Source organism: Trifolium pratense, linkage group LG5 (assembly GCF_020283565.1).
Source record: "Trifolium pratense cultivar HEN17-A07 linkage group LG5, ARS_RC_1.1, whole genome shotgun sequence".
NCBI lineage: Eukaryota > Viridiplantae > Streptophyta > Magnoliopsida > Fabales > Fabaceae > Trifolium > Trifolium pratense.
Genome location: NC_060063.1, coordinates 47,453,021 through 47,505,059, shown reverse-complemented (window position 1 = coordinate 47,505,059; position 52,039 = coordinate 47,453,021). Strand labels below are relative to the sequence as shown.

Here is a 52,039-nt window from a genome sequence, read left to right as displayed (position 1 = left end):
TCAATTCAAGTGTTGACTTTCCTTCTTTGTCTACAATCACAGGGGGGTCCCATCCTTTCAGAACAGCTTTCCAAGTTTTGCTATCCATGGATTTCAAGAAAGCCATCATTCGCGATTTCCAATAATCATAATTGGAACCATCTAGAAGAGGTGGTCTGGTGACAGATCCTCCTTCCTTGTCCATATTGCTAGAAAGTATCTTCCCTGGAGCTCACACAAAACAGAACATGGTGCCTGCTCTGATGCCAATTGAAATTCCGGCACGCAGTGGACACAATGCTACAGATGATGCTACAGCATGTGGTGTAGCATCACAAACGCTGAATAAAATAAAGCGATAAATATCAGAATAATAAATAACACAGATCGTTTGTTAACCCAGTTCAGTGCAACGTCACCTACTCTATGGGATACCAATCCAGGAATGAATCCACTATAATAGCTCTAGTTCAAAGCCCTCGACCAACACCCGGTACTTGACTTATCGCCTAGACACTACCCGTGCAATCCTATCTAAGAACTTCTTAGATAATGAGACCCCGTCCCAAATTCCCTCTAACAACATGTACCATGTTGCTGTCAATAATAACGATCAAGATGGAGACACTCTCCTAGAAACTAGACCACACTCTTGCTTAAAAGCTTATGAGTGAATCACACACACTAACTCCCTGCTTCAAAGCTTAGGAGTAGCTTACAATTAACAATAAAACACAATCCTAAACTTGCATCAAAGTGACACAATAAAGGCTGACAAAAGACACAAACTCTAAACCTTAAAAACTCACACTTTGTAAAAAAACACGGTTTAGAATACACCAGTAAAATAGCTTGAGGCTTCACATATTTATAGTCTTCAATTGTCTTGATGGGCAAGCTAGGTCTTCAGACAAATACAGCTGTAGGAATTGTGGCCAACCCTAAATTATTTCCAGAAATATAATTCATGTTGTACCAAACAAAAAAAAACGCTAAAAATATAATATAATTATATTTTTGTTTTAAATAACATTCCTTCAGCCGACTTCAATAAAACTTGCTGAGCAAGGCTCGTTTTGCCCAGACGCACGTGCCTGAATATATAATTTAAGCAAATCTTGACTAAGATTTGAAATAAAAATTCTGCACGAAAAACAGAGCATCAGGATGCTGTACTATAATGCTACAGCACCTCAGTCCAGCATCTGGCTGGTTGGCTTTTGCAAAATGTAGCCAATCAAAACACCAACAATCACAAACCATTCTTCGCATCTTTGAAGAGACTAGAGATACGGGACTGTGTGAAACTGGTGGGATGGAAGAGGAAGGGAGATGATTTCAATAATATTAACACTTCACATCATCTTTTGTTGCCTCAATTTCCTTGTCTATCTTTTCTGAAAATTTCTGAGTGCCCAATGTTAACTCACATGCCTACTTGTCCATGTTGAATATGTTGTTGTGTTGTTGGAGTTTGTTTGAAGTCCCACATTGCTTAGGTGAGGACAACCTCACCCTTTGAGCTAGCTTTTGGGGTTGAGATCCAAGCATATTTAACATGGTATCAGAGCCGGGTTAAGGACTGCAGTGTGGGCATTTGACCCAGGACCACGCTAGGCGTGAGGGTGGGTGTTGAATATGTTGTTGTGTTGTTGGAGTTTGTTTGAAGTCCCACATTGCTTAGGTTCCCGGGCGGTTAAGTGTATAAATATGTGAGAACAACCTCACCCTTTGAGCTAGCTTTTGGGGATGAGATCCAAGCATATTTAACAGTCCAAACATTAAGAAATTATCATTGCAAGTGCAGTGGTGAGTGGACTTCAAAGATAAATATAGCAGCGTCACAATACTCGATCAGTTGCACTCCTCTTTTCTTGCAGATTAATCAACCTATTATGGATGTAAAAAATGTCCCACGATATTGGTGGCAGAATCTTACTTCTCTCGAGAATCTTGAGTTTGTGTATTTTTCAAGTCAACATTTTCAAGCAACTGAAATATGGTTTAAAGATGACATCAACTATCTTCCTTCCCTCCAAAAAATCACCTTTCATTATTGTGATGATCTAAAGGCATTGCCAGATTGGATATGCAACATCTCATCACTTCAACATATCAAGATAGACTATTGCAATAAATTGACATTGTTGCCGGAAAGAATGTCACGTCTTACCAACTTACATACTTTGCAAATCTTTGGTGATTCACTCTTAGTTGAAGAATGTCAGAAAAAACATGTGCAACTTGGTCTAAAATTGCTCACATCCCAAACATAATCATAATACCGTATTCGTATCCGGTGTATTATCAAAGGTACGTACCCATATCATCTTAAAACTAATCATTTAATACAATACAACTAATCATTTAATTTTAGTTAATGTATAAAAGATTCAGTTTATATATTCTTTCCACTTTTCCTTCTTCTCTTACCAATAGTTCACTTAATTTGTATGCCTTTACTTTTCTTATACTTCAGAAAATTATATAATCTAAGATTTATGTATGGACTATCAAATACTGATTTAAGTTATTTTGTGAACGTAGTGTGGAATTAGAAGAGGATCCTATGGGTGCGTGATCGCGTGAAGAAGGCAGTTTTTTATTTCCCGAAGGATTATTGATGAATTAGAAGAGGATCCTATGGGTGCTCCGGAGGCTTGACTTGTGCGCCAAGAAAGAGGCTTCGAAATAGAGGATTTTCATAGGCATGACTTATGAATCTTATGATTAGTTGAAGTCTTCATTCAAGAGGTACGACTGGGATGTTTTTCTTCCAAAGGCTTAAGTTGGCTTGAATGTATTCAAAATTTGAGCTACAATTAAGTTTAGTCTATAAGTTAATAATTAATACGACGACTAAGATAGATTTGTCTGACTAAAATGTAAATTTTTTTTTTTGGTGTTAACCCATCAGTTTCTAGAGGAAGGGATCTCTAACAAGTTATTGTTTTGCCCAGGAATCAAACTCGAATTTTCCCGAACGATCCGTCCTATGCTAAAGCTCGTTAAAATGTATTATTCTTTTCGATTTACACACAAAAGACACTTAAAGATATAGGGGTGGAAAAAAACCAAAAAACCGAACCGGACTGTCGAACTAAACCGAACCAAACCAAAAAAACTGAACCATAACTAACGGTTTTAAAACTAAACTGAAACAGTTCGGTTTGATTCATGATTATCAGTTTAGTTCGGTTCAGTTCTCTTAATGGTTTGGTTCGCTTTAGTGAGAAGTTAATTATGGTTTAGTTCAGAACCATAAAATCGAACCACTTTAACAATTCGGTTCGATTACTGTGAATTTTGGCAAAAGTTTGATTCAGTTCAATTCGATTCGGTTTTCCTCCATAACCGAACTATGCCCACCCCTACTTAAAGATGTGTTTGTAATTTGATACATTCGGAAACTATAACAAACGTGACTCACACATTCAGGAACCAAATCAACTATTTTCTCTTATTATACTAACAAATTAACCAGCATTGAAATAAATCATTAAATAGTTGTACCAATTAATAGACACATCACATTACATACTTATTATTCTTTGCTTCTTCAGAAGACATACAATCACAAAGCAACTAAAAAACAACACTAATATATAAGTAGAAAATTTCATAAGAGAAGCAAGCAATTGATGATTTATACCATCTATTGTTGTGACTTTAAAACTAGCTAAGCACATGACACTTTTATCACTTTAGCGAGACAATTGTCAATGGGTTTGGATACTGGCAAGCTTGTGACATGACATTCTGGATTTAATCGTTCCAACCTATAAAATACATAAATTAGTACAAGAAAAAATTAGCCAAACTTTTAAACTTGCCTCTTTGAAAAGAATAACGACTGAATAATTGATAGTTTTGGGAGTAAAAAGGTCAAAGGCGAAGAGTTAAAAATGAGACAATGCTAACCTGTAATTAAGGAGGAAATAATGAAGAAATACAGAAGTTTCAAGTTTGGCTAAGTCTCCTCCAGGACAAAGCCTACTTCCTCCTCCAAAAGGAAGGAAGGTTCCTGCCTTGGCAGTGTAATCCTGCACAAATTGACACCAGAGAGAATTAAACCTGAGACCTTAAGGAGGAGCATACTCTCAGATCCCAAGTCAATACCATTAGACCAACCCAAGTGGGTTGTTTTTAAAAAATGTTTATAGATGATCGTTTATAAAATAAGTTATGTTATTGATCCAACATACATTCCATCTTGATGGATTGAATTCTTCTGCATTTGGATAATATACTGAATCCATATGAACTGCTCTCGCCCATATCAACACTCTCCATCCTTTTGGTATGAGATAACCTTAAAATATTGATCAAATGAAACTATTTGTTATGATAAGCAAATGACACATTTCCTTTAATCGTTGAAGGTAGCTAGAAATAATGAGTTTATATGTTGACATTGAATATATGATATATAAAATACGTACCATTGATGTTGATATCAGATGTTGCCTCTCGAAAAGTTGAAAATGCAATGTTGGCACATCGCAACACTTCATTGATTACCTGTAAGGTATTTTTCGCAAGAGAAATGATAATTCAACACAAAATACTAACAAAAATGTGACAAAAATACGATTTCAGAATTTTTTAAATATTTTTTTGGCCTCGATTTGCATACAACATGGGTAAATAAGAATATGTCCATCTTTTGTCTATACTTTTGTGTGTCTAAATAACAACCCTCCTTTCGCAAAGGATGTGTTAATATTATATATGCACATATGTGCATGAACTTATTTATTCATTTTCCATTACACTTACATTAGAAGTGTTTTAAGTGCAACTCATATGGTTAAAATATTGCAGAGACATTTAATATATTGGGACGCGAGCTCAAACTCGCAATAACCCACTTCACCACACTTAGTGTGAGATTTTGGCAGTTAAATAATTTTTAATCAAAAACTTACATGAGAAAGATAAACCATTTGTTTGATTTCATTAAGACTCAATCGTTTTTGTGATGCTGGTCTTGTTCTCAAGATTTCTTCTTGCTCTTCCTACAAGATATAAAAAATATATTAAGCATCAACTTTTTCTATACTCGAATTAAAATATAGAAAATAAATAATTTCAAATACTATTTTAATATAATTCAAAATATTACAAAATGTTTAAACGGTGATAGAACTAGGTTAAGACAATTGGGGGCTCTTGCCACCCTCAAACCAATGAAAATACCTAATATACTATATAGATTAATTAATGATGGCAAATTTTAACACCAAATGCTATTATAAAGGAAACAACAAAATTGTGATTTTTTTTACACAATTTATTAGGAGAATTAATGAAATTATATCGGTGTAATATTTTAATAATGTTAATTCGTTCAATATATTAAAACGACTATAATTTTTTTTTTCAACTACTACAAATTTTATAAGTATACCATTGAGTTTAAAATTTATATTATATAAATGATAACTTCAAACGTCTACTAAAATATTTAAAACTATTTGATATATGGATGGGATCTATATAAAAATCATTAAGAGTAACCAATTCTATTAGCTTCATCAACTTCAATTAATACCTTTGCTTTTTTCATGATATGTGGATGTTGTGTAAGATATATAAGTGACCACATTAACCCAGTTGCTGTACTTTCATGTCCAGCAAATAAAAGTCCAATCAATAAGTCACTAATATCTTCATCCTCCAATTTTCTACCATTCTCATCTTTGATTTCCAAGAGAATATCCATAAGATCTTTTTTCTCTCCTACATGTTCTCCATTTTTAATCATCAACCTCCTTTCATCCACAATAGGTTGAACTATTTTGGCTATCTTCTTGCGTGACTAGAATAGTACCATGCAAACATAGAAGTTAGTTGAGAAATATGATAATTGTAAAACTAAACTTAGATAATTTTAATTTCACCATAACTTTTTAAGTACTCAAGATATATATAATTCAAATAATAATAATAATGTGGTCAAAATTGATTAATTCATGCAACTAAATAATATATATATTAATATTATATTCATCGATATGGTGAAGTGAATATCCTTGAGTTTTTTTTTTTTTTTGAATGGCAAACTAATACTATATATAAACGATAAAAGTACAATAGAATATTCAGAATCCAATATTATATTTAGATATATGAAGGTGAAGTGAATAACCTTGAGTGCTTTGTGGAAAGTAAAACCAGGTGCATTGAGGGGAATAGAGAACATGCCATTATACAAATCAGAAAATGAAGTTCCAATGTTTTTAATAATGTTCTCATTAGAAGAACCCATAAAAACATGGACAATGGCTTTAAAGGAAACCTTCTTCATCTCTTTCAAAAGCTCAATAGGGTGTTTCATGCTAGACAATTCTTCTAAAGAATTGATCACAATGTCCTCGAGACGTTCTAGGTACACCGCTAATGCCTTGTGACCAACAATAGGAGCGGTAATTAGGCGTCGAAAATGTCTATGTTCTGAATTAGAGACATCAATCATGGGTCTACATTTTGCCAACTCTTTGATTGATTTCGGATAACCAAGCTTAAAGTTCACATCATCTGAGAGCACTCGTCTACACATCTCGGGCTCACAAATGATTATACTAGGATTACCAAACAAGTGAGTTTTGTAGATACCATTTCTTCCGTATCTAAAAAATATTAAAAGCAAAGTAAACAAATCAATAATTATATATATATCGAAATGTATTCTCGAACAAGATTACCCTCCGGTGAAGAGAATGTATACGAAACAAAACAAAAAAATTGACAAATATATAATGTAATGAAATTAAAAAGAAAAAAAAGTGAGATAATGAAATATACTTGAGAATAAGGTTTGTAATGAATGAATCAGGTTGGCCAGATGAGAAATCTTTGATGAATGGTATGAGATTGCCAATAAGAGGCCATCCCATATCACCAGGAGGTAAAGGGTACTCTTTGTTTCTTAGTTTTAGATTATAGTACCATCCATTAAAATTCCTTACAAATTTGTTAACAAAAATGTAGCATGCCAACAAAGTGGCTATCGAAATGTAAACCAACTTCATTGCCATATTTTGACGTTCAAAGGATTCTAGGTCTTTCTTTATATTTTTTTTTGAAGAATAGGTCTTTCTTTATATAGAAGTTTGTTTGTGAGTAGTATGGCCCCATATAGGACTAAAATTTATTTTGTGTTGTCTTTTTCTTTTTTTAAGACATAAAATTATGTTTAAAACATAAAATGTATGTATTGGGTTAAGATTTCAATGGATTTTAAAAATTATTTTATGATAAAAAAATTATATGGTATTTAATCAAGATTTTTTTAAAAAAATATAATTATAAGAACATCTTCAATAAAAATATCTTAATGAATTTATAGAAGGATAATTCGTTGATTATTTTTTTTCCTCTATTGGATTTGGAGGAACTTGAAGTGTCAAAGTGAGTATTATAAAATTTGCAAAAGTAACTTAAATAAAGTATGATATTATCACTAATGTTTAGTTGTAATAATGTATTATATCATCATTACTATTATTAATATATATATATGGTACCTTATATTTTTTTTACCATTTGAAGCAAAATGGATATGAGTTTGCAAATAATATGATGTAGCAATGAAGTGATCGTATTAGTTCTATATGAAACTCAAAATAGGTTTCATGAGAAAAATCAATAGAGATGCTCTAACATATCTCATGGTATTCAATTGAGACAATTCTTTTTTTTTTCCAGTTAATGAAATATGTTAATATTCAATTAATAAATTTTCTCACAACTTATAAAATTTTTCTTTTTTAAAACACTTATAAAATATTTATTAATACTCAAAAGTATATAAATTCTGATATATATTCTTTGGAGTGAATTTTATATGATTTTTTTGGTTGAAAGTACAAACATGATTTTTTGTTGTGACCTTGTTCCATGTCAGGTTATTCTTTTCTTCTTATTCTATTATGATTTTTTTAAACACGTAAAAAAATATTATTTTTAAATTACTACCACGCGTAATGCATGGTTCCAATAATGCATGGTTAAACTATTTTTTTTATTTTTTTCTCGATTGATTATAAAAACTTATTGTGACCCTGACTTCAAAATATACTGATGTCTCCCACTCTCACACACAGTGTCATACACAGACACATATTCACACAGGGACGAGGCCACGTTGGTGACTATCTCGGGCACGTGATGAATGATTCCACTAGTTTTTGATACATCCATGTGGAATTTATGGTGACAATACCTCACAATTTTTTTTTTGACAGTAATGTCTCACATATTTATTAACAGTACACAACTTTCATTGAATAAAAATTGAGTTATGTTAACTTGTGTCCTAAGGGCATATATTAAGCTACCTAAAAATAGAAATATAGCATTTAATGATACAAATAATTTAATGTTTAGATACTTGAATACACCACAAGTTCAATAAATTTTTTCCACATTTATCTTCTTAACATGTGCCCTTAAAGGCACAAGTTAACATTCTCCATAAAAATTATATTAAGTATGGGATACAAACATGACAGTTTTTTTTTTTATAAGCAAATAATTGAATTATAAGGAGTATAAGATGTACTCAACCCTTACAATTCGGTGAACCTCCATTATATACTATGGAGGCAGACTAATGGATCAATACACCAATCAGAGAACTTATAACAATAATTGTTCCCTATATGACCTATAAACCAAAACTACGTAATAAAAATAATCTGATCCACTATGACAGACACATTAGCAACAACTCCTCTAAACATTGTGTTGTTTCGAGCACGTCATAAACTCCACGTGGTAGCTAACCAAATTAGATGGTGGCTTTTAGCATTTTTATCATTCTTCACCAAAGCCCCAAAACTGTTGAAGTGGCTCCAAACCTCCTCAAAATGAATATAAGTCACTTTCATCCACTTAAAAATATTCTTCCACACTCGCAGTGAGAAAGAGCAATTAAAAAACAAATGATTAATGTCTTCCTCTTCTCTATAACAAAAAACGTAACGCCATTCACGATGATTAACAATAATCTCTTTCTTCGCCAAAGCCATACGGGTCGGTAATCTTTCTAATAATAACCTCCATCCAAAAACATTTACTTTTGATGGAACATCATTCACCCATAACTGATTCAAAGCATGCACAACATTCTCATCTACTATAGTTGATTCAACACTATTTAGAAGGAATTGATATGCCGAATTCACAGAAAAATTACTGCTTTGATACGGTATCCATCTCATGCTATCCATTTTGTCCTGCTTAGGACTAATATCGGCCAACAAATACAATAATTCTTCTGCTTCTTCTGACTCGGTTGAAGACAATGTTTCAGCCCAACAAATATTCCAAAACCATTTTCCATTATGTTCAAAACCTGTGTCTGCTACAAAACAATTTGGCATAGAAGTTTTAAAATATAAAGCTGGATATAAATCCCTTAAACACTCAGGTCCATACCACTTGTCTTTCCAAAATCGAATTGCATTCCCTTGTCCCAGCACGTTACTTATATTTGATCGGAACCAGTCGCCATTATCTTCTCTGCCTATCTTCAATAAATCACGCCACCAAATCGATTGTCCTCTACCATCTCAAACCACCTGATCCAAGAAATTTGAATACAAAGAGCCATATCTATAAGCAAGCAACTTGGACCAAATAGAATTTGGTTCACAAATCGCTCTCCATTTCCATTTTCTAAGTAAGGCTTGATTAAATAAGTTAAGATTCTTGATGCCCAACCCTCCTTTTTCTTTAGGGAGACATATAGTATCCCAACTCACCCAACAAATCTTCTTGTTCTCCGAACTCCCTCCCCACAAAAATTTCCTTTGGATATTAACCAATTTTTTTAAAACACAAACTGGAGCTTTGAAAAAAGAGAAAAAATAAAGTGGTAAACTCGATAACACCGAATTTATGAGAGTAACTCTTCCACCGATTGATAGATTACGACTATTCCAACTATTAAGACGATTTCTCATAGATTCCACAATAGGATTCCAAGTTATCTTTCTCCTTGGGTTGGCTCCAACTGAAATTCCTAAAAAGCGGAATGGAATGGAATCCACTTCACAGAGAAGGAAAGAAGATGCAGCTTCTAAAAAAGAATCATTCAGATTGATACCGTACAATTGAAAGCTGGAGAGTTGGTTGAAGATTGAAAACTGCGTAGCTGCAACAAATAAGACAACAAATCAACCAGATTTTATCTCTACAAAATAAGGAAATTTGTCTATGTTTTAGGGATTTGTTATTCAGTATTTATGCATGACCGTTATACACACTAATATATATTTCCTCTACGTCTCTTGTATCAATAAGTGTTCACGTTTATAATATTTCTAATAAAGTGAAATATTTCATCTATGTCCTTATTTTCTTCTATATTTAAAAACTAAAATAGTTGTTTGAAAAAAAAAAAAAACACATATGCAAAGTAACAATAATTGAAATTACTATTACTCCCTTTAATTTGAGTAGAATACATGAGATCCTAAATTCGATCTTCAATGATTATCTATACTATATCTAAAGAGGATACATGAGTTTTGGTGTAGACTTTTCATAATACTAACAATATCCTTGATTTTTTTTAGTAGCAACATAAATCATTTATTAACAAACTCACCATAACATAAGGCATGTCTTTTTTTAGCAACAAAAATCTTTTATTAACAAACTAACTATAACATAAGACATAACTTTTTTTTGTCATAAATTAGATACATGCAGACGCGGAACGCGCGTGCCTGACCCGCTAGTTATAAATAAAATATAATAATTATATGCAGATTAAGAAAGACAATGATATGCCTTCAACAAAAAAAAAATAGAAAAGACAATGATATTTTTAAATTACATGTCAATTTTAAAACTAACTTGATGGTAAATTTTGACCCCAAATGCTATTATTAAAGGGAGCAACATGCTTGACCAAAAAAAAAAAGAAAGGGAACAAGAAACCCTTTTTTTACTAAGGGGCAACAATGTTGTATATTTATAAAGAAGAATCGAATAACATTGATATATATTTTATAAAATTTATCATTGAATTTTAAGTTTTATATTCCTACAAATTCTTACTAAAATTTTAAGGGAAAAAAGCCTCTTTTTTTTATCCCAAATTATAAGGGAAAAAACTCAAATTTGACCAATTTAACTCTAAAGTTTCAGAAATACCCTTAGTTATGTTTTCCAAAACAATTCAATTTATTATGATTACTAGAATTTATTATGGTCAAGAACTTCTTGGTATTAAAATTTGAATTAATGGATGACCCTTCTTTCCCCTCTTTCTTGGTATTGAACCCATGAATTAACCAACTTTACGTATTTCAATTGCTTCATCAACAACATTTATTCCTTTATAGAGTCACTCTAATTAATATTATGATTATCATTTGATTTTTCACGTGATAAGTTAATAAGGGTACTTTTGGAAATAAAATTATGTTTTTGACAAATTTTAGAATATTAAATGATTTTCTTAATAAGTGTGTTTTTTGTTTTTTCCCTTATAATTTAGGACGGAGTGAGTATTTAATATGTTATTGAGATTTTTAAAAATTAATAATTTGTTAATTGTTGTTTAATATCGTTCAGAGTAACCAATTCTACTGCTACTAGTTAACTTCATGAAGGTGATTTGAAAATAAGTCAATCCACATGCCCTAAATTGAGATATTGATCACAATGTCCTCAAGGCTTTCTAGGTACTTGCTAGAAGGTAAAATCATGGATAACCAAGCTTAAAGTTCATATTATGAGAGTACTCTTCTACGCATCTTGTTATGAATCATGGAATCGAAGGGATAAAGATCATAGATGTCGGCAAGATAAAGTGCATAAGAGTATTCATGAGGAAGATACTCATAGAAATTCATATTGAATGAATATAGATTGATAAAAGAATGAGTAAAATGTACAATGAAGTAGCTTATTTATAGGACTATTTGGAGTAACTAACTCCCTAACTAATTTTCTAAGCTCTTAACCAACTTGGTAACATATCAACTAACTCTAGTTGATTAACTAACTATCTATATTCTTAACACATCTCGGGCTCACAAATAATTATACTAGAATTTTTAAACAAGTGAATTTTGTAGATGCCGTTTCGTCCATATCTAAAAAATAATAAAAAACAAAGTAAATAAACCTATAAGGTTAAATAAGTTTTTCATCTTTAAAAATCAAAAGGGTACTCTTTGTTTCTTAGTTTTAGATTATAGTACCATCCATTAAAATTCCTTACAAATTTGTTAACAAAAACGTAGAATGAAAAAAAAGTAGCCATATTTTGATCCTCGATATTGGATTCTAGTTCTCTCTTTTTAATTTTATAGAAGTTGATTGATTGCTTGTGAGTAGTATTAAACATATATTTATTTTTTTGGGTGGGTAAATATATATTTATTTATAAAGTTAAAAAAAATTGTAAAAGAGATATTCAAAATATATACATGAATTAGTGGATCGGATACCGATGATAAAAACCAACAAAAACATATTTACATGAATTAATAAAGATAAATATATAGTGGTTTTACTATATCGGGGAAGGGTTCGTCTCCTATTAAATTTTTCTATTAGTTTTTTTGCAAGTAATCCAATCAATACAAAAAAAATAAAATTGAAGGGTGAGAATCAACAATAATTGTCATCGGTGAAATTCTCAAATGAGACAATTCATTTTCGTTTAATTGATTTCAACACTCGAATAATATTATAAAATAAAATTTATGCAGATGTCACTATTTTGCAAATAGAACCCACAAACAGTAATACTGAATATATATTATAATCAAGAGTGCTTTGATTAAATGATGCGGATATCTTTTAAATTAATTAAGGTTCTGAATTCGCTTTTTAATTTACGCATGCACACTCGTTGTTTTTTGTCTTTTTTTTTTTGTATTTCTTATTTTTTTATTATCTATTTCTTTATTATCTTTTTGTTCAAATTATTACTACCATTACATAGAGATGGTTCATAAAGTTGTTTTTTCTTTTATGACTTTTATGATTCCTATGTATACAGCACATGAACAAACGCAGAAAAGAGGAATATATATGAAGAAACCACGGTATATCGTGGTTTTTCTTTGTTGATTTTTTTTTTTCACATAATTTTTCTGTTGTTTATTTTTCTTCTTTTTTTTTTTACTTGTATTTTAGGTGTGGCATAAACTAACATGACCCATAAAATAATTTTCAATCAAAATAACGTTTTTTTTTTTATAATCAAAATTGTATTAATAAGGAGTACAAGGAGTACTCAAATCCTTACAATACAAAGAGAATCCCTTAAATATACTAAAGATACATATTAAGGGATTAACACACCAATCAGAATACAAGTAAGTGCAAGATCTACCCGAACGGCCTATGAACCAGAACCAAGAAATGAGTTTAATTTGGTCTACCAACAAAGCCAAATCAGCTATAACACCCCTAAAAATAATGTTGTTTCTTAAGTTCCATGTGCACCACGTTGTCGCAAGCCAAATCAAATGTTTAATTTTTGGCCCCCTTTTAGATTTCACAATATCTCCAAAAAAATTGAAATGCTGCCATCCTTCAGCACAATGATGAAAAGCACAGCCCATCCAACTGAAAATCTTTCTCCAAACTTGTTGCATAAAAGGACATTTGAAGAAAAAATGTGGACAATCCTCTACTTCTTTGAAACAAAAAACACAAGATAAATCATGTAAATTGGTTAGAATACCTCTAGAAGCGAGAGCTGCTCTGGTAGGTAGTTTCTCGAGAAGTAATCGCCAACCAAACACACCGACCTTTGAAGGAATATCATTTTTCCAAAGAGATTTCAAAGCTGGTAACACGCCTGGATTTAAATCATGCATACCTCTACCATTCAAAAAAGAAGAATATGCAGTTTTGACAGAAAAAAGACCAGCAGCTTTGTCCGGTATCCATCGCCATTTATCCTCAGTTTCTGCCACCAACACCACATCCAATAGAATTTGCTGCAAAACTTGCAATTCCTCCTCTTCAATAGTTGTGAGATCACAACTCCAAGCCCACTGCCAATGTCTATTAATGTTGGTTCCTACCAACCTCTCAGCAACCACAACATTTTGATCTGATTCTTTAACAAACAAATTTGGAAATAACTGTCGAAAAGGAACCGCACCGCACCATTTCTCTTTCCAAAACCCAATCATTTTACCGTTACCTATTACACTACTAACATTTTTAGGGAACCAGAGCTCACTAACTACTTCCCCCACCTTCAACACATCACGCCACCAAATGGAGTCTTTCGGACTCGAAGTCACACCATCCCAACTCAATAAATTACGAAAATTGTTCTCATACCGGTGTCTCAACAAATCATATCACACTGCATTAATGTCCGTAATACATCTCCACCTCCATTTGCTCAACAAAGCTTGATTAAACAAAGCTAAGTCTTTTACCCCTAAACCTCCCTTCTCCTTTGGCAAACAAACATGCTCCCATTTAACCCAACATAATTTTTTATCACCCAAGCCTCCACCCACAGAAAGTTTCGTTGGATTTTTACAAGCTACTGGATCACTCCTTTTGGTGCCTTAAAAAAGGAGAAAAAATATAGCGGTAAGCTAGAGAGCACAAAATTGATCAAAGTTACTCTACCACCAATCGATAAATGACGGCCGTTCCACCCACTTAATCGTTTTGTCATAGACTCTACCACCGGCTTCCACGTATTTAAACTTCTCGGATTAGCTCCCACCGGTAACCCCAAAAATTTGAACGGGATACTTTCAGACTTACACAATAGGAAATTTGATGCTGCCTCCAAGAAACGCTCACCAACATTGATTCCATAGAGCTTACTCTTCACAAAGTTGATTTTCATACCCGAAACAAGTTCAAAACCCCTTAAAATAGATTTGATAGTCCACACATTATCCCACGATCCTTTACCTATTAACATTGTATCATCTGCGAATTGTAGTATTTGAAATTGAAGGTTATCATTAATCTTAAATCCATGAAAATTTCCAATATCCACAGCTTTTTTAACCAATCCTGTAAGCCCTTCTGCTGCTATTAAGAATAAAAAAGGGGAAAGAGGATCACCTTGCCTTAAACCTTTGTTTACCTTAAATTCTGCCGTCGGACTTCCATTCACCAGAACTGACATCGAACTCTCGAAAATACAAGCTTTCATCCATCTCAACCACCCCTCAGCAAACCCCATTTTGATCATCATCCTTTCTAGATAAATCCAACTAACTGTATCATATGCTCGTTCGAAATCAACTTTGAAGATCATACATTCAGTGTTATTTCGCTTTGCTAAATCAATGATCTCGTTAATAACTACCACCCCATCCATGATTTGTCTTGAAGGTAAGAAGGCCGATTGACAACCTGAGATCAACTTCCCCAACACATATTTCAATCTTGCAGCCAGAATTTTTGAGAGAATTTTATACAAACTACCGATCAGACAAATAGGTCTATAGTCACACAACTCCTGCGGGTGATCTTTTTTAGGGATGAGAGCCAAAAAAGATGTTGTAATAGCTTTAGGAAGAATAGCGCTATGATGAAATTCATTCAAAAAATCCAGAATATCAGACTTAACCATCGACCAGCAATCCTTAAAAAAATTGAGATTAAAACCATCCGGACCAGGACTTTTATTGCCGTCGCAATTCCATATGACCTCTCGCACTTCTTCCTCCCCAAAAGGTTTCAGGAGAATAGCATTATCATCATCATTCAGCTTATTAAACTCAATACCAGATAGAAACGGTCGATCCAGCCACTCTTCTATGAAATTCTGCTCAAAGTGTAGTTTCACTTCATTTTTTATACAATCCACACCTTGCAGCCATTCATCACCCTTCTTAATCGAAACTAATTGTTCAATCAAAATAACGTAAAATGTATCCAAAAAAAAATAACGTAAAATAATTGATTAATGATAGTACATAATTGATTAATGACCCATATTTTTGTGATTAATGTAGTAAAAAATTTATATCAAAATTAAGAATGAAGTAGTAAAATTTGTTAATAAGTAATAACACAACTTACTTAATTTTTGTAATACAAAAATCTGCTCTATACTAAAAGAAATATAATTTATTTTTAAAAAAACATATGCACGGTAAGTAGGAATAGGTATAGGATTCAAAAACGCCTAACTGGTAAATTATTTTCAATTTTCTTAAAAAAAAATTATGGATGATCTATACGATATAAACTTTCAATCTAACGGTAAATTTTATAAAATTCGTATTCGTTATAATCGTATTGATCACTTGTCCACGATGAACCACTTATAGCCTCTATATATTTATATTTTGGATGCTTAGATTCTTGAGAGTATTTTTTCTTAACTTGCACAAAATTAAACGGGTTACTTTGTAGTTTGTACATATGTTGATTTATATTTATCTCATTATGATGATTTTTTTTTTTTTTTTGATAATCTCATTATGATGAATATGATTCAACCGTAGAATTTTCATATAAAATCAATTTTGTAGTAGAATTTAACATTTATATAAAAAAATATCTCTTATATTTTTTTTTCTTGATTGTGTCCCTTATATTTTTTTTTATTATCATGATATTGATATGAAGTTTTCATCGTCGTTAACAATGACTAATTTAGTACCGATCACATGTTTAAGAGAATCAATTAAGATTCTTACCACATAAATCAATTCATTGTTGAATAAAATTCATTTATACATCAGATATTCAATAGATGAAGATCCCCAACAACATATGTAATATTTATTAAATCGAATTAATTTAGCAGTATATATCATTGAGGGTTCACAAATCAGATTAGATGTTTTTTTTTTAGTAGTCTAGTGTCTGAAAATTTCACCTCAAAGGTGAATAAGTGAAGTGTCCGGGGTTCGAACCCCGGCTAATACATGTAATGTTCCTACCAACTGAACTAAGGTCACAGGGACTAAATGATTTTGTTTTTATACATGTATTTGATGATTTATAAGTTAGTTAGTTTTGGTCACACATTATTTGACTCAATCAACTTTAATTTGTTTAAATTGAATAAAGAAATCTTATTTTATGTTTAGGTAAATGCCTGATTTCATGGGTTAAATCTGAATTGGAAGAATTGATATTATAATGGGAAAGATTTAGAAGATGACTTCTAAAAGAACTAGCTTCGCCCTATTTACTATCTTTTTGTTCATTTATAAGAAAGATAAACATAAATAAAAGGTTAATGAGATTCATTTACTAAGTGGATTTCACTTATTTTTTATTTGTGTTTATCTCTCTTTTAAATGTAAAAAAATGAAAAATAATAAATAGATTAAAGTCAAACTCAAAAAATAATCTGCTAAAAAATAAGGAATTGGACATGACAACGTCTGTTGTGTATTGTATTAAATACCAAAATAATTTTTTATCCATCAATCATCGTATTACACAAAGTTTTTTCAATACCTTAAACATTTGTCCTATGTTGTTTTATCTTGTATCGTCGTGTACTGATATGTTAAGTTCTTATATTTTCCAAATCAAACAGCCAAAATGCTATTTGATGAATTCAACGTGTTTATGATATAAAATAATAGATAATATTAGCAGCCGCTACACTAAAACAAAAATATTTATTTTTCTTTGCGTTTTTTTTCATCCATTGGAGATGGGCAGATGGGTGCTTTAAAATTAATTATGATTCATACTCTCTTAATTACTATTTTCGTCACTAATTATAAGACCATGTTTGACTTCTGTACATATGCCAGTGCATAATTTTGATCACTAATACTTTAATTGTCTATTAGCAAAAATTATAAAAATTTAATATTTTAAAAATACTCATCAAAACAAATTGAACAATATCTTATATGCTAATATTTACATTTATATATTATTGAAAAATACTCATACTCTTTGATGATTTCTCCTTCTATTTAATGTTTCTCTCTAATGATTTCTTCTCCTGTTTTGGATGCTTCTCTATTTAGTTGTTGCTCTTATGGTTCTCTTTTTTGGTTTCTAGTTGCTGCTCTATGTTGGTAATTTTGGTTTTAATTATGTTTGACAAACTCGCAATGCTTCATGCGTACGTATTGTGAGTTTGAGGAAAGATGTTACCTAGATAATATGTTAGTGGGTTATAATAATGTAACAGGCCTTATGATATATTTGGGCTTAAGTTATAGTTTAGTCTATATTGCTTTCTATATATTGTAAGATAACTCTTGCGCACACAAGCTTTGCCAATTGTAATGGAAACCCTAGCATCCTTTTATTCCTTTGTATTTCTCTCCTCTTTGATTAATTGTATTGTTAACATGGTACCAGACATTGGTTTGACCCGCTTTGAATTACTCGGCACTTCCGTTGTCGAGTTCTAAAAAATTTGGTAATCTATTTTTTTTTTCTTGTGATTGATTGATTGTCTTTGGTATGTTGTTGTGCAGCATGTGCTTCCGCTCCTAAATATCAGAACCGGGTTAAAGACACTATGAACATTTGACCCAAATTCACGCTAGGTGTGAGGGTGTGTGTTGAATATGTAGTTGTGTTGTTGGAGTTTGTTTTGAAGTCTCCAAATATTTAAGTTTCCAGTTTGTTGACTCTATAAATATGTGAGGACAACTTCACCCTATAAATCTCACTTTAAAAAACAAAAGTTCCCTTAGTGTTCATAGATTTATTTAATGGAATGTACATAAAGATCGGTAAAGTGTACATGAAATACAAGTAGTGCTCGAGAGAATACATGACAAGATAAAGTTTGTTTTATTTTACAAGCACACAAACCAAACCCAAACTGATCCATCTCTCTCTATCACTTTGTTTTATTTTACAAGCAAATTAAAATACAAATATATATGCATCTCTCTCAATAGTTAAGATCACTAGAGAGCTTTGTAATCTTAGCGAGACAGTTGTCTAATTGCTTAAGAGCTGGAAAATGAGTAACTGGACATTCCGGATTTTTTAGCTCCAACCTATAAAATTTAAAAAAATAATAATAAGCACAATTAATTTGAAACGATTCATGAAAACTATTTCAAAAGACACAATAATAAAATAAGATATTTGCACTAATATTTTTATTTAAATCTAGCTCACATGTCTTCAAATGGACTAATAAAGTATGAATTACATGAATGATAAATGTAAAAAAATGATTAAACAGAAAATTAGAAAGAAACAATATTAACTTCAGTGTCGGCATAACTTAATTGAATTCCAAACTCCCTACTTATTCAACTTAAAAAAATTAAAATTATAAACATTAAAAATCTGACAAAAAACAAATAAAATACTAACTTGTAATTCATGAGGAAATAGTGAAGAAATACAGTCAGTTCAAATCTAGCTAGGTCACGTCCTGGACAGAGTCGTCGACCCCATCCAAAGGGAAGAAAGGTCCCTTTAGTGGAATTAAAATCCTGAGCACATAATCAACATCATATATAACTCAATTAGCACAATAACTTATTAAAAAAAGTATATATATAAACTTTTTTTTTGAAAAATAAAATATTAAAATAAATATAATGAAGGCTTTTCTATATTCTATATTATTATTATTTTAATGTTTTTTTTACAATTATTTGATGTATGTTAAACTTTGACTTGATGTGTTTATACAATAACTTCTTATAGATTAACCCAACTTACATTCCATCTCGCTGGATTAAATTCTTCTGGATTTGAGTGATACTGAGGATTCATATGAACAGCTCTTATCCAAGGCATTACTTTCCATCCTTTTGGAATGAAATAACCTAAAATATTGAGTAAAAAACATGTTCATTTCATTATTCCCTTTTAATAATCAAAAATAGCTATAAATAGAGGGCAAGGAATATATATATATAAAAAAAAAAAACCATCGATGTTCACATCAGCCGTTGCCTCTCGAAAAGTTGAAAAAAGAGTCATATTGCGTAATGTTTCATCAATAACCTGCAAAGACAAAAGATAAAGGCAATATTGTCTAACATCTTTTATCTTGTAAAATTTATTTGCAATGTAATGTAATAATACATGAAATATATCGGTAAGAGGTCGTCCCCTAATATTCTTACCTGAGAAAGATAAACCATTTTTTTAATTTCTGTAATACATAACCGTTTTTGTGAGGATGGTCTTTCTTTCATAATTTCTTCTTGCTCTTCCTACAAGATATAGACAACGAGTTTTTGGTAAATTTTACAATACTATACTTAAAATATAATGAAGTATAGTCGAACTTCAAAGTTAATCATAAAATCGATTAATAGCTGACAACTGTTAAAGCTAGAGTTTTGTTCTAAATAGATCGATCCAACATAAAAAACAGTAACGAGAAAATTAACTTGAGATCTTTAAAGAAATACATGTTGGCATATTGGTTAAACTGTTGTTTAATTACTGTTGGTTTACCTTGGCTTTCTTCAAACAAAGTGGATGTTGTGTAAGAAATGTAATTGACCAAACCATAGCAAGTGCTGAAGTTTCGTGACCAGCAAATAAAAGTGTTATAAGTAAGTCAATCATGTCCTCATCATCCAATTTTTCACCCATCTCATCGGTCATTCCCAAAAATATATCTAAGAGATCTTTTTTTTCTTTCATTTGCCCATTTTCTTCTATCACCGCTTTCCTTTCATCAATAATGGATTGAACTATTTTGATCATCTTCTTACGCGCCTAGATTAGCCATCCATGCAAAGTGGGAGAATAACATGATTTTAAATATGGTTATACAAAAAAAATAATAGGTTTATACAAATTTTACTTTTGTCCCTATACTATTTCGTATTTAATCTCTCGAAAATTTTCTTCCAAATAACGGTCTAAAAATGTTTTCTATCAACACTTTTGATATCTGTTTCTAAGTCAATTCATGTATATCTTTTAATGCATTTTTTCATTTTGAGCAAGTTTAAAATTTTTAAGAATATATATCTCTTGCAAAATTTAGAATTTTTTAATAAAATACGAATTTTTAAGTGCGTAAAACTTAACAATTCATTTGTCAAAAAAAAAATACAAACTTAACAATTCATATTTGGTTCGTCCCCTGAAAAAATTTAAAATTTTGTCAAAGAGATTTTATTTTGAAGGATAAATATACATGTGAGTTGACTTAAAAGAAAAGACTAAAAATACTGATCGGAAATATTTGTAGAAATATTGTTTAATTTTTTATTAAGGAAACCAAAAACAAAATAAGATAGTATATATATGTATTAAAATAAACTTATTTAACCTTTTAAATAAATCTTGAAAAAAAATGGAATTAAAAATATATAGAAGTAACATGTACAAAAAAAAAAAGAAGAAGAAGTAGACATGCACAAACCTTGAGAGCTTTTCTGAAAGCAAAACCAGGGGCATCTATGGGCATCAAATAGAACATGGTAGCGGACATAACATTAAATAAATCTCCAAATTTCATGACGATATTTTGATCACAAGAGTAGAGGTAAATGTGAAAAATGATTTTAAAGGAAACTTTCTTCATCTCTTTAAGTAACTCCACATGGTGTTTAATGGTGGACAATTCTTCTAGCTTATCAAGCACAATATCCTCAATACGCTCTAAGTACATTACTAATGTATTTTGGCCAACAATGGGAGATGTTACTAGTTTCTTAAAACGCTTATGGTCTCTATTTAGGTATCTACTCCTTCCTAGGACATTGGTGCCTTTTGGATAACTTGCTTTAAAGTTCACATCATCGTTCATCACTTTCTTGACCAACGTAGGATCAATGACAATGATGCGTGGACTCCCATACAAGTGTGCCTTGTAGATACCGGTTTGTCCATATCTGAAACAATATCAATAAGTCATAAGGATTTGTTTGATTTGTAAAATATTTTCAATTTTCTTTTTATCACGAAGATATTAAACAATCACAAAAGATAGATGATTAATTAAAAATATATTTTTGAAAATAATGAAATAGATGTTTAAAATTGTTGGAGGTTGTCCGATCGAGTTGACGAACCTCGTCAATATCATATGGTTCATGTCTGACAAAAGTTTGGGAGAGTGGGGCTTTGCTAATTAAGGTCGTAGTTTTTTCATGTGTGATGATCCTTTGCGGGTGTCTGAAAGAGTCTGCTAGTCATTTATTTGTTAGGTATGTCATGCCGGTTTGATATAGTATCTTTAGGTGGTTAGGATGAGGTGGTTATGCCTCCGGATCTTGGTTGTCTTGTTGAGGTTTTTGGGACACTAGGGGGCAAAGGTTTGTGGTTTGTTATGGTTGTCTACCTGTTTTGTTTGTATTCCGTTATATTATTATTTTTCGTTGTTTATATCAAGTATGTGTAAGTTACATTGGAGGAATTCTCTTTTTCTAGTGCTCTGTTGTAAGAATTCTCTTTTTCTGCTCCTCTAATATGTCTTATATTGGAGGATGCCTAATAAATTTTGCCGATTCAAAAAAAAGGTATTAGTAAGTTACGAGAGAAAATAAATAAATAAATAAATAAATAAATAAAGCAAATGAAAATAAATGGGAGAGAAAATGAAAGAGACTTGAGAACAATGTTGTTGATGAATGTATTCCCTTGACCAGATGAGAAATATTTGTAGAAGGGCAATTGGTTTCCAATTAAGGGCCATCCCATGTCACCAGGTGGGAGTTGATGATATTGTTTCTTTCCCAATTTAAGATCATAATACCAATCATTCAAATTCCTCACAATTTTGTAAAAAAAAATGTAGCATGCCAACAAAGTAGCAACGCACATCCAAAACCATTGAAATTCCATTCTTGAATGTATTTTGTCTTTGTATCCATTACTCTTCTACTCGTAGTCTTTATATATATGTGATTATTGACAAGTCAAAAACGAAAATATGAATTAGTTATTGATTTTGGTACAATACTATATAGATACTACTACGTAAAAATGTGATTTATTGACTTTTGTACTATACTAATACTACGTAAAATGTGAGCTATTGACTTTTGTACAATACTATATACTACTACGCAATATTTCAATACTATACTACTACGTAATACTCACTCCGTCCCAAATTATAAGGGAAAAAAGTCTTTTTTTTTTTCCCAAATTTTAAGGATGAAAGTCATTTTCAAGAATGTTTTTTCCTTATTCTCATAAAATTAAATGCAAATTGCATTTAATTTTCTCTCTCTACCCTTTTCTCAATAAACAACAACCAATAAAAAATGTTTTTACATCTTCCTATGCAACTTATTTGAAGGAAAACCTACAAAAACATATTTCAAATTCTCATGTTTTACTTTTTCTTAATAAGTGTGATTTTTTTATTTTCTCTTATAATTCGGGACGGGGGGAGTATTACGCAGCCGACCAAACTGATTAGATGTACTTCTTCCAGTCATATATATAATAAACATTTTATTTTTTAGATTTATTGTAAATTTATATATTTAGACTATATTATTGTCTAGATACATCAATTTTACAATAAATTTAAAAAGTTAAATATCTCTTATATATAGGACCGGAGGAAGTAGTACCGTGAGCATTTATCATGGTTTGAGTTTAAAGGTTCAAAATTCATGTTCTGGTGGTGAAGGTGAAAAATAGTAACACTAACAATTAATTTCTAATTTTGTTTGTTTAAAAAAAATAAATCATATCTCTGTTTGATGGTTTACATTTAGACAGTCTTGATTGGAAGATAACAAATTTTATGACCGCATGAAGTCTGACTGCATTAAAATTACTTGGTTCGGGAAAAATATGATGCAATCCTATTTTTAAATCTTTTATGTCAGTGTCAATCTGGTGGCTTTTATTTCTTTAGACTTAATTATAGTTTTCGTTTACGTAATTTTACGAACTAATAAAAATAGTTCCTATATATTAAAATCACTAAGTTCCTATATATTATAATCGTAATTTTATTATTGATCACTTGTCCACGATGAACTACTCTATTTATATTTTGGATATTTAGATTCTTGAGAGTACTTTTTCTTAACTTGCACAAAATTGGACCGGTTACTTTGTACACGTTGATTTATATTTATCTCATTATGATGAATATGATCCAACTGTAGAATTTTCATATAAAATCAATTTTGTAGTAGAATTTGACATTTATATATAAAAAAACCCTTATATTTTTTTATTATCATGATATTAGTATGAAATTTTCATCGTCGTTAATAATGACTAAACTAGTCTCAATCACTTGTTTAAGAGGATCAAGTAGTCTAGTGTCTGGATATTAGTTTGATATTATCATGATTTTTTTTTGGTTTAGTGTCTGGGATATTCCACCTTAAAGGTGAATAAGTGGAGTGTCCGGAGTTCGAACCCTAACTCTTATATAATACATGTGATATCCCTACCAACTGAGTTAAGCTCACAGGGACCGGATGATTTTTTTTTTATACATGTATTAGATGATTTATAAGTTAATTAGTTTTGGTCGCACATTAATTATTTGACTCAATCAACTTTAATTTGTTTGAATTTAATAAAGAAATCTTATTTTATGTTTAGGTAAATGCCGGATTTTATGGGTTAAATCTGAATTGGAAGAATTGATATTATAATGGGAAAGATTTAGAAGATGACATCTAAAAGAACTGGCTTCGCCCGATTTACTAAACAATAAGGGACGAGATATGACAACATCTATTATATTGTCTTAAATACTAAAATAACATTTAAAGGGAGAAGTATGGACATTACTTTTAGCTATGAAAGAAGCTAGACATAGAGGATTCGGTCGAGGAATTTGAAAGTTATTCGAAGGTGTTGGTTGACGATTTTTTTATAATTTAAGAGCGTCTAGATATCAAGGGAAGAAGCAACATCCCAACTATGTTGGCACCCTGCGACGTCCCCGTCGTCTACCCGAAGCTCATATTATTAAAATAAGAAAATCAAATAATTACATTGGAGGACTAGACCGGTGTTGGTTGATGCTATCCATATGAAGCGTAGAGGCAATTCCGAGTTTCTTTCGATTGTCGAGGATATTGTTATTTTTTATGTCTTCTTTGCCTTTGTTTTGTTGAGTTAGGTAGAGACAATAACTGAACTTCAGAGACTCTATGATGAGCTTGTTGAGTCAGCCGATGAATGCCAATTGGATCGCAATTCTGAAAAACCTGTAAGGTATACCTTCTTTTTTATTTTAGTAGATAAATGCTCCCACAGATCTTTTTTACTTAAATGCAGTTTTCACAATACCGTCATTGTTGTTAAATAAAATCCATACACAACACAGGGAGGAATTCTAATAATTATGTATGCTTTGGAGTATGAAATTGTTTAAGAATCTTTAAATGAAATGCTTTGAAAATTAATCAAATTTGTTAGAAATCTCTAGAGTTATGTTATCTTTGGATCCATAATTGAAAAATAGAATGGAAGCTTATCTTCAATTTCCTGTTGTGTATCCTTGTAGAAGCACAAGGGGCTGTCAATGTTAAGAAGTACCACATCGGTTGTGAGATGACTTTGACAAGTGTTTATAAGCAATTGGCAATCCTCACCTTACAAGCCAGTTTTGTAAGAATGAGTTAGGCCCAATGCCCATTTCTAAGAGTCAGATCCACCGGAAGTTGTCACGGGAGAGATTTCTGATGCCGCTGTTTTATTATGTACGTCTTGATGAATTCATGGTAAATTTTAAGTATCATATATGCTAAATTTTAAGTATCATGTAATGGGAAGGACACCACAGGTATGTGCTAAAATTTATATTACAAAGGCACGTATGGAACACATATCACTGTTATTATCAAACTTTAGCTATTTTTTGTTTTCTTCATCAGGTTCCATTAGGAGCTAATGGATGCATCCCAATTTTTGGGCTTAGCAATAAAGCAGCAGCACATAGATTTGTCACTTTGGTTGATGTAAGTCCTTTTTCATATCTTAAATGGTTTACTCGCGTTTAAACTTTGACTGCTATTAGTGTGATTAAACCTAGCTATGTAACTCCAGCTCCGTACTGTTTCCTGTGACGTCGTCGATTTTTGACATGAAAAGTAGGAATACGATTATAATGATGCTTTGTTTGTTTTTTTATTACAGGTGATATATGAGAACAAGGCCAGATTATTGTGTTCAGCAGATGGGAGCCCTCTCGATCTCTTTCAAAAAATAGTAACAATATCTGAAGCTAAACAATTGGCACCACGAACCTCTTCGAGGTCGAGGAAAAATGATGAGGCTGACCTTTGCGTTGACAATGAAATAGGGTTTGCAAAAGATCCCACCATTAGTAGGTATGATATTATCTCGAGGAAGAATGATAAGGCTGACCTTTGCGGAGTATATACATACACACACACATCTAAGGTTACGTCTAATATGCACAAGTGAGTCGGAGACAGTTTATTTTTTGTTATTGAATTATAAAGTTCCATCAAATGTAATTGTATACTCTTTGCACCATGCAATTGGAATTGGGTTCGATGGCAAAAGTGAAAAACTTGATTCTTATATTATGGAGAAACAATACTCTCATTGATTTCTCCAATGTTGGTTGACCTATATCTCCATTTGAGCCGAAGTCCTTTAATCTCCTTTAAAACACCGAAGATTTATTTAACTTTTATAAAAATCTTGATTGAATACTACAAGATTTTTTTATGATAAAAAGTCTAGTAAAATCTTATGAAATTCTAATTCAGTACACCCCGTAACATACAAAGTACTTTGAAATCTTTAAAGTCCGTGTTATAAAATCTCATATAAAGTACTTTGAAATCTTAAAATTCCGTATTATAAAATCTCACAAATTCTTGTGTTAAGAATCTTGATCGTAAAAAATCTTTTAAAAAAGTCTTTTAAAATCTCGCAAAATCAATATAATCTCACAAAGTCTTTTAAAATCTTAATTTTTTTTTTGTCAAAATAGTCTTATAAAATTTCAATCAAATACATACACCCAATAACATATTAATGAGAAAATTCGAGTATATGGTAGATTATTCATTTTAGTCAAAAAAAAAATAAAAAAAATAGATTATTCATTTCATTCATAATGAAACGCCGCCGTTTTATTGTTCTCGTAGTATAACCCACCCTTCCGTACCAAAAAAAAACAATTCCCCCTTTAATATCTCTCTCTCTCTCTCTCTCTCTACGCACAAACAAAACCTCACTTCAAAAAAAAACTACGCATCGATCTATCGATTCATACCTTTTTCCATTTCCTCGCAACTTCAATTGTCAAAACCGCTACTATTTAATTCTCTATCACCATTTTTTTGGCGTCGAATAACAAAAAATTGAGGTTGTTAGGGTTTTTGATTTTCTGCAACCCTTTCACCTTTCTTCCTCCGCTAATCGTACACATTTTCCCTTTCTTCGAAATTAGGGTTCATAGATTTGGGGCTAATTTTTATTGTTTGTTTTGAATAACTAACTAAATTGTTGAAGATGTATGCTGATCGGGTGGAAAGTGGAGCGAGAAGGTCTGTCAAGGAACGTCTTGATGGTAGCATCAGTGTTTCTACTCGGCAGCAACGCCAAGTTACTGGCAAGAGGTTTGAACTTTTTAGTTTTGATTCATTCATGTTATTAGTTTAATAATAATCATGATTTAGTTGTTAAATAATGCAATTTTAGTGATGTCTGGTGTAGGAATTGTGTTAATTGAAGATTTTTTAAGACGAGGATCTAGGTTGTGTGGATACTTGTATGGTATTTTATTTTTAGGTGTTTGTTTTTCTGAGGTATATGATTACGTTTTCAGAAATGTAATGAATAGAAAGAAATGTTGATTTTAGGTAAATAGTTAGAAACTTGTTTGGTTAAGCCACTAGGATTGAGTTAGGGGGTGAGGGACTTTGGGTTGAAACCTTGTTGCCGTTGTTGTATTAAACGAAGCATGTTTGGTTGATATTTATTTAATATTTTTCAAATTTTTCTAAGTTCTAATGATTGGAGAAAGAAGCGGGAGTGGTAGTGGTAGTCGTAGTAGTGCATTATTCACATCCAGCTGGTATATAGATAGATCGACCATTGCGAGGGGCCAATTTGAGAATCACCTGAATTTTCAATAGGTTGTAAATGCTGAAGAGAATGTCTTGTGTATTTAAACCTTGGTTGTTTTATACTAGATTTCCCACCCGTGCGACACACGAGGTAGAATTTGTTTATACAATATGGTTTTATATTTCGTTAGTACGACCAATAAATATTTTCACATAATATTCCGATATCATTATAAATTAAACTAAATATAATACGACCTTGTCATTAGATTAGAGAGATAATCATTATACAAATCACTCAATATGTAAGTCATGCATAAGCTTGATTGAAAATCACACTAATAACAACATAATAAAACATCACATGGTTCTTAAAATATAAGCTACATTAAATAAATGATCAAGGCAAACATTAGCTTATGCATGACTTACATATTGTGAGGTGCTAGAAACATATTCAACCACTTTCAGTTGAAAGAGAAGTGCTAGAAACACACTCTCTAACTCTCTTTCCACATAAGGATGCTCTCACTTCTTTCTTGAGTTTGTGAGTTGGAACAATTGTTTATATTATTATTTATTTCTTAGTTATGAGTTCTTAAAGTTAAAGAAAGGGAAGAAGACTCTTCAAACTAGTGTAGCATACAGGATTGGGTGAGATCAAAGACCTAGAAGTGGACTCTATCTTTCATAAGACTTTCAATGATTGCGTGAAATTTGTGCTGGTCCCCGTAAATCAGTAATTGGGCTCACTGTTTTAGTAGGGCCCATGTTAATTTCATTCAATTATCGAGAGTGTTCAGTGTATTTTTCTAGCACTCCTCTAAGTCTAAATATGTTCTTCTAAATGTTCTCTACCAGATTCAGGAGTGGATAACCCAGCTGTGTATTTAATATTCTGTAGAACAGAACTCCAGCCTAGTTTGGATAACTGATGAGAGAAGTTAAACAGAGTTTCTGAGAGATCTTATAAATAAGAACAGGAAGCTGAGGGAGTTTTTGAATACAAGTTACACCTATAGGTTTTCATGGAGAAACTAGATGAGAATGAGAGAGCTTTTGAAAAAGTTATGTAAGCTGAACTTAACTTATGCCAGAATTTGTTTTTGGACAAGTAGCCTAGTGGTTAGAATTCCGCCCTTAAGGTGAATAAGTGGAGTGTCCGGGGTTCGAACCCCGACCCTTGCATATAGCAATGTCCCTACCAACTGAACTATGCTCACGGAGACTGCCAAATAAGTGGAGTGTCTGGGATTTTATGATCATTTCAATTTTCAATTTTTCTTTGGTTATAAGTCCTCATTGAAAAGTTTATTCAAACTATCTTCCAGTGATGAGGACTATGCATTTTGTTCAATGTTCATTTGATGAATACGAATTACACACTTTACAGAAAACACTCTGTCTTTCTCATTATCATTGTTTTTCTGATAGGAACTTGCTGATGTCTAATAGAATTCCAAAGTGTACTAGTCATAGGAACAACTGACACTGCCCAATCTGCTATGGAAAGGCCAAATCCACCAAATACCTCTTCTCTTGTCATTTCCTCCCTTCTCTTTCTCTCACCCCTTGTTTCTAATTTCTAAAAGCATTTTATCCAACTACTTCCACACCTTCCTCATTTCTCTTACCCGTACTGCTAAATACCAATTATCTTGGTAGTTACATGAAATCTTCCATTCATTTTCCCTTACACCTCACCCCTCTTGCTCATGTGAGCCTAAAATTTTCCTCACATAAGTTTCATTAAAATGCATGATGTTACCTATCACTAATATGTTGAAATATTAGCTTCTGTTAAGTGATGCGGCAGTGCAATGACGAGCTGACATGGTTGCATGTACTGCATGAACTAGTTCAATCTTTACTTGTAATGTCAGATTTCAGACAAGTGACGTATTTCTCCTTTTATTAGTTTGTTTTTCACTTAGACATGTTAATAGGCTACCTTAGAAATAATGTTGAATATAATGTTCATAGGCCACCTTAGAAAATTGGGCATGAGAAAAATTTACATCACTGTTTTCTTTTTCTTTTATGGGGGGCTGCATTCTTTTGCATATAATCACAGAATGAAGAAATTATTTCGTTGTTTACCTGGCCATCTTGTAGATATTAGTTATATAAATTAGTTCATTTTGCAAATCTTTCACTTCATTCAGGGTATGGGTGTGCGGTTATTATCTCCTGTTATGTAGATCTAACACTTCTGTTGCATAAAACTAAAGATATTTTTTAGCATCATATACTGTCAGGTCATTTCCATTGGTAGAAACGTTGTAGTCAGAACATACATTTAATGTCTTTGATTGACAAATGACAAGTTGAAATCGAGTCTCATTCATTCACCGCCTTTTCCCGTCTAGTGTATTCTACTTGATTGGTTACACGTAGCAGCTTTGGTCACTATATGCCTCTTATGTAGCTAGTTCATCTTGGATGTTTGAATTCCTATTGAAATCAAACATGATTAATTTTACTTTTTGGCAGGTCGAGGCAAGATGACAAGTGGGAACATGATCTATATGATGATGAAGAAAAACCCCAGATCACTAGTATGGATTGATTCTGTTATTCTCATATGCAAGTATACGTTACCACTGTTGGATGCCAATAGTTATTTTTTATGGGTTTTGACTGTTTGTTAATGGCTTGTGAAGATCGCAAAGTTGCTGGTCAAGATCTTCGTCATAAGCTTCAAAAGAAAGGTCTTCAACCTGCAACTCGGAGTGGAAAAAGCTCTAATCCAAACATCCGGGATCTTCGCGAAAGGCTATCAGGGACAATGAATCAACAACCTAAAAACTCTGATCCACCAAAGTCGAAAGTGATTGCTAAACCGAGCAGTAAAAGTGTTGGTGCCGAGGCTCCTGCAGTAAAAAAACCAGCTAAACCAGCTCCTAAAAAGGCACGGAAGGTATTATTGTTGTAATTTTTTTTTTAAATAGTCCACTTAAACCTATTGCCTGACGTATGTGATGTCAGTCATAGTGCACATTATGTTTCATTGGCCCTTTTTTGTTTACATGTATGTGTGCTATTGCATTCCCTCTTAAAAGGGCTATGTCTTTTTAGATATGCACGGATCTTTATATATGAAGAGCTGAACATGAAGAATCTCTTTAAATTTCTTCTCATTTAGTGCTTGCTTAAAGACGGTATATTGATGGTCGGCCAGTATAATGCAATGAGTTTGGTTATGGAGTACAAATAAAGCGTAACCTGATGATATAAGCTCCTGCTATGTAGTATCCAAGGAGGGGTTTGTTCTTTTGTGGATCTATTGTAGGCAGTCTTGTATTTGCTAGAGGACTCAAACTTTTGATCTTCTAGTGGCATGGCAACAACTCCAACCATTATGCCAAGGCTCTATTCTTGTTATGGAGTACAAATATTTTTAAAATTTACTAGTGTGCGTAAGTATGCTGCATAGACAATGGTATACTGTGAAGATTTATATATGAATCAATATTAGAAGCATTTAGTCCAAACTAATTCGTTCCAACTTCAGTTGAGTACGATGGAACCTCCTAGAATGCCGCGAGTTCTCAAGTCAAAACTAATACATTGATGAATTATTTACTATGAGAACTATGTCAAGTATAGTTTTGCATATAACGGTGATTTGTACGTGTTGGGAAGTATGTTATGGCTGGTGGGATGTGATATTGCTGAATGCAATATTTTTTCAGAGAAAGAAGGTGAAAGGGAATGAAGTATTTGGTTAGTATTCAATCTGCATAACATAGTTGGTTCCTATGCTTGTGGATAGGAATCAGTAATACCCTTCAAATCAACATCAAGATAATAGTTGTTTCAGGGCCTAGGCTTTTAGTGTGCTTGTTGAAGGTCATTTTATGTTCAATCCAAATATATTTCCATAGATGAAACTTTGCTAATTGATGTTAATAATAGGCAAAAGTCACTCCTTCTTAATTTTCTTAATAAAATTAATTTCTTCACTAAACAAAATTGAAAGTAATATAAATCTACTTATTTTAACAGGCTGATAATACTACAGTGGATGATTTTTTGCTGTCCTTGGGTCTCGAGAAGTATCTCATAACTTTTCAAGCTGAAGAAGTAAGTCATACGTCTACTTATCTGTTTCCTCCATTAGAGAAAGTTCATTATTTTACCTGGGTTTTAATTTGATCTTCAGGAGTTAATATTCTATGTAAAATTGTATATTTTTTTTTTCAGGTTGATATGGCAGCTCTCAAACATATGACTGATGAGGACCTCAAGGTTATGGGTATACCAATGGTATGCATCAAGCTACTCTTAGACTTGTGTTCTGTTTTGTTTTTCTTTTCTACTTCATAGAGTTTAATAAAGCTATATATTGACAATAAAAACAACTTCTACATAGATATTCAATCATACTTCACCATCCTGTCACGATGTAAACATGTTTTATATAGTAAGATTATGATGTGAAAAGATGGTCAAGACATGATTAAATGTTGTGTTTTATATATTTATATTGTCTGTAAGTTATTAAACTCTAGTCTTAAAATAGTGTCGGGCTTTGGGTTCTTCATGTCATGACTGCATTTCACTGTACTTTGAGATAAGCTAAGCATACTCTTAGGTTCGATCTGTGATCCATTTGGTAATACTCTTTATTTTGATAACAACACATTGTGATTATGCTTTATTGGTTCTAGGGGCCAAGAAAGAAGATACTTTTAGCGTTGGAGTCAAAGGTCTAACACTGGGTGTTGGAATTGGTGTTGTTAGCTGGATGAACATCAACCTGCTGCTTGCAGACAACGGGGGGAAGATGGATTAGCATCTCAAAACAAAGTGTATTAGCGTGTCTCTGACTATTTTCATTTTTCTTGTTTTCCTTCCCCTATTTTTTAGTCATGAATCAGGTTAGTTTTGTAGTTTATTTGGCAAAACCCTTCAATCTCCTAGATCTCTTTATTGTACTTAGTAATTAATGAATTTCAGAAGAGTTTGCCTTTTGAATTTGTCTGAGGTTTAAACACTTGAATGGAATCTGAAATTTCCCAATTTTGCATAACTTTAAGAACTTCTATTGGATTCCTCGAATTGCTAATGGTGTATTGCTAGGAAGAGAGATACACTATTATACTTTTCAACCCCCTGAGACTGGGGACAAAATGTAAAACCAAACATGGTTTACTAGCTACAAATATAGTGAAAGCATATTCGGGTCAGTAACGCCATTGTAGGGGACATGTTTGGCGATGCGGTCTACTTCCATACTCCGATTTGGTTGTTAATCCTACCACCAGGCATATGCGGCACATCAAGCTTCGACAAAATAAAAAATAAAAAAGCTTTTCAGATTGAGGCTTATTTTCATAAACCAACTGAAGCCTTCTTAAACGTACATTGTCCCAAAATTACTGAATCAAAAACAAAATGATGTTCTTGTTGGAATTGTATTAACAATTAATTTCTTATGTTTGGATTATTTCCTTATAAGCAAAACACATCAGCATCGTTAATTTCTGAAAACATACGATCGTGATGTATAGCACTACTGATAATATAAATTTGACTGAGTCAAAAAAAAAATATAAATTTGACGTTTTTATCTAAGAAATAAAATAAGTTGCATTAATTCTCGCACTCAACATTTAACATTATATATGGCTTTGCCTTGTGCAATAATTCATTTTTCAAACTAAATTAATGAGTTAAGTACTTAAAAGTCCAAAGAAAGGATTTGTCATTGCAGAATTTAAGACAAAACCAGCTGAACTTAGTAGTTCCATGTCAATCTTTTCACTTGGAAGATGCAAGAACTCATCAGCTCTCTCAAAACCACATAGCTCAAGAAATTCTACACCTCCATTTAAACTTCCAACTCTATCCTGTTAAAAAAATGTGGAAAAAAGAATTTAAAACCGATATATTTTCAGGGCATTTAACACTTTTGAATCCAAAAGACAAGTTTTTTAAAATCTTAAAAAAATTGCTATGACTTCTAACCATTTTTTTGTGTGCTTAATATACATGATCAAACACAATGAACCTACTACTTCACAACAAATATGTCTTGTTTAGGAAAATGTCTTACATGGAATAATGGATTACTCAGTCGAATCTTTCTGTATTTTTCCTCCTTAGGATTCTTGACAACATTTCCAACATACACTAGAAGTGTTTCAAAGGCCCTTCTGATTCTTGTATTCTCACCCTATAGAGAATTTGAATATTGATAAAAATAAACATTTGAAAACAAAAAGAATGTATAGATATTACTAATAGAACAACTAACATACTATCAGAAACTATATTTTGTGGAGAAGTTTCCAGTATTAATACTGAAATATTTGTGGACTACTTACTACTCATCAATTTCTATGTAGCACAGACACTTCTAAATCAAAGGTGTGTCTGATGTCTGATCATGTGTGATTACATTCAATTAATTTATTTTTTCAAATTATAACTCTTATCGACATGTAAGTATTAATGTAAGTATATATTAATGTCGTGTTTGATGTTCATGTTTTGACAATGCTTCATAAATCAATTCTCATATATTATATTATGATCAAATATATTGACTTATTTCTCTTAAAAAACTACCATGCCAAGAGTTATTTTTTTAAGGTTCTGGTATAAATAAGTTATAAGCTAGCCGATAGCTGAAAAGTTAGTTTATAGTTGAAAAACTAGCTTATAGCTGATAGATGATGACTGTTAGCTTATAGCTGAAAAGCTAGTAGAATAAAATTAAAGTGTTTGGCAAATTTAGCTGTTGTAAGTACAAAATGACATAAAAGTACATGATTAGTGGGTATGGTTAGTGAGTAGTTATTATATTTAAAAAAATAAAGAAATAATAAATAAAAATAACAAGGGTGTAAAAATGGGAAAAATGTAAAAAGCTATAAGCTATAAGATAGTTAGATAAGCTCGTTACCAAACACTTCACATTTTTATCAAACAAGCTTATAAGCTAGTCCAATAAGCTATAAGCTAGCTTATTGGACTTACCAATTAGTGCCTAAGTGTAGTCTTTCATTATTATAGTGTTTCTCACCTTGTGTTCACGCTTGAGAGACCTCAAACATTCTCTCAAGTGTTCAATTTTTGTGGTTGTATAAACAGGCTTTGATATCTGCATGTAATTCCATTGAAATATATAAATGTTAGATACAATGTAAGATTGAGAATCTAATGTAAAATACAAACATATGTTAATCATACCTTTTCTTGCTTTACTACAATGGCTGGTGATGATCTCACATTTGCTTGGCTTTCTAAAGGTAATCCAAGTTCAGACCTTCTATTTAACTGTTAAGGTAAAGGCATACAAAAAAAGGAGCCATTTTAACGTTTGAAAATAACATTCGAAGAGATTGATATACTTAGAAAAAACTATTTTGAGGAGCTTATGAAAATAAGCTATTCCAGAGGCTTATGGAAATAAACTAAATAACTTACGGACATGTATGTTCTTTCAAAAAAAAAAACTTATGGACATGTAGAAGCTGTTTCTGTAAAAACTCTCAAATAGTCACATGTGTTTTTGCCAGCAGATAAGTTCAAATAAGTCAATCGAAAAACAGGTAGAGACTTGAAATGATTTTGTAAATGAAATTTGTCAAACACAATATACTAAAGAAAATATATTAGATAAAAAAACAGTGATCCAAACTCTTGTTAAAGAAAATATTTGGAAAATAAGTTCTATACCTTATCTTGCTCTAGTTTCTTGAGAATGTTATCCCTAGCTCTTTGCTCTTCTTCTTTTTCTGCTTTTCTTAATGCTAAATTCCTGATAATAGAACATTCATGAGTTTGAGTAACTAATTTGGTTACCGAAAAAACAGAAAAGGAGCAACAAGTACTAAACATTAAGATACCGTTTTCTTTCATTTTCTTCCGCGATTCGTTTCGCCTCAAGGAGTTTCTTACCTGCTTGAATCCTCTCCTGAAACCATACCAATAAAAAGATAATGAAAAAAATATAGACTATACAATAGTTGAATTTGTAAAAATCACTATTGTTTCGCGATAAGCTATTTAGTATAAAATATTGTCAAGGTATTAGACTCTGGGAATGGATCATCTTCTGTGCAGTTTTCACTGCAGGAGGTCCAGTCCCAAATCCAATCATTCATTTTTCAAATAAAAAAAAATTAAAATTGCAGTGATAATACAATGTAGGGTTGAGATTTCACTGGACAAAATAATGTACTGGAGGGAATCCTCTCCATTAGACTCTATATCACTATTGTGTAGAGGAATTGGAACAAATTGATGAAGCAAAGAAAGAAAAAACAAGAGATAATAGTTAATATGTAGAAATTTAATAAAATAGAGGTACCTTTTCCCTTTCTCTTTCCATTATTTTTTCTTCATACTTTTTCTTGTTCTTCTCTTGGTCCCTGCAATAGTGAGACAATTTCAACATGTCTAAAAGAAACCATTGCTAGCACAAAAAAAATAAATAAAAAATTGCTATGGTAGTAGAGATAAGGATCACAAAACCTTAAATTGTTAGCAATTAAGGCCACTGCTTTCCTTCTCATTTCTTCTGTGATAGGGAATGATGGAGAAGTATCAATATCAATGTCTACATCTACCTGTTAAAATGTTAACAATTAAGACTAATAATGTAAATCAAATTTTTAAATTATACTAGTGATTTTTGTTGTGTTGCAATTACTTAAATAACAAATACCCTAAAGAAAATATAAAAATTAAGAGAAAAAAAATGGTGTGAAATTACCAATGGAATCTCATCAATATCAGTGTCATTCTCATGATCAACCATCCAAGTTATAGCATCCTCTAAGCTTCTATTGCCTAGTAAAGCCAAACATTTGTGGTTAATATGTAAAAGAGCAGCAAAAGAACAAAGTTCAAAGAACATAGGAGAAATCTATAATTCACAAGAAGCAATTCTAAGGTATCTAATGATGAAACAACTTGTTAATAGAAGCTACTAAGGCTCTCTTTGGTAAGGCTAAATATTGAACTTATAGCTTAAAGCTTATAGCTTATAAGCTATAAGCTCTGTTTGGTAACAGTTTTTAAAGCTATAAGCTCTGTTTGGTAACAGTTTTTAAAAAAGAGCTTATAACTTATTTTAATAGCATATAGCTTATTTTTCAAACGCTATTTCAATTAGCTTATGAGCTTATAGCTTATCATATTTTCTTTCAATTTTACCCCTATCATCTTACTTGAAAAAATTAAATATTAATTAAACATATCTTTTTTATGTCATTTCATACTTATAAGCTAGATCAACCGCTAATTTTACCAAACACTACAAATTCAATCAGCTAGCTTATTCGTTATAAGCTAAAAGCTAGCTTATAAACTATCCGGTATAAGCTAGCTGATTAGCTATCCACTATTTTTTACCAAACATAGCCTAATTGTGTCTCATCTTTAACCAATGCATCGGTACTTCTTGCTTAGTTAGAAAATCAAGCCTAAAGAAAAGTTACATAATATACATTGTTGCAAATCATGAGGTTAAATTAGGCTTAAGATTGAAAAACATCAACTCTCATTTTTAAACATTTTCCTAAATAATAATAAAAACAAAATGTTACATATAGTTTTTCATTAATTGATTTAAGGACGAATTGTTTGAAAGAACATCAAGTTGTTAAGGACAAATTGTTCGAAAGATAAACCAACAAAACAACCTCAAAATGATTAAGGACAAATTGTTTGAAAGAACGTGAGTCTGAATGCTGGTTAGAACTTTTTGTCATAATTACTTACCTTCTGGCCAAACTACGGAGAAACAAAGGATTAAAGACCCAAAAGAAGAGTCCTATGAATCTTAATTAATGTAATGAATTAACTAACCAGAAAAATAGAGTGATCTTGTTGCCCTTGCATGTGGAAATCCCATTACTTGAAGGTCTTCAAGCAATTTTTCATTCACTTTTGGTACAGCCATTTGTACAAAAATAAAATATGATAGACTACAACAAATACAGAACACAAATTATATGACACCCAAATTATGGGTTTTCTGAACTTCCCTTTTATTTGTTTCTTCTGCCTTCAACATTCTCATTCTCATTCTTTTCTTTTTGGTTTACTTGCTAGCTAAGAAAAGAACTTCATGCCATGCATTTTTTTGAAGCACAAACTTTTTGAATGTAACTAGTAATAGAATTTTCAAGTAATTTGAGCAGAACAGTATGTGCAAATAGCCCTAATCAAATAAATTAATTAATTTAACTGAAGTTTGTACAATTATTTTTTTGAGGGGTTTTTAATCCTCAGTTTAATTTGAGCCGAATTGGGAGAACCCATATACAAGGTTAATCCTTCCCAACAAATGTTTTTTACTCATAAGACTCGAATACGAGATTTTATTTAAGAATCAAACTCCTCATTACTTGTACTACTAACACATGTTATTTTGTACCATTCATTTGATTAATTTGAATGTTACCTATTAGAAATTATATAGTTCATGTACATTTTTCGAGTAAATCAACATTTTTTTTTGAAGAAGCTAAATTAGCCCACCCAAATTGGCGCCAAAGAGAATCGAACCTCAGACCTCAAGAGGAGCACACTCTCAGGTCCCAAGCCAATTTGGGTAAATCAACATTTTAATAGTTAAAAATATTAAGATCAGATGAATTCATGAATATAACGATCAGACAAATTCATATCTCAATTTTATTAAATCAAAATGTAATTACTTAAATATAAAAAGAAAATTACTTATTTCTTTATACAAATTTAGTGTCACGATTTTAAATGTTTGAGTCTATAACGATATTCGCCCAAATCTTGAAAGTGTGACTTTGCTCAGCCATGGTTATTTTGATGTCAAGGAAAATCTTTAACGAATCTTTTTCAATAATGTAAGTATGCTTAAAGGGTGGGAGTCAATACTCATCCAGATTTTGAAGATCTAGCTATGTTCGGCAATCCCTATAAAATAAGTTTGCACTTATTTTGTAGAAAGCAACCTTGATTACAATTTACAATATAGAGAAATGATATTTTGACAATTATTTTTGTACAACTTATGGACAACTCAAGTCCTTTTAATTTTTTTTAATAATTATTTATTCGCTTTGATTTTTGTGTCAATACTCACATTGCTTCTATATTTTAGTTTTACTTGTCTCATAAGCTGTTAAAGAATTGGTTGTTCAAATAACACACTTTTACACTATATTATTATGAAAATAAAGAACACATTACATAGAGAAAAAAAACTTATAGATAGTACTATATTTTTTTTTTGCATTTGTTTTCGCTCGAGCTTTTATAAGGGTAAAATATATTTTAATTTTTTTTTTTGGTCAAGTAGTATTTTTTGGTTACATGGTCAAGTAGTATTTTAATCCCTTTAAATATATCAAAAACATAAGACCTACAAATAAAAATTGTGTATATTTAGAAGATCTAAAATATATTTAACCCCTTTTATATAATTTTAAAGGCAAAAGTGCTGATTTAGCCGTTAATCTTCTCAAAATTAAACATAAGACGGATAAAACTTGACCCGGCCCAATCCCACACAATAATACATACCTTTACTTGCTTTGTGTAGACACTTCCAGAAAGAGAAAAAAAAAAAAAAAAAAAACACAAACACAACCTATTCATGTTCATTAACAGAACAAAAACTAAACAGAACTCCGAACTGAAGAGTGTTTTCTGAAGCAGAGATTCTTTTGTTGCCATAGGTTTTAGAAAGACATGTCATTGTTGTCAGGGAAGAAGAGAAACAGAGAGATAAACGTGTTTTTGTTATGCTCTTCACTCTCAAACTCAAAAATTGTTCAACTTGTTACTTGTGTTGATAAAAAAATCGACCTTGGTTACATAGCTAATGGTTTTGGGTTAGACCCATCAACGTTGAAGTTGAATGGTTACTTTATAAGTAGAGGGGTTGATCTTATCTCTTCTTCTCTTACTTGGAACTCTCTTCTCTCTTTCTTCTCTGCTAAGGGATTGTCTACTGGGAAACATGACCATGATGCTATTCTTGTCACTGGCAAAGTGGTCAACAAGGGTATGTTTGTTAACTCTTTTTTGTTCAAAATTTTGTATCAATTGATGAATTATGCTACTACTCTTGAAACAATTGAAGTTGTGTGTGTGTGTGTGTGTGTGTGTGTGTGGAATGTGGGAAGCTAATTCTGAACATCTATGTGAATAGCTATAACTTACAAGAAACCTAGATTTTAAGATGAAATTAGAAACTGTAGAGTCTTACATCGGTTGAGAGAGATGACCTGAAGTAATGTTTATAAGTGAGGGCAAACCTCATCTTACAAACCGATTTTGTAAGGTTGAGTTAAGCCTAATTCCTAAGATGGTATCAGTCTCTCCTCCACAATTCGTTTGGCCACCTGCTATCAGGTTTTCGCTATCGGACCACCCTCCATTTATATCCGCATATCAAGCCCAATAATGTTGGGATGTTGGGCGCGAGGGAGTGTGTTAAGAGTCTCATATCGGTGGAGAGATGACCTGAAAGTCTCACCTGGTCAAAGTCTCACCTTATGTGCTAGTTTTGAGGTTGAGTTAAGTCAAAATCCAGATTCTATAGTAGTTTTTTGCAGACCAAGAATTGATATTAAGCTATGTAAATTTGGACAATTCATATGGTGTTTATGATACTTACTCTTTTTTGGAATAATTTGCTGATATACTCTTACATGAGGTAGATCAGGCTATATAAATCTGCTTCATCATATAATTTTATTTTATTGAACGTCTATGAATGCTTAAATTATTGAGTTGTGCTTATGCAGGAGGACATGAGTCACAAAATTTTCAAATTGGGATTGACAAGGTGATAGAAACTGATAATGCTGGTAGCAATAGAGTGAATCAGCTTGAAAATATGCACTTGCACAAAAATAAAAAGTTGAGGGACAACAAATCAGGTATATTTCTTCAGTTGTTTGTGAGGAATATATAACTGATAGTTGAAATAATAATGTTATAAAGTATGCAGAATTCAATTGCTGATTATAAGTAACAGCATTATATGATTTACTGCTATGTATCATTTTGCAATTTTTCAGCATATTTTGGTGCACTTTTATAGGTGAATATATATTTGAGATTCTTTTTAACTAATGCTGTTTTATATTTTCCTTTGTTCTTTTCAAAGGTGAGATTCTGAATGTCCTAAACTGCAAGAGAAAGCAACTATTTGAAGATGTCAACCAATTCAAGAAGTTAAAAATAAACGAGGACAAGTCAGGCATGTCCTTATTCTTTTAAGTTTCTCATCAGCTTTTTTAGAACTGCAGCTTCTTAACCAAAGTTGCTGATCTACCTTATACCCAAGAATAACAACTTTTTGCCTGCAAAATCTCAAATGTTGACAAATTCAATGTACTATTCACAGATCTTAGAGATAAAGTCGATGAGCTCTCTGGAAGCATTTCACTCAGCCAGTTTACATGCAGTTACACGAATAAGAATCTGAAGCGGATAAGAGAAGACGAGGTAATTGTAGCAGCTAATTACAAAATGATTAGATGAAATCTCTCACTCAAAAAGGAAAAGAAAAAAAAAAGTGTAGAGTTTTTTACATTTCCTTTGTACAATCTTAAACCTTTTGTCCAGTAATTGCTGTAAACTGTAAATTCATCAATCTGTATGATGTACTTCTAAAAAGCTAAAGAAATCATAAATTTTGAGATGCCTTGGATGATGCACAATCAAACCAGTTGTATTTACAAATACAATTAACAGCAGACAGATTTCTAGGTTGTTTAAACAGTAGCATGTGTGGTATATGAGAAATTAGGTCAAAGTTGCAATTTCTTTTAATAATAATTGAATCAGATGTACCAAAACTTGTTTAGAACTGTTCTGTTGGTTTACATGTGTTGAATAAATGTAGTTATGTGAGATTTTGATCAATTGACAAACAGAAATGAATGCAAACACATTGGAAAGTGGAAGTAAAGCTATATTGTTGTACATAAATTGTACTCCATCAGAATATAATACACCTAACTAACACTAACAAGTTTGATGGTATCATTTCAAGTAGTATTGCCATATAACAGCAATTCCTGCAACCAATAGTACTTTAAGAAACAATTTTGGATTAATGAAGGATGACGATGACGATGACGATGATGATGGTTGTTGTGGTTGAGTGGACTCTGATGATCTTCCCCAAAATTTATCTAGTATTCGACGAAGGATTGCGGCCTTGTTTGCATCTACAAGCAGAAAAATACCAGTGATTAGAAACTGAGCATGAATAAAAGATAAAGCTATATAGCTCATAGCTCATGCCGTGGACTGTATTTATAACAAAGAATAATAAAAACAAAAGGAAGGAGACCAAGAACGGGAGCAGAAATACAAAGGTTTAGATTGAATTTTCCAAGCCAAAATATTTTTTATAAATATATACATACACACTTCAGCATTGCAAAAGAATTCACAGTCATGGATCATCATTACAAAAAATTCATGTAGACTGTAGTATATAAGAACAGCTCATTTTTAAGTTTGCTATTAAGTTTGCATGTCTAGTTTGTCACAACAACTACTTATTCGTAACCCTAGATATAGTTCTGCTACAATTTCAAAATGCTTCAAGTATATAAAATGGAACTGTGGTTTGTCCTGTTCAAACATGTCTACCAAACACATAAGTTGTTATACACAAAAGAAATACTTGTGTCCCAAGATACAGAGACTACCAAGAGTCAAGAATTACCTTTGTTTTTCAAAAGTCTTTCCTCCTCACCAACTCGCCTTCGGAGTACATTTAGCAAGGATCCAAAATACAATGCAAAAACTGTGCAAGTAATTGTGATGACGTTGTAAGGCATACTGAAATCAGGAGTTGTCAAGGGTACGAGCAAAACTTCTGTGTATGAGAGAACGGGACTCTTTTCCTGCATTAAAAATCCAGAATGTTAGGTATGATGGTAATCTTATATTTGCTTTAGTTATGACCAAAACCAAAGAGAAGATTCAAATAACCTGTAATTTAGACAACATCGGCGAGTTGCTTATAGAGTTATTAAGAAATTGCAAAGCAGCATGGAAGTCAGGAAAGCTTATTATAGCTGATGGGATGTCAAATCCTTGATTAGCATCTGGGGGGTATTCATCAATGTGCAAGAAGCCCTACGCAGACCAACAAAAGCATGTCAATACAACAACCACAAGGTGGGGTCAGCTACATAGATCAAACAATGTCATAATATTCTATCATAAATCATTTTCTAATCCATCCGTCCTAAATGGTCTGTAGTCAAAATACATATATACATAGCTACATTAGCTTAAATTGCTACAATTAACCTGTGTAAGAAAATAGCTGGTTTTGATGACAAACACAATTAGATAGATAACATGTGAAGTCTTAAATTTTGATGTAATTAGATTAGATAGATAAATATCTTTGTTCAATTTTACATTCATAAAATGAAATCCTTTCTCACTAAATTATATATAAAAAATTGATCACAGAATTCAAGCCTAACGTATACCAAAAAAAATAATAATTCAAGCCTAACTGATGAACCTCAAGTAACTCCTAATATAGGAACAAGCAAAGCATGGACAGAAAAATGAGCATGCGTTCTTAACAAGCCATGTTTAAGCGGGGCTTAGTCTGGTCAAGGTAAGTCTAATTTAAGCCAGGCTCAGTTTATCTCGACTCACTTTCACCACAACTTTGAACAGTTCAGAAGGTCACATATGTATGCAAATTGATATTTCATGAGTTCTCCTACTTTCCTATTTAGTTCATAATGACCTTATTAAGATTCCTGAGGTTGTTTAATAACAATAACTTAGAAAGTATGTCAATCAAACAAAAAGTGGAGTAAATATCCAGAAGAAAACGAAATATAAACGAATAAGAATAAGAATTTGAGCACACCTTATCAAACTCTATATTTAGTACAGCAGATTTAATCTCACAAGGAAATCTGAGGACCAGTTCCATCAACCCTGGTGATACTTTGTCTTCAGAAGGTGAAACACCCATTTTCTCAACAAAATCCGTGACTGCATGAGGCTTTTCATCTACTAATATTTGTAAGGTATGATAATATACCTTAATATACCAAGGCACAATTTGGAGAACGTTAACTTGTAGCTTACACTTCTCTTCAACATTATTGGCTGCAATGAAGTCCTTAGTCAATTCTGTAGACTTCAAGGATATTGCAATTGAACCCCTTTCATTTCCACTTCCCGTTAAAAATCTACTGGCATATAAAGGTGCATGTGGTGAGGACCAAACAACCGGATACTTCCATATTAGGCCTAAATCAAATTGTTCAGTGTCATTGTACCCTTTGATTGAATATTCATAAAGAAGTGAGGAGCTCTTTTCCAGTTCTCTGTGAACCCTATCCGGTGTAATAGATAATTCAAAGCAAAGATTCCTTCTCAAAACTTCTGTACCTGTGTCATTCGAATCATATGCCACTGTATTCTTCTGGATATTCTCAAGTTGAGTAACTAAACCTCTCTCAAATTGAAGGTAAACATTACTCGATTTAGCAAGAACACATCTTCCATTGATTTTTCGTCCAAATATTGAGCTCAGAGACCAGCTTGGTTGAATCTTTATTTCATCGGGATAGCTTATACCAGCCCGCTGAATATTAGGCTGAAGTACAACTGTAAGTGTTTGTTCTAGAATAATTCCTGAATCTAACCCATCTGCAGGAGCTTTGGAAGTTGTCAAATGCAATCGCTGTGAATGATAAAAACTCCTGTAAATAGATGGTCTATCCATTAAAGCTGAAAGTCCAGCTTTGTCTCGACAAGGAAGGAGTTTCAACCAGGGAGTAAGATTCTCTGTGCAGACAGCTTCACGCGGCAGTGTTCCATATCTTAAACTACCTAAGGCTGATTGAGATGCCCATTTAGGAGCAGAATATGAGCTAGAAGACTCTAGGAAATTTATCGAAGCGCAGAAGAGACCTGACAGAGAATGGGTTAAATTTTTCCAATAAGCATCAACCTGATGTGGAGGGACATCAAAGACTGCCCACAATTCAACTCCAGGAGGCTTTGCATTTTGGCTTGATATTGGATCAAATCCACCCCACCTTTCATAATTCCATCGACCTTGTGTGAAAGATAACTCCATTGCTTTAATGTGAAATTTCTTAACCTGTCCATCCAACACTAATCCACATGTTAATTGGTATATTCAGGGAAGAATTATATGTCAGTACAAAATAAACAAAATCAAACAAACTTACTTCTACAATTTGCAGGAGAAACACAAAAGCATAGCATATACTAAAACATACGCAAAGAAAATAAAAACTAAAATATTGATTTACAAAAGACGAAGGCCCGTTACATTAGCATCTAGTGCCAAGTAAAGGATTTCCTCAAAAATAATTATGGTAAAATGATCGTCTTTTGTGTGAATATGTAAGAATTTAGAGGCACAAAATGGTTAATTAATAATTATCAACACTTTTTTACATAGGAGTATATGGTAAACGGAAGCGAAGAAAACACAGCCCACGAAAAACTTATATAAATCAGTAAGAATTATTGTATTTGAGATTACTACTGCATTCTGTACATATATCAGATCTAGTCAAAGTCGGATGGCTATATCTCCCTTAATAATGTGGGGATGTGCAGAGTTAATGAAGTAAGCCAACTTTTGAAGTGTTATTCAAAATATGTCTCTGAACTGAGGGTACAGCAACACCCGTAGTGTTCTCCAGTTCTTGTACAAAGGAATCTGGAGCGATCAAAGGTACATCCATAGTGTTCTCTGGTTCTTGTACAAAGTGTAATCATATCCAGTTATACTTAAATCAAATGGTCAATTCAGTTTAAAATGATTTCCCCAAGCTTTATCCGGTTACGCTTTCCATTTGTAAAATGTAATCATATCTTAAAAGTAGAGTCTACTATCTATAATTTAACAGGAAGACTAGCTGAGACAACTTTCAACTCAATAGTGGTAGACATTAAACTCTCTTCGCCAACCAATCATTAATATACAAGATTTACCGATTCAGGAAACATGTATTAGATACCTCAATAGAACTTGAATCAATCAGTAACAAAAATAACAGCCAGTAACTGTCAGAATTACACAGTTGAAAATACTTGAGATAGTCATTAGATATTCAAATTGGGGGGGGGGGGGGGGGGGGGGGGGTCATCGAGTACAAATAGGGAGGAGGCAAAAAGTTAGTGCTTGTTTTCAGATCAGGTGTGTCCTGGTGTCAGACATGCATCAGTGTCCAACACTGACACTTATGCTTACAACAAATTATGTCATTTACTCAAATTATTATCGGTGTCTACTGTTAGTGTCCGTGCTTCATAGGTTAGTGCATCTATCTGATGCCAAGGTTGTCAAACTCGAGAGTATATCTAAACTTGTAAGAGTTTAAGAGTTAACTCGAGAGTTTAACTATCATGATTTGAATTGAATCTTTGTATCTTCATTCTCATATCATATATGATCTAGTATTCCATTCAAAGAACTCACAAATATAAGGTTTGCAATCTTCATATTAAGCAAGCAATAACTAAAACATGGAAAATTATGAGCAGCCTTAACTACATTAATATCCACATCATCTACAAATTTAAAAAAAAAAAAAAAAACTTCAATCTCTTTCATCTAAAATCAAGTGATACATTTCAAAAAAAAAAAAAATTATAGGTACTAATAACACAATTAACCCTAATAAAAAATGAAAGAGGAAAGTGCAGAGAAACACACACCAGTTGAGCAATGGATTTGGGGAAGAGGTGATGGTGACGAGCGAAGGAGTCATCGGAAATAGGAGCTTCAGTTTGGAAGTGAAAATGCGTGAGAATTTTGCGATCGGGTAAGGGTTTAAGTAGCAATTCCTCGGAAAATGCTTCTTCTACTATTGATGATGATAGAATCGGAAGCAATAGAAGAAGAGAGAGAGTAACGATCGTTGTTGGAGGAAGAGCCATCGTTGCTTGCTTGCTGAGTTTGGAAGTGTGCTACTGCTACTACAGAGGTTCCGCCATGAACGTGCTGTGGGAGCTTCAGGTTTTTGCAGTTGACTGTGGGGGTTTGAGTGTTGAGATTTACTTTTTGCCCCCCTGAAATTCCTTCTTCACCCTTTGAAATGACTAAAATAACCTCTCGTTACTTATAATGCCAGCAATTCTCGATTCCAAGACAGCGCGTGTGAAAAAGTTGTGACCGTTTGGTCACCCTTAAAACGCAGCCACCCGTGGGAGAAATTTGAAATACACAACTTTTGCGAAGTATTTGGTGAAAACCGTTCACAGCCTAGACAACGAACAGATTATCTTATATATGCAATGTTCGCTAACTATTTGGGTTGACTTCAGTTTCAAACAACACATGCTTCCACCAAAAAAATTTCTCACTTCCAAACTGGCAATTTTGGGCGAAAAGGTGTTTCCAAAGCATAATCCTAGGATCAAGGAACTCCATAGGCATCACATTGAGTTGAATGGAAAGGTAATGTCACTCTAAAACGTTCCTCATTCATTTCCATAAGCATTTCGTTTTCACCAGGTCAAACGCCTAAAATTGGTCGTGTTCGTTGTCTGGTTAGCGAGCATGCATGAGAGCGTTCACTCCCTAGTTAGCGAACAACTCTAGGACTGAAAAAAATCTGTTATGTATTTTTTTAAAAAAAAATTAGGTATTGTGATGAATGATTCAAATACAATGGAAGAAGATATTAAGTTAGGCAAATAACCCGAGGTTGAAGAACAACGTGATGCTGATGCAACGCCAGCCGACGATTCACGGAACGTTGTGGCTCCAAAGATTGATTTCTGCATCCAATTCACAACGGATAGGAAATGAACTCGGACAAATGCTTACATAGGTTAGTGATTTGGCTTACAGTTTAGGGTTTGTTTTTGTGATTGCAAAGTTTGATAGTGTGGTTATCAGTTTAAACTGAAGAGTTATTTGTTAAGCAGTGGGCATTGGAGTTTAAATGTTGTCAACTGTGAACACAATCACGAGATGACTCAACATTTCCAAGGTCATAAATTTGCTGAGCGGCTTTGACCAGATGAAAAGGAACTGGTGCGTGAACTGACAGATAATATGGCACTTCCGAGGAATATTATGTCGACACTGAAGAAGAGGCGGGCCCTAACGACAACAACCATGAAAAATATTTACAATGTACGTTATAGAATGAAAAAGGCTATATGAACCAAAAAAAAAGAATGAAAAAGGCTATTCGGGGTCCAAGAACGTAGTTGCAACATCTGATGAAGTGTTTGTTTGAAGACAAGTACTTGTATATCCACAGAGTTTTCCTCGACATGTTTAAGAGTGTCAAGACCCTAATTCATTGTTGATCATGTGCAGCAAATTTAAGCTAATTATAATTGTATGATTTAATTTTAGGTTTAATTGCAATTTTGGTCCTCTATTGTACTTAATAGAGGATTTTGGTTCCCCTATTTCTAATTCCGCAATTTTAGTCCCCCTATTTATAAAATTTCTTAAATTTGGTCCCAACTATCAAAATTATGATATGGCGAATCTTTAAGTTGATGTGTCATATATTAGGATATTTATCTGGATGTCATGTCATCATTTTTTTTATTGTTTATAATTTTAATTAGGTAAAATTACACTGCATGTCCTTTATCTTATTTTTTTTGTAACACTTTGGTCCTTTATCTTTTTTTTTGTAACATTTTGGTCCTTTATTATTTTTTATTTGTAACATTTAGGTCCTTTATTTTTCATAAATAAATAAGATAAGGACCAAAATGTTACAAAAAAAGGACTAAAGTGTTACAAATAAAAAAGATAAAGGACCAAAGTGTTACAAAAAAAAAAGATAAAACACCAAAGTATTACAAAAAAATAAGATAAAGGACCTGAAAAATTTGTGGGCCACACAATTTGGTTCTCTCCTCCCAACTGGTTTTTTTTATACGCGTGAATAAAAAGTTAAACTCCTAACCACATGTTTAAACGAACTAAAACTTTTATTGTTTGGATTGATTCATTGTTGGTGGCAAATTTAAACTATCTTTTACTGGTAAAAGGAAGGTTGAATTGCTCATAAGCCTTCATTGTGATGATGTGGCATGCTTTAGAGAGCTTCTCATATCTATTTAAAATTTGTCCCACAATTTATTTTGTGTGTCCATTCATCCTCCAAAGTAATTATCTATATGTTACAATAATAATGGCTCCCAATAATAATGAAAGAAAGAAAAGAAAAAAAATTACAAAAAGAACAATGAATAGATATATGCTCTTTCATATTTTACACTACCAAACATAAAATATAAATCATGCATGTGTAAATATGATTTGCAATTTGCAAAAATTTACTTTAAATAAATAAACCAAATAAAAAAATTACTCCTCAAAAAAATTTCATGCTCGACAAAATAAATTTTATGAAAAAAAAATACTTTAGTTGTTGAGTTGCTCACAAGCATGCATTGTGATGATGTGACACTCTATAAGAAAAGTTTACAATCTCTATTAAAACATTTTCATATTTCATATAATAGAGTTACTCTAATAATAATAATATATTAAAATATATATTGTATGTTACAATTCCCTATTAATGCAATTGAAAACAAAGAATTCTTGGAGACACTAATATTGAATATGTAAATTTAGCTAATTATCAAACACAAGCTCTATATAAAGTTAACCCAAAAGCTAATTATCACCACCACCATATCAGGAAGTCTACCTTCTATGTTTTAACAAAATTTTAATTTATCTATCTCATGGCAAAAACTCTATGGTTTCTTTGTCTAACATCTCCATGAGAAAAAGTTATGCATCTTCACCTTCCATATGTTATAGTTACACATTATAGTGTCTTGAATTGATTTAAAAGCTATTGTGTGCATATATATAGTTACATCGTAAGTATATTGGTTTTTGTCCTTGGTAGGTGATGGTGTCTAACCTCTTAGAATATCAGGTATGTCTACATGTGATTGATTAAGAAATTGATATACATATATGTGATAGTTGCCTATTAATATGTTTGTAAATTGGAATTTTTCTATTACTCTGAGTTTGGAACATCTCTAATCATTTTTTATATTTCTTTTTTAGGTTGGATATTTTTTAAAATATCAACCGGTGTTTTGTTCGATGATTAATTAAACTTTGAGTTGAATCAATTAATATGAATATGACTATTTTTTCATGTGAAGGAGGAGAACAGGATAAAACATACTTCTATTTTTGCTTACGTTGCATCCTTGCTCCTTATAAAGCCTATGAAATGACACCTCATGTAAGGATGTGTATTTAACTCTAATGGCAGTTTGTAAACCATCATTTTTTTTAATTGATATAATGTTTGTAATTAGACAACTTTTCTTTTTCATTTATTATTTTATTAGTCTAATATTTTAGCTTATTTGTTTCTTATTTTCTTTTTCATTTATTATTTTATATAAGGTAAAAGATTTGTATAAAAAATTGTTGATTAATGGGAATATAATTAATTTTTTTCATGTAAATAAGTTGAAGAGGATAAAAGAGACTTCTTTTTATTGATTTTGAAGTGCCTTAAAATTTATATAGATCGAGGGTATATTGATGTTGGAGGCATTCAATTAAAAGACGACAATCCAAATAATTTAGAAATATAAATATGTGTCTCATTTTTAAATACTATATTGTCTACAATGTGTAGGTGATCTACTTGATCTCGATCAAGAGAAATATAGAAACAAAAACAAAGTAGAAATTAAAATAAGTTTTTTATTTGTAGTTGACACTCAAATCATACGGTTCTTATAATTGTAATACATGTAAGAAGTATATTGATTTAACTTGACTTAGAGGTTGTCCAAATATATAATCTTCATGCATTTATCGTATAACACTTGCCTAAATCTGGATGGTTCAATATGAATATATATGAATTTTAATAGACGGTCCTATTTTAATCTACGTATGCCATCTTATTCTTACGGCCATAAAATGAATCAATGAAAAGAATTGTGCTAAAAACATGTTAGTTTAGAAATTGTGCTAAATACTTTTTCCTCCACTTAGAATTGTACTAAAAACTTTCTAAATTAAATTAAAAAAGACAAAAATTATTAAATAAAAATTGTTGATGCTCATTTGTCAAAATAAATTTTAGAAATTATTAAAACCGTAGATGTTAAAATATATTTACATACATTTAGAAAATATAATCACACATATATTTAAACATATTTACACACAACTAAAATTCACCAATAATTAAAAAATTATTAATTTAATTTATATAATAATATAACTTTTGGATAAATTAAGTACATATTCTAAAAGAATGTTTACGTTACAGCTGAAAATAAAATAGTGGAATATTTATAAGAATAAGATGACATTTTTTTAAGAAAATAAGAACATGACACATGTTAAAAATCTTAAATTCATCTATATGACTTTCTTTACCTTAACCAAATAACTAAACCTAAATTCAAATATATAAAATCTTCGTCCAAACTTATATATTGACAACAACAAATATTTAAGTTTATATAATATAATAAGAAAAATAAAATAAATATTCAAGAAAATATTAAATAAGAGGGACAAAAACTAACAATAATTTTGAAGAGACACAAACCTCACCAAGATAAAGAAAAACAAACCAAAAACAAAAGGACCAAGCAAAAAAAAAAAAAAGTGAACCAAACAATAGACTAAAAAATTGGGACTAATAAAGTTGGAATAAAATTTCACCAAGTGAATAAATGAGAATAAACTCCAAGACAGAGTAAGTAGATAAGTTATTTGGAACCTTAAATTGCATAGAACGTAGTAAGCAAATACGCTATTTGATACATAATTTTCAAAAAATGAGATCACGTGGAACAAATAATCAAAGCCACCATATATGAATCATATTCTATAATCAAAACTTATTTTAACATTTCTCATGAGCAATATTGTCTTCAAGTATAATTAGGTATACCTCCAGCTCTTATTGAAAATAATAAAATAAGGGATACATCGAAAATAAAAAACAAAGTGACATTTGACTATAAAATTGCAACTCATATAAAGAAAACTAAAATCTTATATGATTACACTAATAAAATAAAAAAATGATACATCCTTTCAAACTTATGAAATATTATAAGAGATCTATTACATTAAAATATAAACAAACTACGATATAAATTAA

General features: G+C 31.7%; 6 protein-coding genes across 7 annotated transcripts; 2 read left to right on the top strand and 4 right to left on the bottom strand.

The window, feature by feature from the left end:
* Positions 1 to 3,412: 3,412 nt before the first annotated feature.
* On the bottom strand, positions 3,413 to 7,049 carry LOC123883544 (beta-amyrin 11-oxidase). Its single transcript, XM_045932388.1, has 8 exons — positions 6,787 to 7,049; positions 6,131 to 6,611; positions 5,534 to 5,800; positions 4,908 to 4,997; positions 4,422 to 4,500; positions 4,185 to 4,291; positions 3,901 to 4,022; positions 3,413 to 3,758 (listed from the first exon to the last, which is right to left on the bottom strand). The coding sequence occupies exons 1-8, from the start codon at positions 7,017 to 7,019 to the stop codon at positions 3,659 to 3,661; spliced, it is 1,479 nt and encodes a 492-aa protein (XP_045788344.1). The 5' UTR covers positions 7,020 to 7,049; the 3' UTR covers positions 3,413 to 3,658.
* Positions 7,050 to 18,605: 11,556 nt separating this feature from the next.
* On the bottom strand, positions 18,606 to 22,737 carry LOC123883543 (beta-amyrin 11-oxidase-like). The gene is made up of 8 exons (XM_045932387.1): positions 22,478 to 22,737; positions 21,290 to 21,761; positions 20,368 to 20,634; positions 20,031 to 20,120; positions 19,833 to 19,908; positions 19,621 to 19,727; positions 19,267 to 19,388; positions 18,606 to 18,941 (listed from the first exon to the last, which is right to left on the bottom strand). Exons 1-8 carry the CDS (start codon positions 22,711 to 22,713, stop codon positions 18,833 to 18,835), a joined length of 1,479 nt encoding a protein of 492 aa, XP_045788343.1. The 5' UTR covers positions 22,714 to 22,737; the 3' UTR covers positions 18,606 to 18,832.
* Positions 22,738 to 26,994: 4,257 nt separating this feature from the next.
* LOC123883542 (ankyrin repeat and SAM domain-containing protein 4B) lies at positions 26,995 to 32,937 on the top strand. Of its 2 annotated transcripts, none has more exons than XM_045932385.1 (6): positions 26,995 to 27,452; positions 30,396 to 30,460; positions 30,566 to 30,822; positions 31,911 to 31,988; positions 32,109 to 32,171; positions 32,576 to 32,937. In XM_045932385.1, the coding sequence occupies exons 1-6, from the start codon at positions 27,346 to 27,348 to the stop codon at positions 32,618 to 32,620; spliced, it is 615 nt and encodes a 204-aa protein (XP_045788341.1). In that variant the 5' UTR covers positions 26,995 to 27,345; the 3' UTR covers positions 32,621 to 32,937. The 2 variants fall into 2 exon arrangements, with proteins under 2 accessions (XP_045788341.1, XP_045788342.1); XM_045932386.1 differs by having other exon boundaries at positions 27,008 to 27,452; positions 30,566 to 30,813.
* A 572-nt stretch (positions 32,938 to 33,509) lies between these two features.
* LOC123883541 (UBX domain-containing protein 1-like) lies at positions 33,510 to 37,883 on the bottom strand. The gene is made up of 10 exons (XM_045932384.1): positions 37,728 to 37,883; positions 36,631 to 36,707; positions 36,390 to 36,484; positions 36,226 to 36,286; positions 35,762 to 35,829; positions 35,592 to 35,673; positions 35,103 to 35,189; positions 34,936 to 35,013; positions 33,964 to 34,083; positions 33,510 to 33,757 (listed from the first exon to the last, which is right to left on the bottom strand). The coding sequence occupies exons 1-10, from the start codon at positions 37,819 to 37,821 to the stop codon at positions 33,581 to 33,583; spliced, it is 939 nt and encodes a 312-aa protein (XP_045788340.1). The 5' UTR covers positions 37,822 to 37,883; the 3' UTR covers positions 33,510 to 33,580.
* Positions 37,884 to 39,446: 1,563 nt separating this feature from the next.
* Positions 39,447 to 41,524, top strand: LOC123883540. Its single transcript, XM_045932383.1, has 4 exons — positions 39,447 to 39,909; positions 40,655 to 40,789; positions 41,020 to 41,112; positions 41,260 to 41,524. Exons 1-4 carry the CDS (start codon positions 39,594 to 39,596, stop codon positions 41,394 to 41,396), a joined length of 681 nt encoding a protein of 226 aa, XP_045788339.1. The 5' UTR covers positions 39,447 to 39,593; the 3' UTR covers positions 41,397 to 41,524.
* A 141-nt stretch (positions 41,525 to 41,665) lies between these two features.
* Positions 41,666 to 47,154, bottom strand: LOC123883539 (GPI transamidase component PIG-T). Its single transcript, XM_045932381.1, has 5 exons — positions 46,611 to 47,154; positions 43,771 to 45,018; positions 42,864 to 43,010; positions 42,595 to 42,775; positions 41,666 to 42,088 (listed from the first exon to the last, which is right to left on the bottom strand). Exons 1-5 carry the CDS (start codon positions 46,830 to 46,832, stop codon positions 41,901 to 41,903), a joined length of 1,986 nt encoding a protein of 661 aa, XP_045788337.1. The 5' UTR covers positions 46,833 to 47,154; the 3' UTR covers positions 41,666 to 41,900.
* Between the last annotated feature and the right edge of the window lie 4,885 nt (positions 47,155 to 52,039).

Coding starts and splice junctions, on each gene's coding strand:
- LOC123883544 (XM_045932388.1), bottom strand. CDS start 7,019: ATGGCAATGAAGTTGGTTTACATTTCGATAGCCACTTTGTTGGCATGC. Junction 6,612..6,786: donor ATTACAAACCTTATTCTCAA/GTATATTTCATT, acceptor AATATTTTTTAG/ATACGGAAGAAATGGTATCT. Junction 4,023..4,184: donor TCAATCCATCAAGATGGAAT/GTATGTTGGATC, acceptor CAATTTGTGCAG/GATTACACTGCCAAGGCAGG.
- LOC123883543 (XM_045932387.1), bottom strand. CDS start 22,713: ATGGAATTTCAATGGTTTTGGATGTGCGTTGCTACTTTGTTGGCATGC. Junction 20,121..20,367: donor TTTGTTTGAAGAAAGCCAAG/GTAAACCAACAG, acceptor TATATCTTGTAG/GAAGAGCAAGAAGAAATTAT. Junction 18,942..19,266: donor TATTTCCTCATGAATTACAA/GTTAGTATTTTA, acceptor TAAATTTTATAG/GTTGGAGCTAAAAAATCCGG.
- LOC123883542 (XM_045932385.1), top strand. CDS start 27,346: ATGTATGCTGATCGGGTGGAAAGTGGAGCGAGAAGGTCTGTCAAGGAA. Junction 30,823..31,910: donor CTCCTAAAAAGGCACGGAAG/GTATTATTGTTG, acceptor TTATTTTAACAG/GCTGATAATACTACAGTGGA. Junction 31,989..32,108: donor TAACTTTTCAAGCTGAAGAA/GTAAGTCATACG, acceptor TTTTTTTTTCAG/GTTGATATGGCAGCTCTCAA.
- LOC123883541 (XM_045932384.1), bottom strand. CDS start 37,821: ATGGCTGTACCAAAAGTGAATGAAAAATTGCTTGAAGACCTTCAAGTA. Junction 36,485..36,630: donor ATATTGATGAGATTCCATTG/GTAATTTCACAC, acceptor ACATTTTAACAG/GTAGATGTAGACATTGATAT. Junction 35,014..35,102: donor TTGTAGTAAAGCAAGAAAAG/GTATGATTAACA, acceptor AATTACATGCAG/ATATCAAAGCCTGTTTATAC.
- LOC123883540 (XM_045932383.1), top strand. CDS start 39,594: ATGTCATTGTTGTCAGGGAAGAAGAGAAACAGAGAGATAAACGTGTTT. Junction 40,790..41,019: donor GTTGAGGGACAACAAATCAG/GTATATTTCTTC, acceptor TTCTTTTCAAAG/GTGAGATTCTGAATGTCCTA. Junction 41,113..41,259: donor AATAAACGAGGACAAGTCAG/GCATGTCCTTAT, acceptor TACTATTCACAG/ATCTTAGAGATAAAGTCGAT.
- LOC123883539 (XM_045932381.1), bottom strand. CDS start 46,832: ATGGCTCTTCCTCCAACAACGATCGTTACTCTCTCTCTTCTTCTATTG. Junction 45,019..46,610: donor CCAAATCCATTGCTCAACTG/GTGTGTGTTTCT, acceptor TTGGATGGACAG/GTTAAGAAATTTCACATTAA. Junction 43,011..43,770: donor TAAATATAGAGTTTGATAAG/GTGTGCTCAAAT, acceptor TGGTCTGCGTAG/GGCTTCTTGCACATTGATGA.